Source organism: Lampris incognitus, chromosome 20, assembly GCF_029633865.1.
Source record: "Lampris incognitus isolate fLamInc1 chromosome 20, fLamInc1.hap2, whole genome shotgun sequence".
Classification (NCBI taxonomy): domain Eukaryota; kingdom Metazoa; phylum Chordata; class Actinopteri; order Lampriformes; family Lampridae; genus Lampris; species Lampris incognitus.
The window spans coordinates 26825163-26877395 of NC_079230.1; the positions used below are offsets into that span (position 1 = coordinate 26825163).

Sequence of the window (52233 nt, forward strand, 5' to 3'; positions counted from 1 at the left end):
AGCTCAGTACAGTATAGTAATAGTGCCATATTAGTACTGTATTAGTATAGTATAATATAGCATAGCTCAGTACAGTATAGTAATAGTATCATATCATATTAGTACTGTATTAGTATAGCATTGTATAGTATAACATAGCATAGCTCAGTACAGTATAGTAATAGTATCATATTAGTACTGTATTAGTATAGCATAGCATAGTATAACATAGCATAGCTCAGTACAGTATAGTAATAGTATTATATTAGTATAGTACAGCATAGCATAGCATAGCTCAGTACAGTATAGCAATACTATCCTATTAGTATTGTATTAGTATTGCATAATATAGTATAGCTCAGTACTAGCATAGCTCAGTACAGTAGCGTAATAGTATCATATTACTATTGTATTAGTATAGTATAGCAAAGTATAGTATAGTCATAGTATCATAACTGTGTAGTATAGCACATTAAAGTATAGCACAGCACAACCTAGTATGCTTGAATCTTCCAGAGTACAACGATTGCATGCCCCAGTATTTATCAATGTCGAGTACAAGTACTTCAAAACTATCCCTAGGTCCAGTTGTGGTGATATGATATTAAGTCCCTGTCCAACGCCAGCTGCCGGTGACATATCTGACGTGTTCCACGCTACGAAGGTAGCACGAGGAGACGGACGTCCCTATGAAGTTTGCAGAGAATGGCGTCCAGAAGCCACAAGTACAAGTTGGTTTTCCTCCTCTCCTGTCTTCACCCCCCCTCTCTCCCCAGCGCCAAACCGCTCCATCTGATACCTCAGCCTCTGTCCAAATGATTCATTCAACCGTCCACCCATTAAAGAAACACTGAAACAAAGAGCCAGCACAACGTAAAACAGCCTATACTTTTCCAACCGCACGCGAGCAACCATGCGTGCACTTGCACACACACAGACACACACACACACAAAGCGCACGCACACACGCTCGCATACATACACACACACTCAGACAGGGTCATAAAAGTTACACGCACACGCACATAAATGCATGACCACAGGACCAAACATAGAAAGATACATCTTTACTTACCAAGGCACACATCCAGTGCACGCGCGCACACACACACACAAACACACACGTTCGCCAAATTAAGCACGCTCCCGCTTACTGCTGTCCTGGACCATTCCATCTCCAGCCACACACTCACATGCACTTTTTTCCTGCTCCAGAAGCCCCAAAGGCAACACCGTTACTGCCACCGTGGGCCCCGGCCAAAGGCCAAACCTGACCAGAGATGACATCATACCTCTGTCTAACCCCCCCTCCCCCTCCAGCCCTGATCCGTTCCCCTCTGCAGACATCCTCCTCAAACAAAGGACCGCGTTCCAACACGAGCCATCCAACCCTCCGTCTAATGACAGGGTAGGACTGAGCAGTGCCAGGGGGCAGGAGAGCTGGAGGTACTCTGGTCGGGAACGCTGCCCGTCCAGGATTCCACACGGAAACATGTGGTTCACTCTGAATGGAGCTGGAGAGGAGCGACAGACACAGGGGGATGGATGGTTGGATGGATGGATCGATGGATGGGCGGCTGGATGGATGGATGGATGGATAGAGGGGGAAGGGGAGAAAGGAAGGAGACCACAAAGTAAGCCCGTAGCCCAAGGATTTGGATCAGTTGCGGCTATAGGTGGGATTGTATTCTGCTTTCATCATGAAGGCCCCCCCCCTCCTCCTCTCTCTCTCCCTCTCTCTCTCTCTCTCTCTCTCTCTCTTTGTCGGATGGCATGGAAGAGCCGATGCATCTCCTTCAGATAGAACATGAGTATGAGGTTTATGCATGCAATTAAATTCCCTTTGCAAACTTCCTTTTCACCATTATTGAAAACTGGCCCTGTTCAACGCTGCGGATCGGTTTCGGGGAATGCAAATGACAGGACCAAGGTTCAGTTTTGACCTTCCAGTTGCACAACACAACAAAAGTAAATGCGATGTGGACAACCATAGCACACATTGAGGGCCATTAGCAGGTTTGGTAAAAAATTAAAAAGTTCCCTGGCCACAAAAAAAAACAACCCCACAAAACAAATAGAAGACTTTTAATTTGCTCAAATCTGTCTTTGAGTTTGAATAGGGACATTTTCAGGCCCTGCGTCTTATTGGCAAACCTGGTGAAGCTGCACACTCCAACATCCATCCATCCTTTATCCAAACCGCTTATATCCTACTCAGGGTCGCAGGGATGCTGGAGCCACTCCAACATGGACACTCCGACACATCGACTGATCCCAAGATACGGTGGCCCATAGTGAACAAACAGGACAATCGTTTAGCCAAACAAAAATCTGAAAAAACCCCAAACTTTTCCAAGATAGAAGCAACTGATAGGATTCGCAAAAGGATTTCCTTCTTAAACGCCTTAATACTTTTTTTCCCCTCTTTCCTTGGCTCAGGATTCTAAATTAACGAGGCAGATGGAGGCCTGGCCCGGACGAGGATGCGAGTTAGCAGCTATGCTAACGTCGATCTGCGCGAGCACTCAAGAGAGCGTGGGCTCTGTTTGATATTAGCCACATGTGGGCCCGCCTGCCCGGTGCTATGTTGTAAACCTGTCATTGTTCTGGGTCAGTTCCCTAAGGATGTCCGTAAACCACCAACCCGCCCCCCCACCCCCCACCCACACACACACACACACACACACACACTTTAAGCATGAGGATTCCTACTCCTCCTCCTCTTCTTCTTCGGGGACAGGGCCAGGAGCGGACAGCCTGTGTTCCGTCAAGGCGTCCAAAATTCCATGACTTTCCCAGAATTCCCGACTCGCGCCAAGTCATATATTCTGTTGTCATCCACAAGGCCCTAATGAAAACCCACGGGGAACACGGAGCATGTGCGTACACGTGCACATCCTTTTTTACACGAGGAGGGGGGGGGGGAATAGCCTATGCGCGCGCACTCGCGCGCGCACTCGCACGCACGCCATAGCGGACGCTAAATATTCATTAGAGCCGTTTCATTCCATCTCGCCTGTGGTGCGCCGTGGAATATAGGTTGGACTTATTGAATTAGTCCGCTCTCTGCGCAAACCACTAATAACAGGATATAGTGCATCTAGGCCCATGAAAAAGAGAAGTATTTAGCGTACTTTCGAGTGCAGAGTGAATCAGCGGCTCACTGGGTCCAAGTCAAACAAACCGCGCCGAATCCAATTCTCCTAAAATTCTCCCAATTCTCCCGTCCGTAGAGGCGACGCCGGATCATCGCGTCACACCTTTTCACGCCACTTTATCTCTGTTATCCGCCGTACAAAAAAAATAAAAATACAAAAAAAATCACTGTTCAATTACATACTCTCTGAATTGCTCACGGTGGTGTCCGGGGTTGGGGTGGGGTGGGGTGGGGGGTGGGGTTCACCCGTTTGTTTTCGTGCAGTCCCCCTGACCAAGAGGGAATAGCGGCCCCGTGCCAGGAAATATGAATGAGAATCAGCCAACGGGGGTATTAACTGCGTTTTAGAAGAGCTTTGCTTAGTTTTTAATGGGTGTGTGTGTGGGGGGCGGCGCAGGGGGGGGGCTTAGATAGGCCACAGACTTCTTTTCACAAATGAACGTGTCAAGTATTTAGGTGGCTTATAAATCACGCACGCACGCACGCACACACACACACGCACACACCTTTTTTCTCGCCCCCCTTTCCTTTCCTTTCCTTTTCAGCGGGGTTTCGGGGAGCGGTGTGATTGCTCCCAGCCCTTGGCCCTCCTCTTAGGTGAGGCGGCCTAAGTCAACATTCGCCCCGCTGTTTTAGTGCACCAGATATTTTTTAAGATTATGACGGGACCGTAAAACGGAACTGCGCCATATACTTTGATTGACGGCCGAGCCGCGCGCAAACTCAAGACAGCGCTACCGTAATGGTGTGTGTTTAGGATGGGTAACAATAATGTTTCAGTCGGACACAGTTGGGAAGTTAAAACAAAAACAAAAAACAAAAAACAAAAACAAAAAAAAACCGCTGCGGTTTCTCACTATTTTGGCTCCGCGTGGCATCCGTAACTGGGAGTCAAACCCGGCTCGCGGGATGTCTGCGCGCACAACCCAAGAAATTCCTCAGCGCTGGAAAAAAAAGAGGCGGCTACGTATGATCGAGGGAGTTCATTTCATCTTCAACCTTAAGGCCCCCTTTTCCTCTCTGCCGATCCATATCTGGAGAGGAGCCATCGGGTGACGGTATCATCTCGCAAAGACTTGAACTCCCCCATTCACCTCCGTTGCAGACGATGCCAGATCACATCCAGTCGGTCTGCAGCCGAGGAGCTGCACCGACTCGGAAGCCAGAGAAATAAAAGCTTTCAGTGACTTGAAACCACAAGCGTTTTTCTCAGCCCAGTCTGTAGACTGCCAACGTGTTGATGAATGAGGACGTAGCTGAGGACATCCGCAGATTAACCCCAATTTACACTCAATGCGGGTTATTACGCTTAATGACTGGCGTCCCGGTTCCGTACCCTGGCCTTAACCACACTAAACCCAAACCTAAACCTAACCACCTCTGCTATACCTACATCAAACCATGTCTGATCTACTAAAGCGGACGACCAGGGTGCTGAGATGTCCCCTACGCCAGTGGTTCTCAACCTTTTTGGGGTCCTGGACCCCCTGCGTATTTTTGATCTACCCTGAGGACCCCTCCACCTGATCTTGGGGGAGGGGGGGTTGCAATTTGTAGAAACAGTAGAAACTGCATTTTCAATTGCATTATAGCATTTATTCACTCTTTGGGGCAAAAATAAGAGCTTTCAGTTGTAACTTAGATATAGTTAACAAAACAGAATTCTTATGCAGTTACTTTCAGATATATGTAACAAAACAGAATATGTATTCAGTAACTTTCAGATATATGTAACAACCGAATTTTTATGCAGTAACTTTTAACAATGCAAACGGGAGCGAGATCTCTTTATTAAAATACAATAAATTACACTTGTGAAACAGATGTAATTAGAGAAAAAAGTCCTGTTACCCTTTATAGTTTAGGTAGATAAAGGTCTCAGTCACATTTGAGTAAAATAATCCTATTTCTATAAATGTCATATGATCTTTCTTTTAAAGATATTTTATTTTCACGGACCCCTTGCAATTACACCACGGACCACTAGGGGTCCGCGGACCCCCGGTTGAGAAACACTGGTTTACAGAACGAAACGCAGCACAGCAGCACAGCGCAAAGACAAAAACACACCCCAAAAACTACAACAACACACACATTCAAACTATCACATCTACCCAAACTAGAAAATAAACAAATAAACCGCTGTCCAAGGGAACGAACGCCAGCCGGGGTGTGACTGTCGGAACCGCCGGACTGCACGAGTTAGCGGTTAGCTTAGCCCACCGCACTTCCGCGTCCTGTCACACCGCCCTCGGCGTTTCCTCCTCGGGCACAGCTCCAGGCAGGGGCCGTGGTCCCCGGGCCCACCGGACGGGCTAGCGGTTAGCTTAGCCTGCCCCGCTCTCGCAGCCGTCAAACGAAGACAAAACTTAGACGCACACGTGGACAAAGGCACTGCATGGACGGCACTTGGTGAGGCCGCCGCAAACGTGAATTCGGGCAGCGAATGTGTGCACTCACTGGCACGGTGAATTAGTTGCATGCAAATAGTTTGTCTGCGAGACTGCAGGTTGTCATGCTGCGTGAACTTCCATGCCCCTTACTTGATTTCGATACGTCGAATTAGTCCTGCAACATCCAGACAGAAACTTGGGCAGAAATTATATATCTGGTAGGGGTGAAAGGTCAACCGGCGAAAATGGCAAACCCACCAGCAGGTAGAGTGACTATCTTGGCAGACAGCTGTGGCCGCCTTAGAGAGTTAAAGTTGGGTCCTCTGGATTGTCAAACGACCTTCGTAGCCATGTGGCCGCCCTGCCGTTCCAACGTGCCACCATTAATCCATCTCCTGCCGTTTCCATGGTCCCATTTCAACGTGTATTTATGTTTACTGTGATTAAGAATAACCTTGCATGTCTCTCTACAAACCACACTCCCCCATTAGGGACCATAAGTCTCGAGTTTGAACTTGAAGTCTAGAGTCCAAATCATCATTATAAGTGTCCTTTGGTAAGACATTGGACCCATTCATTATAAGTCATTCCTGATGAGAGCAGTAGACCAAAGGCTATAAAAACGTTTTACAAAGTACACAAAACCCACGTCTTCTCTCCAAGTCATTAATAAATGCCCCCTTTTGACCCCGGAATAAATCATCTCTCTTTGCATCATCTGCCCCTTCGCCGCCGGCGGCCCCGTGCGCTCCGTTTGGTTTCAGGGGACTTGCATGGAGACGAGCAAAACGACAGGCCGCAGAACAGAGAGGGGAGCTGCAAGTCCCTGCAACTTGGCAGCAGGGATGCAACCGAAAACAAGCTGTAATTATCCATCTGGGTTCGCATTTGAATATAACACACACACACACACACACACACGCACACAACGTTTGGGTACAGCAACCCCGGTCAAATCTCCAGAGGGATGCTCGGGTTCCTCTCGGTCGAGTCTGGATGCTGTTCTCAGTCTTTCCTAACTCACACACACACACACACACACACACACACACACACACACACACACACGCACAATGTAACATTAGCTCACTCCAGACCACACTGTCAGTGGGGCAGTTAGACGTGCCTGCCTGCTGGGATGTTGGCCGATGCCTTTACCCCCCCCCCCTTCTTCTCCCCCCTACCCCACCAACCCCCTCAGACATTGTTTCTGACTTACACTGTCTGTTTCCCCAGTGTTTGGCCTGCTAATCCAAGAATGCGAGCGGCACTCCGGTACATTGTTTTACGAGGTTACGGGAGTATACACGGGTTGTGTAATGCGGACCCCCCGCTTTACACAGGAACGCTGCCCCCCGATAATCAACTGCGGGACGCTGCCTCTGACAATATTTGACGGAGAACCGAATGCAAGCCTTGCAGCTGCACTACAAGGACCCAATAGGCAAGAATTCTGGATTCTGTTGGGTCACCGTCCACTGAAGTCAGTGAACGAATTAGAAAAAAAATATCTTTTTTTGCAAAAAGAAAAGGTATCCATCGCCTATGGGGGAAAAGTTGGTTTATGTTACTGAACTAAATGCTATTTATCATTATTCAAAGGAAAGACGCATTTTTTAAACTTTTTTTTTCGTCTTTCTACCCCTTTGAGACTAGTTTCTGACCTCATGGCTGGTTTACCTAGCTGGATATAACTTGGTTAACAACATCTAGCCTTGAACTTTGGTCATTGTTTCAATTTCCCGTTGACTAAATGACATTTTTAGATAAAACTGGATCAGATATTGGGCGGTCGAACATTGATTTCGATATCACGCGTTTGCATTTTTTCCCCACATTTTACGTATATTTGTTTCGTACGTGGCTTGAAACGATGGAAACGCGGCAACCCATATTTGCAATCATTTATTTACCCGCAGTAAGTGAAATCTATCAACAACAAAAAAAAATGTAGAAATATTTTCCAACAGAATGGACTTCCACCCCCGGCCATTTGAACAGAGCAGATTTGCATGAACCTTAAAGAAATGGTGAGCTCTTGTTCAGTCTACCAAAGACTTCAGTAAAACAGGAATGACAAGCTAGCACCTGAAGGAGCCCAGGATAAGTGCTCCTTATGACACCACCTTTAAGGCAACAGACACCTTAGCCTTGCATATCTCTGTCTTGGCCATGGCCCGATTAACCCACTAGGGGGCGCCGGGGCAGAAAGTACTATGGGCCACTACCAATCCGGATATGGGTCCCTCTTAAAGCACCTCTCATTTCAGGTGATTCCCTAACAAATCTGCATATAATCGAATTACCATAACCCAACTGACACACTGAGAACGTGGGGCCTTCTGGGCCCCTGGGGGTCAGGGCCCCGGGGCAGGTGCCCTCTTGGGTTAGTAATCCAGCATTGGTCTTGGATAATGGAGTGAGTCGAGGTGAGGCTCGTTGGACCTCCTCAAGCTCTGTTTGTACTCTTTGCCTTTTTGTGTTTGTTCACCCCCCCCCTCCCGTCTCTCCGCAGGATAAAGAATCGGCTCGTATTTCACGTCGTTTCCCAGTCCCGCCCCCTTCCCCCGACGCTTTCTGCCATCTCCCCGACCCCGCGGCCTCCCGTCTGTCTGTCAGCCCCCCCGACTCCCCACGGCAGACAGTTGGAAACCTCGGCTAATTATCGGTTGCACCAGAATGCAAAAGTCTGACACACGGCTCGGATCGAGGACTCTCCGCCGCCCTTCCGCAAGGGGCTCCAATGGACGGAGATTTGTGCGATAGGTTAACGGCGAGGTCAACGGCGAGGTCATAAAACTGGCTGAGGGGGCGACAACGTCAAATTGACGTTGGTTTATAGTTAAGGCTGTGACTCCCATTCAGCGCTCCATAGAGAGGGGTCTCCATCCACGTCGTCCACTCAGGGGGGGGGGGGCGAGATGAAGAGGACCAGAGGACACGAGGCCATAAAAAGCGTCTTCGAGATGCTCATCCTGCCGCAATAAAGTCACATACAGGAGACGAGTGCTACACATGACGTAACGTGAGCTGGTACCACCAGCTCCCGTTACTCAGCACCAGTTCAGAAGTACGTCCGACCCGGAGCGAGTGAGCCACGCTGTGTCACCGGCTGCACGCCGTTCCCAGCAGCAGCAGCAGCACCGTCTCTCTAGTCTGTTCTGTTCTATCCGAAGGTGACGCGTCCCCTCAAGAATGTGTTTCTCTTCCTCCCGACGTTCGCTCCAATTTCCCCTCTGGTCGCTTGCTTCGCTCGCACGTTGGAGGAGCTGTTGTTTGAGGAATCTGGAAAACACCAGCGGGGGAATGAGAGGAATTTCTGCTTCTCGTTTCTCCTCAACCACCCCACACGCCCCCCCTCCCCCCCCACACCCCTCGTGCTCTTTACTTTGGATGCCCCGGCGCAGACGGGCTCTTGAGTTTTCTCTTGTTTCTGAATATGGCCCAACAATAACAAGCTCTCATAAACAATGGGGCTTGTTGATTGGGGGGTTGAGAGGGAGAGTGGCTGTTACTGGCACAGGCAGATGGTTTTGCTGGCGGCAGGCCTCGCGCGCAGTCCTAAAAATCTCAAAGTACAGGGCGACGTCGAGGACTGCGAAAGATTTAAAGGGCAGCCCTCAACGTGCACCATCTCCGTAGGAACATAAACACATGCTTTGGTTCTTTCGAGCTCTATCATTCTTCCAAAAAGACGCCGGTGGACCCGACTCCGAGAGGGGATGCTGGTCTGTGTCAGGAAACCACAAAAGTTTAGAAAAATAACGGCAGTTTTTGGAGTTTTCGGCCCTCCGCGGAACAGATGGACCCATAAAGCCAGAGTCTGGATCACGTCGACTGGAGTTTTAAACATGAGGACCGCAGAGCTCAGGGCCGCTCTTTCAACTGCAAAAGCAAAACCCTACGTGCACAAAATGAACCGAGTGTCATGGGTTGCGTTGCTTCAGAACACATTTCAACTTGGTGTCTCATTGAGGAAAATGGGGGAGCTTATCTACAGTACGATAAGAACTTGGAAAATTAAACCTCTGGATCTGCTGTTGTTTTTTTTTTCAGTATTAAAGTGAATTACTTGTAATGGTGCCACATGTCTCAGACAGGTTCTGTAACTCGGGGACCAACGAACTGAAGAAAAACAAAACCTCTGCGCAAGATAAATACCAGCCAGTTTAATGGCTGAATGCACCACTTCAGATATTTCCCTACTGTTCACTGGAGGCGAATCAAAAGCGGTTCTGGAGGTCCTGTGTTTCTCCAAAGCATAAAGATAAGACGAACAAGCGGTCTTAGACATGCACTGCCCCCGTGTGGCCGTACACAGAACTGTATTCCAAATCACCTGCCCACATACGGGTGATGTATTTCAGTGGGCTCTGGTTGTGTAAAAACCAAAAACCAAAAAAAAACAAAACAACAATGCTACTCAATCATGCATCCTTTAGAGCCATCTATAAGCAAGTTTTCATCCAAAACCAAGCATAAAGCAGCCAATTCCACTAATTAGTCCAATCCTGTTTGGATGAAGGCGCGCCAACAGCTGAAGCGAGTGGGTGTAGCGCAGAGTTGAGATGAAAATTCACATACACATGGCTCTCCATAGAATAGGGTTGACAACCACTGATTTGTATACTCACAATGGATTCAATGACCTATTTGACATGTCGTTTCCTTTGCGTCTCATGTCATTCTGTCTATGGGTGGGGTAGACTTCCTAAGGATACCGCATGGAAAAAAAACGGGGGGAAAAAAAAGGCATCTTTTAAGGAAGCCAATTTTTTTTTCTCTTAGCGTTTCATTCTTTATTTTAGAATAATGTAAAAATCCAACATTGAAAACAACACATTTCACAGGCTCACTCACTCATCAAACATGCATCAAACAAGAGGTTTTCTTTCTCATGGTCTTCATCAGTCGAGCTGTCTTTTGTATCATCTGCCGTCATCACTTGCTTTCAGACTTGAACGGATCGGACCAAATCTTCACACCTACGACCGAAAAGCAGAATGTTACCACGGTCAGCAACAGATGACAGCGCAGCTATCCACAGCCCACAGTTTTGGCTTTGGACAAAACCTGCAGAGGCAGAGACTCGACTTTGTGACTGGTAACAAATGTAAGGACATCTGAGTTGTCCCAATGAGTGAACATTTTTCTCTATTAAATACAAGCATACATTGGATATTACACTGTCTTATTACCTTCCCGTTGTCCCTTTCTCACCTCTGTTTAGCACTTAATAGGTGTAGGAAGTACAGTGGTGCTCGAAAGTTTGTGAAGCCTGTAGAATTTTTCTATATTTCTGCATAAATATGACCTAAAGCATCAGATTTTCACACAAGTCCCAAAAGTAAATCAAATCAAATCAATTTTATTTGTACAGCCCAATATCACAAAATTGCCTCAGTAAAGTAGATAAAGAGAAGCCAATTAAACAAACGAGACAAAAATATTATACTTGGGTCATTTATTTATTGAGGAAAATGATCCAATATTCCATATCTGTGAGTGGCAAGTATGTGAACCTTTGCTTTCAGTACATGGTGTGACCCCCCATGAAACAATAACTGCAACTAAACGTTTCTGGTAACTGTTGATCAGTCCTGTACAGCCGCTTGAAGGAATTTTAGCCCATTCCTCCGTACAGAACAGCTTCAACTCTGGGATGTTGGTGGGTTTCCTCACATGAGCTGTTCGCTTCAGGTCCTTCGATGGGTTAAGGTCAGGACTTTGACTTGGCCTTTCCAAAACGTTAACTTTATTCTTCTGTAACTATTCTCTGGTAGAACAACTTGTGTGCTTAGGGTCGCCGTCTTGCTACGTGACCCACGTTCTCTTGAGATTCAGTTCACGGACAGACATCCTGACATTTTCCGTAAGAATTTGCTGGTATAATTCAGAATTAATTGTTCCATCAATGATGGCAAGTCGTCCTGGCCCAGATGCAGCAAAACAGGCCCAAACCATGATACTACCACCACCATGTTTCACAGATGGGATAAGGTTCTTATGTTGTGATGCAGTGTTTTCCTTTCTCCAAACATAACGCTTCTCATTTAAACCAAAAAGTTCTACTTTGGTCCACAAAACATTTTTCCACTAGCCTTCTGGCTTGTCCACGTGATCTTTAGCAAACTGCAGACGGGCTGCAGTGTTCTTTTTGGAGAGCAGTGCAACTCCTTGCAACCCTGCCATGCACACCATTGTTGTTCAGTGTACTCCTGATGGTGGACTCATGAACATTAGGCAATGTGAGAGAGGCCTTTAGTTGCTTAGAAGTTACCCAGGGTTCCTTTGTGACCCGGCCGACTATTACACGCCTTGCTCTTGGAGTGATCTTTGATGGTCGACCACTCCTGTGGGGGGGGGGTAACGTAAAAATGGTCTTGAATTTCCTCCATCTGTACACAATCTGTCTGACTGTGGATTGGTGGAGTCCAAACTCTTTAGAGATGGTTTTGTAACCTTTTCCAGCCTGAGGAGCATCAACAACGCTTTTTCTGAGGTCCTCAGAAATCTGCGTTGTTCTTGCCATCATACATTTCCACAAACATGTGTTGTGAAGATCAGACTTTGATAGATCCCTGTTCTTTAAATAAAACAGGGCGCCCACTCACACCTGATTGTCATCCCATTGATTGAAAACACCTGACTCTATTTTCACCTTCCAATTAACTGCTAATCCTAGAGGTTCACATACTTTTGCCACTAACAGATATGTAATATTTCCTCAATAAATAGATGACCAAGTATTTTGTCTTGTTTGTTTAATTGGGTTCTCTTCATCTACTATTAGGACTTGTGTGAAAATCGGATGACGTTTTAGGTCATATTTATGCACAAACATAGACAATTCTAAAGGGTTCACAAGCATTCAAGAATCCCTGTGTAAGAGTTGGCTTGAGGACTGTCTTACCTACTGGTTGCACATCAGCTTGATTTATTCCTTCCCGGTTCATCTTTTGGACTTGTTCTAAAAGAGAAATGTGGAAGTGTGTCTTATACTAAAGAAGAAAAAAAAACAAAGCTTGAGATTGATAAAATTCAGTTGCAATGACATTAAATCTGAGCACAAGCTCCTTATCATGAATTTTGTTATTTCCTGTCCTGGGCATCTGTCAAATGACAAGGAAGCAGTCTACAAGCCTACAACTACCATCAAGTCAAGTCTAACTTTATTTGCATCGCCCTAAATTGCAATTCAATCCCAGAAGTTTGTACAATGACACTACATTCTCTAATATACATTCTCCTTTACTATCTTTGGACACGCGAGCTCCTGCTCTATGCTGGCCAATGCTTTGAAGGACAGTGACTGAACACTGAAAAAAATACAATTGCATTGAAATATATTTTCTTGTTGGATATCCGTCTGCAATATTCTGGCTATCTTTTTATCTTTTCCTTTGGAGACTATTGATCCACGGTAGGCGTCCTCGATGAGTGCAAAAGCAATCAAAGACAAATTATATGATTATTTGACTCCCCATCAGTTAGTCCGTCCCAACATTAAGGCCATGACACAGTAGCCACAGACTCTGGCGTCATCTCAGACCTCTGTATGGATGTCCTTCGATTCAACAGTCAAGTCAGGTCAGTTTTGGTTGTATAGCCCAATATCTCAAATTACTAATTTGCCTCAAGGGGCTTTACAGCCATCAGACTGTGCAGCAGTCTCTCTCAGCACGGGCAGCAAACATCTCCGTTCACTGGGAAGGTGTTGGACCCCAATGGGGCTTAATGAGTATTTATCACTTTCACCAATGTTTACCTAAATGCAAGTGGCACACGTTTCTTACACGTTTGACATTGTAATAAATAAATGTGGAAATACATGCAATACGTTTTTTTTTATATTCTACATATTTTGCACTGCTTATGTTATAGTGGCCGTTTCTGCATTTCTCGTGCGCAGACCTCTTGTGCTAGCAACGTTTGCATATATTTATCATTGTTATCTGATGGCTCCTACACTTCCTATATATTACCGACTACCTGCCTGTATGCAACAAACCGCGTGGCCGGCCTGGGATCACCACTATTTGGCATATGCAAGAGTATTTCATGTTTCTACTGCAGTATCTTGTATGTTTCATACGTTTGGTTCCTTTACCCTGTGCCCTCTTTTTCAGTTTCAGCTTATTTCGAACGCCAAGGAAAATTAAATTAAAATATATAACATAAAAAAAACAAAACAAGCATCAAACGTTTGTTTCGAATCTCGGCGGTTCGAAAAGGAGTAGGCAGAAGTGGGGGAAACTTTTCTAGTCCTACCCTCTTTTCAATTCCCCCCGATAATCAAATGACGTCTCTCTCTCCATCCATCCGTCTCCTACACCAGTGGTTCTCAACCTTTTTGGGGTCCTGGACCCCCTGCGTATTTTTGATCTACCCTGAGGACCCCTCCACCTGATCTTGGGGGAGGGGGGTTGCAATTTGATAGCAACAGTAGAAACTGCATTTTAAATTGCATTATAGCATTTATTCACTCTTTGGGGCAAAAATAAGAGCTTTCAGTTGTAACTTAGATATAGTTAACAAAACAGAATTCTTATGCAGTAACTTTCAGATATATGTAACAAAACAGAATATGTATTCAGTAACTTTCAGATATATGTAACAACCGAATTTTTATGCAGTAACTTTTAACAATGCAAACGGGAGCGAGATCTCTTATTAAAATACAATAAATTACACTTGTGAAACAGATGTAATTAGAGAAAAAAGTCCCGTTACCCTTTATAGTTTAGGTAGATAAAGGTCTCAAGTCACATTTGAGTAAAATAATCCTATTTCTATAAATGTCATATGATCTTTTTTTTTAAAAGATATTTTATTTTCACGGACCACTAGGGGTCCGCGGACCCCCGGTTGAGAAACACTGGACCTACACTGCCACGGGACACGTTAAACCTGACCAAGGGGGGCCGCAGCATCACGCTGGTTTCTAAACATCGGGCGCTTCCTCCCAGGCTCGCTGCAGTCTGACGCTCAGCCGCCCGCGCGTTTACAACCGCAAACCCTGCCTTCGGCGGGTCAACGCCGGAATGAAACGGAAGTTCGAAAACTCACTGTAGTCGTCTTTGTGCGCAAGCGGGTAAAAAAATATCGGGTAAAACGCGGCGGCGACCGCCGTTACAAACCCTCCAAATATCAACGCGATTCTTTTGTGAGGTGACATGTCTGTTGCGGGAGGCAACCGCGAGAATCCGACGCCTTCACCTCCAAGCGTACGCTTTTACGAAGCAACTGCTTCCGGGTTAGAGGTCGCTGTTAGATGACGTGTGCGTTCAACGCGAATAGAGTTCAGGAACGTTTATGAGTGACGGCCTCAAGTGAAAACGCAACAGGCAGGTTGGGCTTTCCCGAGGTTCTGTCCTCAATGGGCATCGAATAAACGCGAAACTGTGTTGTTACATTAAACAAATAATTAATGTGTTATACTATTAGCCAAATAACAAAGTCAACTTTAACAACTCTAGATAAGATAATATAAGATACTTTATTGTCCTCAGTATTTTATAGCGAAACCGCAGGAACCTAACAATACATCAAAATAACTTTCTTTTTTTTTAAAAGACAAACAGCTGTTGAATTGTTAGTTCAAACATTTTAATCAGACAGCCTCCTCCATCTCAGCCAGGCAGATGGTATGCACGTGCTCTCGGAGATGCGATTCCGTTTACGGAATCTCCTTCTCCGGCTGCTTCCAGGCCTTGCACGTCACCTCCTGATCCAAGAGAGATTGGCGCATGTCTTTGAATTCGAGGAGAGCTCGCCTCTGGAGGATCTCCTTCGCTCACGGCAGTTTCTCATTCTCGTGAAGATGTAGCACTTTCCCCCCCCTCCCAGGACGTACACTTCACAGCCAACAGGTTTTTGGCCTTAGTCTGGGCCTTCTTGGCTTCTGTGCTTGAGTCCCACTTGTCTCTCATTTCAAGCTGAAGCTGCAGGATGGTTTCCTAACACTTCTCAGCTGCCAGGGCACTCAGGACTTTGTGTGTGGAGGGCTTTTTTTCCCCACCTTCATTTCCTTTTGGGAGGGCCTCCCTCTGCTCCTCACTTGCTGAGCTTGGCAACATCCTGCTCTTATTTCTTAAGGATCTCCTTAAAGCTGGGAACACACTAGATGATTTAAAGGCTGATTATAACACCGATTTAGACATAAAGATTGATTTTCCAAGATTGTGGAGATTCTGTACCGGTCTGTGCAAAGTAAGGCTGTTCAACATGGACAGTTTGCATACTTTATTATCTTGTAGTGTGGAAGGGTTTAAGATTCAACTCTCTCACCCCTTGATTGAGCCGTTCACCGGTCAGAGCCATCACAGTTGCATCAAACATGTCTGATTTTTACTGCTGGAATCTGGATAAGCCTGAGTTTATCACCTGTGTGTCCACCTCTATAATTGCAGTCATAACCAATGTGCTTGTCTTCAACTGTAATACTCGAAAGTCAGTCATTAAAAGTGTAATCCCAATATTTTCCCAGTTGGTTAGACGTTAAAAGTCTCCTAGTGTGTTCCCAGCTGAAGCTCAATTCTCTCCAGCTCAGCTCAGAGCTGACCGATGACCTCCCTGAATTCATTCACACTGCTGTTTAGCCGGACAACAGAATGTGGGGGCAATTCTGAGACACCAAAGCCTCTCCTCCTCTACTAGCTTTTATTCCATCCATCCATCCATTATCTGAACCGCTTACCATGCTGTCAGGGTCGCGGGGATGCTGGAGCCTATTCCAGCAGTCACTGGGCGGCAGGCAGTGAGACACCCTGCACAGGCCGCCAGGCCATCACAGGCCCCCCCCACACACACACACACATTCATACCTAGAGACAATTTTTTTTTTTTAGTATGGCTGATTCACCAAACTTACATGTCTTTGGACTGTGGGAGGAAACTGGAGCCCCGGAGGAAACCCATGCAGACACGGGGAGAACATGCAAACTCCAAACAGAGGACGACCCACCAAGGTTGGACTACCCCGGGGCTCGAACCCAGGACCTTCTTGCTATGAGGCGACCGTGCTAACCACTGTGCCACCGTGCTGCCCGCTAGCGTTTATTCTCTCTCGGAAATAAAGTGTTCCTGATTCCTAATGCGGGGCAGCATGGTGGCGCAGTGGTTAGCGCGGTCGCCTCATAGCAAGAAGGTCCTGGGTTCGAGCCCCGGGGTAGTCCAACCTTGGTGGGTCATCTCGGGTCATTCTCTGTGTGGAGTTTGCACGTTCTCCCCGTGTCTGCGTGGGTTTCCTCCAGGGGCACCGGTTTCTGCCCAAAGACATGTAAGTCAGGTGAATCGGCCGTACTAAATTGTCCCTTGGTATGAATGTGTGTGTGGGCCGTGTGATGGCCTGGCGGCCTGTCCAGGGTGTCTCTCCGCCTGCCGCTCAATGACTGCTGGGATAGGCTCCAGCATCCCCGCGACCCTGAGAGCACGATAAGAAGTTCAGACAATGGATGGACGGATGAGTCCTGATTCGAACCCAGTGCTTTCCTCCTTTACTTTTCTACTCAATGTACCCTACGCTTGCCACATAGCCCAGCTATAACTTCAAAATGGCGCCTGTTCTATCGCCATTGTGCTAGCTTATATTGTTAATGGCGTCAAAACTAAATGAGAAAAGCATCGCCTTTACACGAATTATGTGGATCAACCATTGATGCAGTCTTCTCTCATCAAATCATAGCCATGTGCAAAATTTTGGAACCGTCAACCCAGCATTTAAACAGTAAAAGTATTGTATGGTTGAATAATAGCATGTTTTCAGCGGCACTCACACGTAAACATGAAGTTTGGTCTTCCTGCCGTTCCGTACACCGGAATGCGTCACCTGACCACATTGTCACATGCCGGTGACGTCTCACCAAAACAGGAAGTGTCTGCAGCCCTGACGAATGTCTCCACTCTCTACTTTGGGAAATGAAAATGAAGATTTTAGCCCTTATAACTCTTCTCCTTTGTCGCAATTTCTCGTACGCAACGGAAGACGAACCAAAGCCGATTAAGACTTTCGTCATCCCGCATAGCCACATGGATGTAGGCTGGGTGTACACCATTCAGGTAGCTAGCAGGTTGTTAGCTGGACATCTCTGTGGTGTCTTCAGTGATGGTTTTTAATTCTGTAACGAGACATCCTTCGTATGAACTACTAGTCTTGACAGTTTCCCAGTTGTCAGCAGTACTTCTCACCGTATAACTAATGCAGTATTACCACGAACAACTGTGTAAATTAGTCTTCAATTCTGCAACCTCGGGTTATAAAACATGTTTTGTATTTTCAAATGGCATTAGTGAATTAGTGTCATTAAATAGTATAGTATAATAGCATGAGTATATAAAATTACCAGTAAGATTAATTAGTATACTGTAATGAACATGTTATGATTACAGTTTATTAGTAGAATATATTTGTGTAGTTGCATATTTTGTGTATCTGCGTCAAATTGGCTGCTACATATGAAGTCCCCTAAGAAAAAGTGATCCCATTCTATTCTTTATACTTGTATAATTGTTTGCTGCAAAATAAAAGAAATATGACTTGTGGCGATGATTAGTAGTTTTTGTGGCACAACTGTCTTTATTTACAAAGGGGAAGTTAATCCTTGAAGAGTGTGCACTTCCTATAGGAGAGTATGCATGCCTATGCTGCCAACGTGTACAGCAGTGTGACCGAGGAGCTGTCCAAGTCTAAACGCCGCAGGTTCATTGCGGTGGAGCAGGAGTTCTTTCGACTATGGTGGGATACTGTGGCCACAGATGTCCATAAGAAACAAGTATGAGGACCTTCCACAAAATTATATTTAATCAAGTTTGTCCATCTATGTTTATTCCATAATTCCCTTTCAAGTTGAGATTTATTGATAGCCATTTTGCACATGCACATTTGCCATGAGAGGGTGCTATGATACAGCACTTAAAAGTAGGAAAGTGTTTTCTGTATACAATTTAAATAACACTGTTATTGTGTGGTATCGTTTAGTTTGGTTATTTATCATACATACGGTTTTCTGGTTTCCACTAGGTGCGACAGCTAGTCAAGGAGGGTCGGTTTGAGTTCATAATCGGAGGCCAAGTGATGCATGATGAGGCAGTGACTGATCTGGACGATGAGATATTGCAAATGACAGGTGGCAAAACATGTTTTTGGTCCTTTATTCATCACTGGGATAAAGCAGCTGTGATAACTTAAAAATTCTCTCACCGATTTTTTTCCCGGCTGTTGTGGCTTTCTCTGTGTTTGCGTCTCTGTGTGCTGTTTCCAGAGGGCCACGGTTTCCTCTATGAGACATTTGGGGTGCGTCCTCGGTTCTCATGGCATGTGGATCCATTTGGGGCGTCTGCCACAACGCCTGTTCTCTTTGCCCTGGCGGGCTTCAACGCTCACCTCATCTCGCGCATTGACTATGATCTCAAAGATGCCATGCAAAAAAACAAGGTATTTGCTCATTTCTACAGCCGGTACCAGTGCCATGACTATTTTGTGCTCTTCCCTGTTTATTTTTGCACCTTTTGAGCTGCATTGTTCCCCACAGGTTGAAAATTGCCCCCATGGCAGATAAAAGAAGCCTAAATAAACCAAAGATTCATCAATTTGCCTTATTAGTCAGTGTACACCAAAAAGCAACGACATATGCAATTAGGCCACATATAGCCATAATAATATAAGATGAATAGTCAGTTAGGTGCCATTCTTAAGCTTGCCGAGCGGAAAATGTCCAAGAATGAAAGCGTGATCTCAGCACCTGAATTAACTACATAGTAAATCACATTTACAAAGTGTAGTTACTTGAAACCAGTACTTCTCTCACTCTTGGTCAATTAAGAGAATACCATCCTAAAATGTTAGCTTTCAGTGGATAATTTGCAAAAACTCACTTCGGGCAATGCAGGTGGGAATTTTCAACCCAAAGGAGAAATCTGTTGCCCATCTGTTGTTCACTATTACTATCCGGTATCCGTATTTCTTTGTGCTTGGTGCAGAAATTACAGTTTGTGTGGAGAGGTTCTCCCTCACTGAAGGAGCAGCAGGAGATCTTCACTCACACCATGGACCAGTTTAGCTACTGCACCCCATCCTACCTGCCCTTCTCCAACAGGTACCCCCCCCCCATCTAGTCCCTCATAGACTTTCACGACTTCTGAAATATTCTCCCCCATTACTAGATTCAGTCACTATGCAGCACATCTGGAGTACTTATGTGCACCGTGGAAGAAAGGAAAAGTCTATCAGTCCTGTGAAGGTTTACTGCCTTAAGGAGAATGGAGTCAAGTCAAGTTTATTTGTATAGCCCAAATTCACAAGGTAGTCCCAAAGGGCTTTACAATCAGTACAATGTACAACAATACACTACAGTATACGACATATGACACCCTCTATCCTTGGACCCTAGACCTCTTCTGTTAAGTCTCTTCTGTTAATACAATAGTCTACTACTACTACGACGACTACTACTACTGTTACTACTACTACTACTACTTTCGGCTGCTCCCATTAGGGGTCACCACAGCGGATCATCCATTTCCATCTCTTCCTGTCCTCCGCATCTTCCTCTGTCTGTTAGTACACTACAATAGTATTGGTATAATTTGTCTATTACACACAAGTGATAATCCACTCCAAAGTATGCATTAAAGGATTTTAACACACGCCACAGAGGCAACCACTGGAGTGGCTTATCCTGTTTATACCATGGTCACTTACCAAAGAATTAAAATAAAAGCATTCACTTGCTTTTTATTTAATGTTTTGGACTCAGAATTAAAAGGATATGAAGCAAAAGTTAGCCGATAAGCTAACGCCATGAATGTTCACCGGGCTGGGTACTGATTCAGTGTGTTGCTATGATTACCGCGGATGAATTTAGAACAGCGATTAACATCAAGCCAAACCACATGTGCACTATACGGTTTTAATGCACACACTCCAGCCAATCAGAGACTGGTATTCTCTGTGACCATGGTATAAATATCAGTATCTGCTTTATGTTAGATATTGATATAGACAGACTATAGAGTTAGGTTGTAGTACCGTACCTCAGGCCATCTCTGTGCTAAATAACAGTGTTCTTTTTACTGTCACTTATGGGGAGCAAAAAAGAAAAGTGGTCGTTGCTTTTTCTCAGCTCTGGTTTCTATTGGAATGGAGTCGCCCTGTTCCCCGACCCCCCTAAAGATGGTATATACCCTAACATGAGCCTTCCTGTCAACAAAGAGACGGTACACGCCTATGCCCAGACCATGATAGACAACATAAAGCAGCGGGCCGCATGGTTCAGGACCAACCACGTGCTCTGGCCATGGGTGAGTCCAAAGAAGCCCTCACTCTTTTAGACTGAATAAAAGTAATTCTCATAACAGGGACAATTTACTTAAAGTGCCATTGGGCGGCACGGTGGCCCAGTGGTTAACGCTGTCGCCTCACAGCAAGAAGGTCCTGGGTTCGAACCCCGAGGTTGTCCAACCTTGGGGGTCATCCCAGGTCATCCTCTGTGTAGAGTTTGCATGTTCTCCCCCGTGTCTGCGGTGGGTTTTCTCCGGGTGCTCCGGTTTCCCCCACCATCAAAAGAAACATGCATGTTAGGGTTAATACTCCGGTCTATTACTACTGGGAAAAGAACTGGAGTTGGTCCCCGGGCGCAGCATGAAGGCAGCAGCCCACTGCTCCTAGCTACACACATCACAGCTAGGATGGGTTCATTTGTGGTAACTGAATTTCCCCAAGGGGATTAAAAAGGAAACTTAATTGTGATCCCCCTCCCCCCAGGCATGTAACTGCTGCTTAAATGAAAAACAATAATAATAAAAAAGCCAATTTCAAGTTACGCACATTTTGTTTGTTCATGACATGTTAATTGGTGAGAATTTGTTTTCAGTACTTGCTACCAAACTGACAGCACCACAGAAGTCCAGGAGCTCCTTACTGCATGTCATGACGTTCAGACCAGGGAGTCTGCTGTTAGTACAAATGTATGATAGCGTTAGTATATTAGTATGATTTATTAGTACAATTATAACTTCATATTCTATATATATATATATAAGCATAAGTAAATGGATTGCTTATGTATGCCATGAAACAGGCTTGTACTGTCTCATAAAGAATTTACCTGACTCACTGGATTATTTTGCTCCTTATTTGTTGAGCACTTTCCCTACCGTTGAGTGTTTCTTTGAACAAAGTTATTTTATATATATGTGTGTGTGTGTATATGTATATTGTACTACTATATATATTATATATAAATGCATATATATGATACTATTATATATATTACATTATACATTATTTGAGCCAAACTTTTTAGCGGTAGTGTAGATTTCCATTGTACCAACTGACTCCATCTCCATACTATGACTCCATACCATGACTCCATACCATGACTCCATACCAACACGGTGTCCATAATCTTATCCGTTATTCATTTCAAGAGTTCATTTGCAAGAACACAACTCAGTTTTTACCAGTTTTGAAATACATATTTTCGTCATACAGTCCATCTAACCTAAATCAAGTTTAAGTTTGCTTGCTTTGATTAGATTAATTAACTTTTGAGACAAAACCCCTTTTGGATATTACACAAAACTGTTCACTTTTACATTACATTACAGTCCTTTAGCCGACGCTTATATCCAAAGCGACTTACAATAAGTGCATTTAACATAGGAAATCAGGAGAACTACTAGGCATCATATGACACCTTAAGTCTACTAACTGGCATAACCATGCCAATATCCTGGCTCTAGTTTGGTAAAATTAAGGAGTAAACTACCAACTAAGCCTTACGTTCAACAACTCAACATCAAAGTCACCACTGAGGGGAGCTCTGTGATGTTTAACCACTCTCTTCAATTTTTTTTCCGGAAATGTCTCTTCTCTGTTTTTGCAAATGAGCTCTTCATTGGTGTTTTTCCTAAGACTGGCCCTGCAAACCTCTTCCGGTGCTCTGCGTCACCGTCAAGGGGACCGTATGGATGTTTGTGCATGTTGTCTCCTGCTGACTAATCCACTCCTGTGTCATCCCCGTGGTCCTAATCCAGGGTTGTGACAAGCAGTTCTACAACTCATCGGTGCAGTTCAACAACATGGACCCATTAATGGACTACATAAACCAGAACACCAAAGAGTTTGGAGTGACAGTCCAGTACGCTACTCTCAGCGAGTACTTTCAAGTGATCCACAAATCCAATCTTACCTGGGAGGTCAGGGGCAGTGAAGACTTTCTACCTTATTCCACTGGTGAGTTCGTTCCTGCTAAAATACCAAGTCATAAACATGAGCGCCAGCAGGTGAGAAAGCTTCTTTTCAACACACAAAGCTTTAAATAACGGTTTTGGGTTTTTTTTTCTCTCCATAGAGCCTTACCAGGCATGGACAGGTTTCTATGCCTCCCGAAACGTTCTGAAAGGTGTGGCGCGGTGGGCCAGTTCCCAGCTGCACGCCGCTGAGACTCTCTTTGTACGGTACCGAGTCCGCTTCCCTGACGGACCTGTGGCCAAAGACTGGGCCCTCGACAAACTTCGGGCACTTCGCTGGGCTGTCTCTGAGGTGATCTGTCAAACTGACAAGTTAAATTGTTAGAAACTGATTTCACAAAAAGAGGCTAATGCCAGATCAGCGGTTCTCTATCAGGTCCTGGAATAACACCAGTATTGTTTGTTGTCTGTTCTACCAGGTAGGTCATTATATTCACCAGTTATTCAGCCCTCAGTCAGGGAGGTTTTACACCTGGGACAACAGGTAAATGTAATGGTTGTTATTAGACTAGTCTAAAGCGAGTTAGATAGTTGCACAAAATAAAAAGGCTGATTTTAAAACGAAAAAGTTAGCCACTGTACCGCCACACTAGCTCAGAACTAAGAGCTGTGTTTCCATGGCAACATACAGCGACGCTTGCAGATGGCGAACCAAAAAGCTGAAAACATGGCTTCTTGTCTGTGATTTGATATCAGCTTTATGGGGTGGGCAATGAAAAGGAAAAGGGTTTTCAGAGACCCCTGGGAGATGTACAGCAACGAGGAGCTTGTGCATTAATTCTGTTTGTCCAGAGACGATCCTGACCGATGGCTGACGACTTTGCCTATCACTGGGATGAATGGAGCTGAGCGGTTTGAAGTCGTTGCTTCATCAGCCATGTTTTTTAATTTGAAAAGTGTCTTAATTGATCCAGAATACGTAGCGAGTCGGTCCTGTTCAGGATAGTCAAGAATTAGACACCTTCGCGCAACAACAGAAGGTAGACATCTATCTGAAGTCTATGAGCTGGATCTACTGTGGCTTTGTGCAACCAGCTCCTGGTGGTGCCAGAGGACTTGATTGAGAACCACTGTGCCAGATCATATTGTCTCTTTGTACTTCCTTACTCAATATATGTATTTTTTCATGTATATTTGACGATCCATTTGTCATTGAGAGGACAGCACATTTTAATCGTGTCTGCTTTCAGGTCCAACACCATGACGGTATCACTGGCACCGAGTCTCCCAAGGTGGCGGACATGTACATTCAGCACCTACACCAGGCCACGACGGGTGTGGATGAGCTGCTAGCTGCCCTCTTTCTTCTGCCCCATGACCTCGGAATACCCGGCACCCGCTACCACAGAAAAGGTTTTTCCATCTAACAGAATGTCTTAAGTTACATCTTAAAGAAGCAAAATTTCACAAAACCCCCCAAAACAAAACACCGTACTGCAACCGGTTGCCCATCCAGTTACCAGCTGTGGCACTTAAACTGCCCCAGTATGATTCCTTCAGGAGGTGGTTCAGTCCGTAAAGTCAACACTGTCAAGGGAAAAAGTAATCAAACAGGAGGAAAACAAAGCATCTGTGTCCCTGTTTCAGGCTCCCGTCGAGCTCTGGAGCAACATGTAATTGTTTACAACCCGTTAGCGTGGAACATCACCACCTTCGTCAACGTCACGGTAACCTTCCCCACGGCAAACGTCTTCGATGAAGACGGACAGCCGGTGCCTGCACAGGTGATGCGTCTCCTTAGTCTGCAGTTTGCATGTGAGCTGTTTAAGTTTCACATTACATGTGTTTTAATTTACACCGTTTGAATATTAAATCCTTCAAAGTATCCCATCACTGGTTTTTATCGTGCCGTTAAAGTTAACCTGCAATGACCTTTCTCCCCACAGATCACGTAGATACATACTATGTGACATGTTTTTCATAACATAAAGGCCAAACATCTCTTGCGTTCACCATCTGTACATTTGTGGTGCAATGGCAGATATCTTTACTGACATCACAGTCTCAGTTACACATCCGTGATGCGAGTGTTGTGCCTCATCAGATATTTTGTGGTCTCAGACACAGAAAACCAAACTCTCATTTATATGATGCTGACATAACGTCGATGAAGGAGGCCTCCGACGTGTTACCCCAGTGACATACCAGCACACACAGGTTTAACCCTCTAATAGCTGGTTTAAGAAGTTTCATAAAGGATGCTGGCTGTGACGTGGACCTCTAGATTCATGATGGTGTAGCCTGATGTCCGCTGTGTTAACCCGTAACAGATTAGTACATTGGGTTGGGAAATGGTTTAATACATTATTTAAATGTATGAGTCAATCTCCGGTGTGAATGCTGACTCTGGAATATGGTACAAAGATGGTTACATCACATCCTGTGTATTCTTAAGTGCTATACACACCGCATTTTATACATCAGTCTGCAACGCAATGAGCGTTTTACATGAGAGCAACTTGAAAAAGAGAGAAAGGGAAAAAAATGGACAAGTGTTTCTCTATACATTGGCGAATATGTATAGAGAACACAACCCTAGCTGCTGGGGTTTGGGTTGACTGGTTTTTCACTGATGGTGCTTGACAATAATCAAAGACAGCGTCCGGGTGGCGTGGCGGTCTATTCCGTTGGCTACCAACACGGGGATTGCCAGTTTGAATCCCCGTGTTACCTCCGGCTTGGTCGGGCATCCCTACATACACAATTGGCTGTGTCTGCTGGTGAGAAGCCGGATGTGGGTATGTGTCCTGGTCACTGCACTAGCGCCTCCTCTGGTTGGTCAGGGCACCTGTTCAGGGGGGGGGGGGGATAGTGGGATCCTCCCACGCGCTATGTCCCCCTGGCGAAATTCCTCCCTGTCAGATGAAAAGAAGCAGGTGACGACCCCATATGTTTCAGAGGAAGCATGTGGTAGTCTGCAGCCCTCCCCGGATCGACGGGGGGGGGGGGGGGGGTGACGCAGAGAGTGGGATAATTGGCCGGGTACAATTGGGGAGAAAAATAGGGAAAAGAAAATAATCAAAGAGAAAACTTTGCCTCTGTCCACAACAGATCCAGAGGTCGGCGGACTCCAGAGTGACCTATGACCTCTTCATCGTCGTGGACCTGGGGGGTCTTCAGCATAGGAAGTATCTAATCAAGTTCTCAGAGAAGCCATGCTCCCAGGGACCTAGATGCGGCTTGACCTACATTGCAAGAGGGGTGAAATTCGAAAGACGCAGCATTCGGGACGGATTAAAAACAGGAAGGATGCTTCTTCCTGTTCTGAACGAATGTTACAAGCTCATGTTTGACAAGGACACCAATCTACTGCACAGCATCACTGACCGGTAAGATTTCATGCCCTTTGCATTTTAATAATGTGTCGTTATCTTGTGCTTACTTCACTTGGGACATCATTCTTTACACCATTGTAACCTACAGATCCGACTGAAAAATCTTGCATAGGCCCTTTTTGCAGATTACATAAACCATGCTATTCCCTGACCTTTGACACCCCCCGCCCCCCCGTGATCTTTGGTAGTTTAGAGAAGAGGAGTGTGAGGACGACCCAGGATTTCTGGGAGTACCGAGCCAACGGGGACGAGAAAGCGGGCCCCATCTCTGATAACTACATCTTCACTGCCAATAGTTCAGCTGCGAAGGCCTACAAGGCCGTGAAAATGGAGATTATTCCCGGCAAGATTGTGTCTGAGATCCGACAGTACTTCTACAGGTCAGTAAGAGGAAGTAGGGTTTGTCTTTGGATTTTTTTTTTTCATTTTGTTTATAGGTTTTTATTCATATGTGGGAAATAAGTTGTTTAAACATATACAATCAATTAGGCTTAATTTTATACATCCATCCATTATCCAAACCGCTTATCCCGCTCTCAGGGTCGCGGGGATGCTGGAGCCTAGGCCAAGAACTGAGCCCTGAGGTACACCATATTTAACGTCAAAGAATTTTGATTTAATATCCCTGTGATGGCCTGGCGGCCTGTCCAGTGTGTCTCCCCGCCTGCTGCCTAATGACTGCTGGAATTTTTATACAGTGTATGATTACTTTTTATTAACTGAGAATCAAGTACTGGATTATAACTGTAACTATTATAGATAATAATCATTTGATATTAACTATATGAGAACTGTAGAAATTATGGCGTAAAATACAGCAGGATAAGAATTGTAGCATACCGACAAGACCACTAGATGGCAGTCTGTGTAAAAGACCACATTAGGCCACATTGCCTAAACACCAATAGATTCTGGAAACCCACAACAACGTCTTAATAAGAAAATAATGGCGTATAGTGGGACGTGATCTGGAGTCAAAAGTTTGGTCCAAGGTTAAGCTCCACAGTATCTGGGATCAAGCTACAGTATAAAAGAAAGTGTTTTGGACAGGTTGCGTCAGTTGTTTCATAGACCAGCTCGGTATAATGTTGTATCTTTTTGTGGACTATTAACAATAAACCTACTCATATCAGACTTGTAAGTATTGGACATTGATTGATTGACTGTTGAACTTTGATTGATTGACTTGCAGGTAAAGGGGGAATGGGTTCACTCATCTGCTCTCAAACCTATTTTAAGATGACGTTTCAGTGTAATGTCTCCAAACGAGCAACTTATTTTGCAGCAGGTTTTGGAAAACAACACACAAAAAAAAAACCTCACAATAAACAAGTGTTTACTCGGTCTTAACCCAGCAAATTGCCAGTGACCCAACACAGAAAAGTGCCAGATGATTAACAGGTTTGGCTGCACATGTGAAAGGGTTTTTACTCACGCTTTCTGTGTGGCATTTTCTAGGGAGGAAGGTGATGAAGACTACTCGTTTTCCATCACCACACGCGTCCCGTTGGGCTTCTGGAGGAGGCTGCCGTGTCACAGGATGGAGCAGATGTACTCTCTGGGTCCCCTCCGAGTCAACACGGAGGTCGTCATGCGGACCAGCACCACATTGGAGAACAACAGGACCCTGTACACGGACGACAACGGCTACCAGATGATGAGGAGGACACATCGGGAGTTCACCAACAACACCTTAGCTCGGGTATGGCTGTGGCTGGCCTGGACTGAGAGGGTTTAATGTCTGTCTGTCAGACTCTTCTCATTCGGCCCAAATGGGAGTTTGTACGTCACATAAAGAGAACTGGTGGTACAGGGGGACAGTTTTTGCCATCGTGCATATCGGTTATGATATTTTACTCACCGACCTCATTGTGGGGAATTTGGATATGGGACCACAGGTGGACTCAGTTTTACAATGGTGTCTTTCGGGGCCATGGAAATCAAGAGTCAGACATTTGTCAGCAAGTCCAGTTTAACTCAGTTATCCTTATAATAGTCAGATAAATATTCAGCCATCGCAGCAGGTTTAACGTGATTTGAATTTGACAAATCTTGTGTAAAGATGAGCCACATGCACATACCTACAGTAAGTATACGCTGGTCATTCCTGCAAGTTGAACCAGGAAGTCGGCTAGCTCAGCAATGTGATTGGACATTGTAATGGACACTCCAGATAACAACCTGACTTTCAATTCCAAATACGTAGTTTAGAAAACGGGGTTAAATGGGACTTAACGCTCATGTTAAGTCGCACCGTAAAATGCCACTGTAAAGCTGTGTCCAGTGGTGGTCTTGTATCTAAAATCTCCAAAATTAACCTGGTGAGTAAAATCATATCATAACCGGGACGTCTGGGTGGCACGGCGGTCTATTCCGTTGCCTACCAACATGGGGATCACCGGTTCGAATCCCCGTGTTACCTCTGGCTTGGTGAGGCGTCCCTACAGACACAGTTGGCCGTGTCTGCGGATGGGAAGCCGGATGTGGGTGTGTGTCCCGGACGCTGCACTAGTGCCTCCTCTGGTCGGTCGGGGCGCTTGTCCGGGGGGGAGGGGGAACTGAGGGGGAACAGCGTGATCCTCCCATGCGCTACGTCCCCCTGGCAAAACTCCTCACTGTCAGGTGAAAAGCAGCTGGCGACTCCACGTGTATGGGAGGAGACATGTGGTAGTCTGCAGCCCTCCTCGGATCGGCAGAGGGGGTGGAGCAGCGACCGGGACGGCTCGGAAGAGTGGAGTAATTGGACAAGTACAGTTGGGGAGAAAAAGGGAGAAAAGAAAAAAAAAAGACATCATAACCGATATGCACTATGGCAAACACTGTGAAATCAACATCAAGGTTGTGAATAAAAACCACAAACAAATACGGATTCATCCTCTCACTTTGCAGAACTACTTCCCCATGGTCCGCACAGCCTATATCGAGGATGACCTCAGCAGGCTGGTCCTCCTTAGCGACAGGGCTCACGGTGTGGCCAGCCAGGCAAACGGAGAACTGGAGGTAGAGTACACACGTACACACACGTACACGTACACACACACACACACACACACGCCGTGTTTCAAATCCCTTGGTGTTTTGGCCCAAGGTGATGCTCCACAGACGTCTGTGGAACAACAAGCCGTGGAACCTCGGCTACAACCTGACCCTGAACGACAGCTCCATCGTCCGGCCCACCCTGTGGATGATGCTGGCTTCCATTAACACCACTTCCCGCCTGTACCAGAGGGAGGCGATAGCGCTCCAGCACAGACCGGTAGTGACGCCCATAGACCTCCCGCGTGAGTACCCGCACCAAATTGGTCCCGGTCTGCCGGCACGACGTCAGAAACTGAACTGGGTTATTCAAGTGGCAAACCGTTGTTGAAAGTCATTTACTGCATCTAACTGTTTTTCACTGTGCAAAGCCAAATCCCCCTGAAACTGTGCTTGAGATTTAGATCTACAAATAAACTTCCTGATAAATAGTGAAGAGTCAAATTTCAACAAAGTCTGTTTACCTTTTGACAGAAAATATGCTTAGTTGTGACTGCCGGTACAGGATGCTTTCTGCCTCACAATAAGCCGAACTGTAATTGGATAAAACCGGTAGTCTGAATATTACTTATTTCCAACCCTAACAGATTCTAAACCTCATCACATGAACTATACTACGATCCAACTTCAAACCACAAGCTAACTTCACCATGCTTTTTTTTCTTTGTCCTCTATAGAGGAGGCCTGGCGGTGGAAGGAGACGGGGCCGGGTGCTGGTGTGCAGCCAGTGGTCTTACCTGACAACCTTCACCTGCTGAGCCTCTCTGTCTCTGGGTGGAACTACAACTCCCAGCATCACCTTCACCTCAGACACCTGAGCACAGGTCAGCTATCAGAGTCGCCGGGCAAGGTCCTATTCACGGGGAAGAAAGTGTTTATCTGAAAGTCTGGTGATCTTAAAGTCACACCAAAACCTGGGTGGCGTTGCAGTCTGTTCCATTGCCTACCAACATGGGGATCACCGGTTCAAATCCCCATGTTACCTCCGGTTTGGCCGGGTGTCCCTACAGACACAACTGGCTGTGTCTGCGGGTGGGAAGCCGGATGTGGGTATGTGTCCTGGTCGCTGCACTAGCGCCTCCTCTGGTCGGTCAGGGCGCCTGTTCAGGGGGTGAGGGGGAACTGGGGGGGCATAGCGTGATCCTCCCACGCGCTACGTCCCCCTGGCGAAACTCCTCACTGTCAGGTGAAAAGAAGCGGCCGGCGACTCCACATGTATGGGAGGAGGCATGGGGTAGTCTGCAGCCCTCCCCGGATCGGCAGAAGGGGTGGAGCAGCGACCAGGACAGCTCGGGAGAGTGGGGTAATTGGCCGGATAAAATTGGAGAGAAAAAGGGGGGGGCCCAAAAAAACACTGAAACCTCTTGTTTCACCAATCATCAGGAACTGAGGAAGATTATCATAATTTAAGAATATTTATCTTGTCCCAACAAGTCTTACCAAGACGAATCTTTTTTTAAAAATCTTTTTTAAATAATTTATTTACATTTATTGATAACTTCTCTAACGTTTGTCTTTGTTCAGCGATCATCACACCCCCAGCCCTTATTCAGATCTGACTGGTGGGAGAACAGATTTAAGCGCTTCAGTCTATTTAATCGTTTACCACGGAGACATTCCGCTCATAGCTCTCACATGACAGGTTTTGGTTTTGCACAAAATGAGTCTGACACTTATTTTCCTCCTAAATTCTGACCGTTCCCTACACCCTAACCCTCATTCTCCAACCTTACTTTATTCATCGACCATCTACCGTCATCTGCTAATTACCATCTGTTACTATGTACTAGTTATCTCCTATAAGAAAACCTCTCTTCTCTTATCAAAGGAAGTTGAATCAGTTCATCCTGACACAACGTCCCCCGCCAGAAATGCCCCACCCCTCACTTTCCCAGTCTCAACCGACCGCGGGCACCCCCACAGACAACACAGTGGCACGACGACCCAAACCACCGATCAAGCGCCACACGTAAATCGCCATAACCGTTAACTAGAGTTTCAGTGGCCATGTGTACACAGAGGATTTGGGGATGTGAATAGTACACATGATCACATGCACATTTGCATATGCAACTGATCGCCGGCGCCACTGCACTGTCCACAGGGGTGGGGACACCTGCAGCCAGCCGAGACCGAAGAGGTCACTTAAATGGGTGATGAAACGCCTCCGGCAACTAAACGCCGTATCCAGATGAACTGATCCAACCCTCCTTGGTTTTCTTAGGAAACCTGATGATGCACATTCCTGAGCACCATTTCTTTGCCCCAGAATTTTACTGTAGAACCACGACAGTAACTAGTTACAGCTGATGTGATTGTGTTAATAAGTGGTGTAAGGCTGTTTGTCGTGTCTAGGTAAGGGTCTGCGGTCGGAGCCCGACTATGATCGGGTCCTGCTGAGAGTCATGCATCTCTTCGAGGAGGGCGAAGACGCGGAGCTGGGAAAGCCGGTTTCCATCAACTTCAAGGTGACTTGCAAACATCATAGCTGAAGCTGCGCTGTTGGTTTCAAATGCGTTTCTGTTTCAGCGTCACAGATGTTGAGAGAGGAAACAACTGCAGTTCCTCCTCCCAGGTTCAGCTTGCAGTTTTGCAACAAACACACTGGGTTACCATAAATCCGCTTTCTTTTTTTTAACGGTGCTTTCGTGTTTGGGCAGGAAGTGCTGAGGGGCATCGGGGAAGTGAAAGTGCTGGAGGAGCGTTCTCTGACAGGAACGTGGGACATTGGCCGTCTCCAGCGGTGGAAGTGGAAAACTGCAGATAACTTTGAAACAGGTGAGGGACATGGACCGTATGGAGACACGTTGCTGAACAAGTTGTGAGAGAAACTGATGAGAGACGGCCAAGGGCCGTAGTGTAGATGAGGGAGTGCTGGTTGCATGACTATTTTTCAACCGGCAGGAAGTGCTGATGTGAATATCCTGTGGCTGTGTTTCCACCCTGATACAAACCATGTCCCCTGACAGGGCGATAAAGATTTACGGATCGATTTTCTGTTCATGTGGCAGGAACTGATGTAGTAGTTCACTTAGCTCGGGTAATTGGTTTCCAGTAAACGCAAAGCTGGGAAACAATTCGATTACGTTTTATCATCTTTCAGCGGTATTGCGTTGGGATTAAATATGGATACTGTCATATCGTGATACACAGTTTTGTTGTCTAAATTAATGACAACGAGAATCAATGACCTTAGATTTTTCACAAAATGAGGTCAGAGATATTTTGAGGGAGTATTATTTAAAAAGTGGTTGTGGTTTGATATACTATTTTACATTACTAAACTACCAAACAGTTCAATGTGATGAACCTCAGTTATATTCTTAAATATGCTTCATACATATATATATATATATATATATATATATATATATATATATATATATATATATATATATATATATATATACTGATGTGACTCGAGAAGTGACAACTTTTCCCTCGGTGACGACCTTATGCTCTTTGTTTTTTCTGTTGTCTGTCTCAGAGAGTAAGAGGTGGCACAGGTGTGGGTTTGAGGACTTCAACGTGACCATCTCACCTAAAGAGATCAGGATGTTCTTCGTTTCCTTCAGCGATTAGACCAGACCGCTGTCTTCTGTCTTCTGTGAAGACCACTGACTCATTTCCACGAAACTGACAAGCGTTTCAGTGTCGTCATGGTTTCACCGTGGACCGGTGGCCATTTTGCACAGAGTGTCGATCTATAGTAAAGGACGGCTGGGTCGATTCAGCACAGTCCTTTGAAATTTAAAGAAATTTTGTTTTTGTTGAAGTGTCATCTCAGACAGGAAATCATTTTCTACAACCATTCTGAAAAGTATTTGTATAGACCTATAAACTGATCTGTAGCAATGAAAAGTAAAAAGTAATATTTTTGAGTGAGGCTAGCTTGCCTTATTTTCCAAGATACCAGTAATGAAGGGACTGTCGGGCTTTATTAGACCGTCAGTATTTGATAAATAGATGAGAAATGTTTGCAAAAGCAGCAGCGGCGATCAACAGGATGGTTGTGATTCAGCTCAGAAAACATCCAAGACATTACATTCACGATTTGGACGATAAATCTTCTGATCGGCCTTTTGTCCAGTTGACTTTAAACACGGGACAGTGGTGCAGTGGTTAGTGTGGTCGCCTCACAGCGAGAAAGTCCTGGGTTCAAACCCCGGGGTAGTCCAAACTTGGGGGTCATCCCGGGTCGTCCTCTGTGTGGAGTTTGCATATTCTCCCCATGTCTGTGTGGGTTTCCTCCGGGTGCTCCGGTTTCCTCCCACAGTCCGAAGACATGTAGGTCAGGTGAATCAGCCATACTAAAGTGTCCCTAGGTGTGAATGTGAATGTGAATGTGTGTGTGTGTGTGTGTGTGTGTGTGTGTGTGTGTGTGTGTGTGTGTGTGTGTGTGTGTGTGTGTGTGTGTGTGTGTGCGCGTGTGTGTTGGCCATGTGATGGACTGATGACCTGTCCAGGGTGTCTCTCCGCCTGCCGTCCAATGACTGCTGGGATAGGCTCCAGCATCCCCACGACCCCAACTGGGATAAGCGGCTTGGATAACAGATGGATGGATGGAAAGTGTTGTAGTACTTGAGAATGGACTTGCTCTCATTTCGAATGTCTCCATCTTGTCTCAGACTTCACAGCAAAATGACCCGGGACTCAAGTGGGACTCGACTGGGACTCGGACAGTGTGAACTTGTGATGATTTTTTTTTAAGACTGCTTGTGTACAAGATTTTATTTTTTAAATGATTATCAAACGTCCCCTGAAGAGATCAATAAAGAGCAATCCAATCTAATCTGTTAATTTGTTCATTATTATTATTAACAAGTCTCTGAAGCATTCCCTCCTTAGTGGAGGAAAAGAAAAGCTGAAGTAAATATTACAGTGTAATGAAATAGTGACATTTACTACGATGGTAGATGACTACTACCGCCATACAGTCATGGTGTTTAGTTGGACTTACACTGCTCTGGTGTCGGTCTTCATAGATTTGGCCCCACTGATCTTGACTTGCACTCGTCTCCTGAAACGCTTGGTGTTACTTTGCTGGATTTAACTGAGAGAAAGATAGAGACAACTAGCTAGCTAGCTAGCTAGATAGATAGATAGATAGCATCTTCACTGATAACATGGAAGCTGGCTGTCGGTAATTACACACAAACATGTGTGCACATCCGCATCATTGCTAACCTAATGATAATAGCCTTGAGACTGCAGTTTCCATTTTTGTTGCTTCAGTTTGAGTGTCATGGGCTTTTATTTTTGTAGTTGAGTGTTTGCTGTGTGATGACAGCGGTGATCGTTGTGAAATACTGCACATGGTCAAAGATGGCGATCTTGTGTTGCAGGTTAAGTTTGATTTGAGTTGCCTGTTCGTAATAGCTGATGTCAGGAAACCTATGTGGACGGCATAAATTCAGAGGTGGACAACCCGGCTCCAGAAAGTAAAAGTCCTGCCACGTATTTGTTCCACCCAGACACTACACCAGCTGAATGTAAGTAGCACAACTCCTTCAGCCAGGTGGAGTGAAACCCCCTGATTTAGTGAATGGCTAGAACAAATACATGGTCAGATTTTTGCTTTCTTGAAGCCGGGGTGTCCACCTCTGCATAAATTATGGGGATGAGCTGTTGCACATTTTGCTCTCTCGCTCTCTCTCTCGCCGTCTGTTTTTCTCTCTTACGCAATCAATGCCCTGCAGTGTTAGGAGATGGGAGTATCTCCTATTGGGAGAGTGTAGTGGACTGTTGTGATCTTGAGTGTAGTGGTCTGTTGTGATCTTGATTTTTAAGGATTCTCTAACAATGCGTTGTGCACTCGCCTGCTGACATATGAAATACTCACTGGTGTGTGCATCCTGGTCTGCGGCTGCCTACTTGGCTCTAGATCTCACGGCACATTTCTGACTGTGGGTGAACAGGCCGGCATCAAGATGCAACTTGCAGCAATGTGCAGTTTTCCAAATGTAATCGAAGCACTCGTGCTGCAATAAAAGCACCAAATGAGAATGGGTTTGGTTTTGTGAACCGCAACGCATTACCGTTCAAATAATTTGCACTGCTGACATTGTGCCAGATGACATGGACCAGGACCTCCCTTTCAATGAAGGACAAGCTCCTCCAGCGATTGCATTACGTGAACAAGTGATGCACCGTCTGTGAACAGACCAGAAAAACGGCATAGTTTAATACAGCACACATGATGCAAGGGATGGTTGTAACACTTTTTGTCTTGGCACCTATATCTCGCAGAAGTTTTTGGGTTAGAGCTATTAAATTTTGACCAAAATTACCATTATTTGTCTACTAAAAATAGCAATATTTCTAACTTCTCCAACTACTACTACTTTTGGCTGCTCCAGTTAGGGGGCGCCACAGCGGATCACCTGTTTCCATCTCTTCCTGTCCTCTGTATCTTCCTCTGTCACACCAGCCACCTGCACGTCCTCCCTCACCACATCCATAAACCTCCTCTTTGGCCTTCCTCTTTTCCTCTTCCCTGGCAGCTCCATATTCAGTATCCTTCTCCCAGTATACCCACACATGTCCAAGCCATCTAAATCTTGTCCCTCTTGCTTTGTCTCCAAACCGTCCAACCTGAGCTGTCCCTCTAATATACTCGTTCCTAATACTGTCCTTCTTCATCACTCCCAGTGAAAATCTTATCATCTTCATCTCTACCACCTCCAGGTCCGCCTCCTGTCTTTTCATCAGTGCCACTGTCTCCAAACCATATAACATAGCTGGTCTCACAACCATCTTGTAAACCTTACCTTTAACTCTTGCTGGTACCCTTCTGTCACAAATCACTCCTGACACTCTTCTCCACCCACTTCACCCTGCCTGCACGCTCTTCTTCACCCCTCTTCTGCACTCCCCGTTACTTTGGACAGTTGACCCCAAGTATTTAAACTCAAATGCCTTCATCACCTCTACTCTTTGCATCCTCACCATTTCACTGTCCTCCCTCTCATAGATATTCCGTCTTGCTCCTACTCTCCTACTGACTTTCATTCCTCTTCTCTCCAGTGCATACCTCCACCTCTCCAGCCTTTCCTCAACCTGCACCTTACTCTCACTACAGATCACAATGTCATCCGCAAACATCATCGTCCACGGAGACTCCTGCCTTCCAACTTCTCCAGCTATATCACAGAATTCATTAATTGATGTCAAATACAAAGAGTTCGATTGTTACAACTCCTCTATGGGGTAAATTGTAACGGTAAGAATTAAAACTTTAGACCGCACCACAAAATATGCACCTAAATAAGTTTACTGCGTATTTGCCAACACTTCAACATCTTCCTGTGGCTCACCAAAAATAAAAAGAACTCCCCACTGACTTTTTAAATCACTTAAGAATAACCGTAGTCCACAATACCGAGCTGTTGCTGATACTTATACACTTTAGAGCAACTTTCTTCTAGAACATACTATGCACTCGGCTACATGAAGAAGTGTCGTCGTGTTTGTATTTGGCCTTGACAGTCGTGCTGATCTTTTTAATTTCAGTAGAGCTTTCTCAGAAAACATCAGCTATGGTGTGTGTGTGTTTCTGTGTGTGTGTGTGTGTGTGTGTGTGTGTGTGTATACTTCTCCTGGATCGCCACCTTGTCATGTGTGCCAATGATCCCAAGAGCTATGCCATCTGGAGCTTGGATGGTAGGGTCACCCAAGGTGGACAGGTCAAGGGGGAGGTTCCAGACGAAGCGCGATCCAACAAAGACCTCAACGGCAGAACTGGCGGAAGACATCTCCAGGTCACAACGGTGGTAAGGGCGGATGAAGGCTGCAACAGAAGGTGGTCCTCAATTGTCTCGGTCTCCATCCCACTCGACTCTGGCCACCCCCTGCCAAGGACCGTGTGGTGGCTTCAGGCGCATCAGCCTTTCCACGTAAAAAGCTATCAAGCCCAGGTGTCTTCCCCTCATGCGGCTCAGGATCGGCCTCTACACCCACCTGAAGACCCAGAGGGAGGACGGTGATACTTGACCCCAAGTGACTGGCCATAAAATAAAGTGTGTAAATCGTTTAATCAGTCGCAGTGGTAACAGATCTATATAGGTCTGCCGGGGTGCAGTCTTCGTGGGCCCAACACTTGCAATTCACACATCTGATTCACTTTTCTCTGGGTTTGTAATGTCCAAAGGGCTTCATGCACACAATGAAGTAACCTTCTTCTGAGGTGTCCAAATCCTCATCCTTGTCCTTCTTGGACCTCTTTTTGGCTGCCTTTCTCTTTGCATGATTTTTTTTCTTTGCCTCTTTCCAAAAATGGCCCTTTTCATTCTTTTTACTATTGCCCTTCTTTTCTTCTTCCTCCAAAAATGTGCGTCGTCATAAGGGGGTTAGTTGTAACACAAAAAGGTGCTACAACTAACCCCGCCCTTGTCAGCCATTGTTCAGCTAGCTGTAGCAGCATGGTGCTTTGAAATTGGCATAGATGAAATAAAATGCCTCACATTTTACCTTAGCTACTACTCCCTAAATTAATAAAAATGTACATAATTCTAACTTCATCAGTCAACCAAAATATAGACTTGGCCCAGAAAATTGCTTTCTTACCTGAAAATCAGTGTTTTGGCTGTAAAATCTGCACCTCTTCACACGGCTATGCAATTTCATATACAAGGCCAGGAGGGAAGTGGTCATACATGAAACTGAGCACATGATTCTTGGGTCATCCCTTCTTGGTGAAAACCATGCTGTTGCAACCAACGATCCCCGGCCTCCCCTACACAGTTTGCATTGTGGGGCCAACACTGTTCACGGCTGTCGTCACATGTTGCCATTCGAGTTGTTCCCTTTAGTCCGGGATGCCTCTACTGAGACCCCCAAACAGTACTACGGAGTTCAACCTCAGCGACGAGCAACTTGATTCACACTCCGCAAATTTCGCCTTCTTCCTTAAAACCGACGTCTCCATCTTTCCCTCAACGATAGGCCAACAATAGTCTCGCGATACCAGACGGTCGGATATCCCCGCCCACCAATCTGGTTGCGCGAGCGCACCTTTGAAACATTAGCATATTCATGAGTTGTTTAGCATTAACCGTTTATGGGCGATTGTGGGACGACGCACGGGACACGCGCGCGCAACTCAACGCGGGTCGGTATTTATAACGAGAAGACCTCCGGACACCTGCGCGCCGCACAGTTTTATTGATCTCAATATTTTCGTGCGTACGTAGATTTTGAGGTTTGCGCGTACATGTGTAAACTACTAATAAGGCGCGTTAGCCCCTAGCTAACGGGTCTGAGCCTTTAGCCGAGCGGTCAGTGACGTCGCCTTGGGGTGATCGAATCCCGCACCGGGCAAGAAAATAACCGGTTACACATGTTTTAGGTTCGAATCTACTCTTGAGTTTTATAAATGAGGCCCCTGGTCTAAATCAGCCTGATTGTGTGAGGACACACAGATCCTACATGAGTTCTCAGTCCTCCCCACTTCTCTCATCTGCCTGTCTTTTTTCTTCTTCTTCTCCAGATTCTTAACGACCGCTGGTTTCCACCCTTTAAAGGCCACTTTGAAACAGACTGAGTGACAGCTGGCCAGAGTCTCAGATGTGAGTTTCCGCTCGTCTGCTGAACCGGCTCTAAATAAAGACGTGAGTGGAGTGGTGGAGACAGTCACTGATGAAAACAGCTGAGCGGGCCGGAAAAAAAAACAAGCCGTCTGCTTCTGGAGACGCCCCCCCCATTTGACCCCGTCGGCCATGTCGCGTCTCAGTCACGTCATTTTCCAGTAGACTCTGACGTCAGCGTCTGGTCGTTCTCCTCGAACTGAACTTTTGAAACGATGACTCTTGTGGCAGTGGGATTTAAATACTCAAGAGTATCTAAAGGTATATGTGCTATGCATTAGCACTGTACAGCCACGTTGTCGTATTGCGCTGTATTATAAGGTATTGTGTAACCCTCATGTTTGTTCATTATTTACTTTGTGATTGTTCATGTTCCCCCGTGGAACCGACTTAACAGTATGTAACGTTCCCCGCTGTAAAGATCCCACTTGCAGAACTTAAAGCCGAACGACGTCTTTCTTCTCGACTGTTGTTGGCCACAGCCACACCGTACTGATCACCGTTAATTCAACAACCGACTCATGCAAAACAACGAAACCAATAAGTAACCAGCCCCTCCCCCTCTCCCTTCTGGTCCACCAACCACAGGAACGCACACTGACCGACATAACATGCATTCCCGTGATTGGCAGAGAACGGGGGGGCTGATCGACTGATTCAGCCAATCAGCACCCCCAACAGCACAGGGTCGCTACAAGCCTACAAAGCGTTATTACGTAGGCAAGACGCGCCCCGCATGGCATTCAAGCGCTAGGATTGGCCAGGTGTCCATGCGCGTGCGCGCGTTCCTTGTGACCGCCCTGCCACAGCAGAATCACCGCAACGTCCGGGGTTCGCTACTTTTGTAAGGGGTTCGCCACGGGTTCGCGAGTTAGCGCCGGTGTTCCGTTTCATCAACCAACCGTGTTAGCCGAATGTTGACAGATTTTGAAATAAATTATGGTCACGTACCTGTCTTAATGTAAAACACGTTAACGTGGCTTATCGGATCAATATCGATCGACTGTACCTTCATGAAGCCACCATTCATTTGTTCACGCAAACCTGAGTTGCCTAGGTCAGTGTTTCTCAACCGGGGGTCCGCGGACCCCTAGTGGTCCGTGGTGTAATTGCAAGGGGTCCGTGAAAATAAAATATCTTTAAAAAAAAGATCCTATGACATTTATAGAAATAGGATTATTTTACTCAAATGTGACTGAGACCTTTATCTACCTAAACTATAAAGGGTAACAGGACTTTTTTCTCTAATTACATCTGTTTCACAAGTGTAATTTATTGTATTTTAATAAGAGATCTCGCTCCCGTTTGCATTGTTAAAAGTTACTGCATAAAAATTCTGTTGGTACATATATCTGAAAGTTACTGCATAAGAATTCTGTTTTGTTACATATATCTGAAAGTTACTGAATACATATTCTGTTTTGTTACATATATCTGAAAGTTACTGCATAAGGATTCTGTTTTGTTAACTATATCTAAGTTACAACTGAAAGCTCTTACTTTTGCCCCAAAGAGTGAATAAATGCTATAATGCAATTTAAAATGCAGTTTCTACTGTTTCTATCAAATTGCAACCCCCCTCCCCCAAGATCAGGTGGAGGGGTCCTCAGGGTAGATCAAAAATACGCAGGGGGTCCAGGACCCCAAAAAGGTTGAGAACCACTGGCCTAGGTGATAAGGTATGGGGGGGGGGGCGCCTGGCCAATCCCAGCGCTTGAGTAAACCGGCATCTCATTGGCACCAACATGCAGACCTTCAGTATCTATGGTAGGGTGACTTAGATAGGAAATAAAATCCAATTTCAAAAACAAAATCTGAGGTTAATAAACGTATCACAAGCTGTTTCAATCCACTTTTATATTCCATTCCTTGATAATTTGTGATTTTAAAGGAAACGACATAATTGATTATGAACACATATTCCATATTCATTCGAACATGAAACGAACTCAAACTTTCTCATCACTGCCATTTCCCCATCTTATATTCACATAAGTTTTTCTTCTGAATTTTTTCATGGTAGGAACTATTTCTTAATGGTTTGATTTTCGTATTGTGACGTTTACGTGGAAAACGCTATTAAGTTCAAGTAGCGTTCAGCTTATAAGGACAGTTAATGAGTTGTATTTCTGTCAAAATATTATTCAGCTCGCAGCTAGTTTTTTTTTAATATGAAGAAATTGAACAGCATAACGCTCCAACACAAATACATGCTCGTATGCAGTATCACTATGGAGCAGGAAGCCTACCGCCACCGTGTGGCCAAACCCTGTAACGACAAAAACTTTGCTTTGTTCGTCGATTCCTCACCACGCTCATTTATTTTGCATTTCCTTTCATACAAAGTCACACATTTATGACACGCTTGAGTTTATCCAGTGTAGCATTTGGCGCTGATTAAGATCCACGATGAAGCCTGTCAGAATAAAGAGCGATCAGCCAGACCAGGGGAAGAGATGACGTCGACGAACACGCGCACAGATAGATGAACGAAAGGTACGTCCGACACATATTTACAGCCTGTTTCCTCACACCGATGGACTAGCGAATAAGCAACACGACGCCAACTTCACTCCGGTCCGACAAACGGGCCTGACGGCTAACAGCTAATTATGAGGGCTGTAATCAACACGATAAGGGCGCGCGCCGTGCGGAGCGCGGAGGATTCGGACGCCTCATTTCGAGTGGTGGAGGAGAGAGATGTGGAGACAGCGCAAGCTTTCTGTGCAGACCTGTAGCTACAGCATATATCTATATATAGGGGGGGAGGGAGATAGGGAGAGAGGGGGGGGGGGTCGGAACGGACTTAACATGAATCAAAGAGGTTTAGTTTCCCTGTGACTTTTGTTTTGGGCAACAACGCAGCGAGCTCGCAATGAAGTAGACGACGTTCAATTCGTCTCCGTCAAGATGAGCAGCAGCGGTGTAAGTACCAGAAGACGCCCCGTTTTCCTTTGCAAAGGTCGTATGCATGTCTCGGTTCACCTTTAGAAAACCCATTTACAGCCGAAACACAGTGTCCTGCATGCTTCCCTTTGCAGTGCAACGTTTTTGTGACTCTCGGGCTGCAGCGTTGTGTTTCGTTAGCTCGTTTGGTTGTAACGTATTGTCATGGTGCATGGATATAGTGCAGGTTTGTGCAGGCTGCAGGGATTCACCCTCCAGGATGCTGCATGGATGCTGAGGCTGAGGCGTGGCATGTGATGCTGGGCTGTTAGTCTCAAGAGAGTGTCATCAGTGTGCTCAGAATAATCTGGGATTTTGTCTGAAGTTGAACGGACGTTGGTTTTAGATGAGTTATTCTATTGCACTAATCTAGACAGCATCACGGCACACAGAAATAACACTCAGCCATGTCATTTCACGTTTCATTGTAAATTCACGCGTCTTATGTGTGCGTGCGTGCGTGCGTGCGTGCGCGTGTGTGTGTTAGAGGCGAGAGAGGGAGCAAAGGAGGAAACTGCAGCACTTTCTGACAGACCTGGCCTTATTGGGATCACTGCAGGTGAGCCCTCGACACACAAATGCATCCCCCCCCCCCGATTTGCAAAACAGAGGATGACTTTCAAATCAATATCTCTATGAAGTCCCTCTGTGGGTAATAATACTGTAATGGATATTTAGTTGGGAGTTCAGAGTCCCTTTATCGACTTTGTCATTTGCACGAGAGTAATAGGTTAAGGAGATGAAATGACCAAATGACCATCCACCCACCTGCCATGTTTCTCTGCAGGGGTTCAAGTATTTCCAGCCTTGGCTGCGAGGGAAGGAGGAACTGCTGCTCACAGTCGTCAATGAGGATCTGGTTTGTAGTTTGTAAAGAAAAAAAAAATACAACTAAAAGGTTTCCGAGGAACACACCGAATGTGATGGAGCAGATAAATCCAGGGAGTCGAGAGTAGCTTTATACCGCCTCATAGAGTTTACTTGACTCACTGGATTATTTTGCCCCTTATTTGTTGAGCACTTTCCCTACCGTTGAGTGTTTCTTTTAACAAAGTTTACATATATGTATATATATATATAAATTTTCCAATGGTCTAGTCAAATGCACATAGATTAGAAAATGTTAGGTAACCAAAGCATCCTGCAGAATTTCAGCAACCTGTGACTGTAGAAAAAACAATCTTCAGATTTGGTCAAGACAAAGACCGAGATGAGCTGCTGAAAAAACAAGATTAGCGCAGAAACAGCAGATGAACTTTGAACTCAGAATATGAATTTTAAAAAAAAGAAGCAAGGGTCTTACAGGTAAAGAAACTCAGAAGTAAGTAAAAAAAAAATAATAATAAACAATAACAGACGAGTGTCTCGGGGTCAACAAGAGAAACACCAAGACTAGACAGGGTGAAGGTAAACCGAGGCCCTTAAAGGGACAGTTCACCCCAAAATCCTCAATACGTGTTGTTCCTCTTACCTGTGGTGCTATTTATCCATCAGTTGCTGAGTTTTGGAGGTAACGGACGTAGAGATGTCTGCCTTCTCTCGAATACAGTGGAACTGGACGGTGCTTGGTTTGTGTTGCTCAAAGCACCAAAACAAAAAACAAAAACAAAAACCCACACTTGAAACACTCAACAGCTACATCTCTTTCCAGAAACCACGACCCGGTTACTCAAGATAAACCTTGTTGTGAGCGGTTTCATGCAGGTGTAGTTCGGTCTAAGAAAATAGTTCCTTACATTTTACAAAATTGTCAAGACATCCGGGAGAGGCGAGCTGTGAGATTTGCCGGGGCGCTGGGATCTGGGGGCTGTAGTGGCATGTATAACAGTGTCAGCAGGGTATAAATGATAGTGTACGTCGTGACTGTGGCCAAGAGGCAGCATTGTAGTATACAGAAAAGAGACCGGCACAGCATTAAAGCTAAATAAGGGGATTTTCCAAGCTTTAAACCGGTTAAGGCCGTGGATGGATGGATCCTGTTCACCACATCACAGCAACAATAATCAAGACTATCTGTCGTAAAGTATCCTAATGTTGCTAATGTAGACATAAACTAATTATATTCTAATGTTGACATAAACTAATTATATGCTAATGTAGACATAAAGTGAGCACGTTTAGTAGACCAGAAGAAAGTGAGCCAGCTCCGAATCACTCTTTATCACCAACTCTTTTTTAATTTACTCCAGCAGTTGAATGCGGACCCAAGAAAACTTCTTGTTTTGGCATGCTGCCGGCCATAATATCTTTTTCCTTGCATAATTTCTTCAGATCTTTTCGGTGAGACGGTAGATGAGGCGGCGGGGCTGGATTTTGCTGTAGCCTTTTCCATGTCGCGCCTTGGTATTTGTTTGCAGCTTTCCTTTATACCTGCAAAGTAAAACGCGGCATTTCCAGTCCAACGCCATCACTTTAGTGTCTTGGCTTGCACCAGCAATTAGGTAGGAAGCCATCTCATGTTACACACTTTGTTTCACTGAGACTTGAGGAAACCATCTCTAATAGCACTTAAATGTTATCATCCATCCATCCATTATCCAAACCGCTTATCCTGCTCTCAGGGATGTTGGAGCCTATCCCAGCAGTCATTGGGCGGCAGGCCGCGGGAAGACACCCAGGACAGGATGCCAGGCCATCACAGCCCCCACACCACACCCCACCCCACACACACACACACACACACACACACACACACACACACACACACACACACACACACACACACACACACAGGGACAATTCAGTACGGCTGATTCACCTGACCTACATGTCTTTGGACTGTGGGAGGAAACCGGAGCCCCCAGAGGAAACCCACGCAGACTTGGGGAGAACATGCAAACTCCACACAGAGGATGACCCGGGATGACCCCCAAGGTTGGACTACCCCGGGGCTCGAACCCAGAACCTTCTTGCTGCGAGGTGACCACACTAACCACTGCGCCACCCCTTAGTTAAATGTCATCATTTTGCTATGAAACAGCTCCCTACGCAGCTTTGACGTTGAAATCCATGGTTTTTCTCTCTTAATAAGTAGTTATTTGATCCACCTGGACCATGGAGCCATGTTACATAATACTAAGAGTCATCTGAACCATGGCTGGAGACACCTCTACTCTCCATATACCACTGTTGAAATATTTTGACCGGTAGGACGAACACTGGTGCAATGGTAAATATGTTCCTAGTCAAACAGGAAACAGGATTGAAACGTAAACAGGAAACAGGATTGAATCGTGATGCCGATGTGGCCATGACAGTCAATAATGACTGTACAACAGTGTTCCCATATACCGAGCCGGAAGGCAAAGCTCTCAACTTACCAGTCAATCTTCGTTCCAACCCTCCCCTATGGTCATGAGCTTTGGGTAGCGACTGAAAGGGTGAGATCGCGGATGCAAGCGGCTGAGATGAGTTTCCTCCGTAGGGTGTCTGGGCTCGGCCTTAGAGATAGGGCGAGGAGCTCGGACATCCGGAGGGAGCTCGGAGTAGAGCCGCTGCTCCTTCACATTGAAAGGAGCCAGTTGAGGTGGTTCGGGCATCTGATTAGGATGCCTCCCGGGCGCCTTCCTTTGGAGGTTTTCCGGGCACGTCCAACTGGGAGGAGACCCCGGGGTAGACCCAGAACTCGCTGGAGGGACTACATGTCCAATCTGGCCTGGGAAGGCCTTGGGATCCCCTAGGAGGAGCTGGAGGGCGTTGCTGGAGGGCCCTACTTAGCTTGCTACCACCGCGACCCGACCCTGGAGAAGCGGCTGAAGATGAGATGAGATGCATGTTCTCATATAGTGTGACGTAGTTTGTAATACATTAGACTCTCTGTGTTAGCTTTGGTCCCAGGATGCATTTTTACAAGGGTGGGAACTGTTTACTGCTGAGCTGACGGCACACCAACCACAATGGTTTGTAGTCCCAGAACATCAGTTATAATACATGTAGGTCTATTTCTCTCTGCCTCCTACAGCCAACTACATCACAACACTGTGCTACTGGGAGACTGACTGTCCGTCCAACACAGTAACCACACTGTCATTACCGTTCAAATGGATGAAATAATGAGTAAAGTTGCAGATTACAGCTTTAAAGAAAAATTGTGACCACTTGCTCTCTGTCTGTGTCTCTCTGGCTCTCTGTCTATGTCTGTCCATCTGTCTCTCTCAGTCTCTGTCTGTCTGTCTCTGTCTCACTCTGTCTATCTCTCTGTGTCTCTGTCTCTCTGTCTGTCTGTCTCTGTCTCACTCTGTCTCGCTCTCTGTCTCTCTGTCTGTGTCTGTCTGTCTGTGTCTGTCTTTCTCTGTGTCTCTCTCTCTCTGTGTCTCTCGCTCTGATCATCATCGTCACCAGCATCGCGTCTCATCACCCATTTATTTTAATGGCACATCAGTGAAGTAACAACACGGCCCTGACCCTCAATCTCTCCCCCCCCCACCCGGCTGTAGGGTTGGCGCTCCCCGGGCTTCGAGGTGTCCCGGGCCTCCTCCTTCTCCTCCACCAGCAGCTGTAACAGCAGCGATGTCTCCCCCAGCAGCAGCAACGTTAGTATTGAGACCCACGTCAGCTCTCCTCTGTCTGAGGAGCCATCGGCCCCGCGAGGCCCCCAGCCACACACACACACCAAGACCCAAACACAGCCCGCCAGGTGAGCAGCCATGGTTGTTAGCTGGTGTGTGTGTGCGTGTGCGTGCATGTATGCTCACACACCCTCAGTGCATGCATGCACGTGAGTGACATGTTGCATGGCATCTTGATATATGCATGACAATATTCATCTTAGAAAACAAGCGTGTGCAAACAGTCTGCATGACAAGACTGAGGAGCTCCACCTCATCAGCTGACCTACTTATAATCTAGGTCACATTTTCAGACTCTTCTCCCATCCGGCTTAGAGGATGAACACAGTCCTTCTGTTAGCTAAAGTCGCTGGTTTGAATTCCCACACGGGCTTGGTAAATATATGGGACGGCAGAAGTGAAGGACAAATATTCATCCTCCCTATGACAAATATTGCTGGCGGGCCCTTGAGTAAAGCGGTGAACAGCTCCCAGGTGGCGGCGTATGAGAGTAAGCCTGACTCTTTCTGCATGTACCACCCCTGGCCTGTTCCCACACATCAATCTCAGCCAATTTGCTCAGGTTGGCCAAATGAAGTTAGAGAAAACAAGGGCACACACACACGCACACACACTAGATAGATAGATATCCTGACCTCCTTGTCTATCTACTCAGAGCTCAGACGGACAGACAGACAGACAGACAGACAGATAGACAGCTAGATAGATAGATAGATAGATAGATAGATAGATAGATAGATAGATAGATAGATAGATAGATAGATAGATAGATAGATAGATAGATAGATAGATAGATAGATAGATAGATAGATAGATAGATAGATAGATAGATAGATAGATAGATAGATAGATAGATAGATAGATAGGCTGACCTCCTTGTCTGTCTCTACTCAGGGCTCCCAGCAGTGAGGAGCATCTCCTCCCAGCATCTCCCAGTGAAAGAGAGATGGCGGTACCTGTAAGTACTTCTTCCACAATGGTGGAATGGTTTAAATGTAAGAATTTACCGTTCACCATGCTGAGCAGTAGTTGAAATCATTTTTTGGTTTTTTTTGCATTTAAAAAAAGAAGCCAGTCACCACACTGGTGGAGTTTGTATGTAGGCGTGTCGCCATCAATCCACAAAGGGCTGAAAGGAAGTGGCACCGCTCTATGATAACAAAGTTTGACCAAAAAGCCATCATTCTCTTTACTCACACACTAATAGTATGCCAGAAGACAGTACATGTATGTCGTATATATAGTATGTACTATGTATGCAATTGCGGATGCAGCTAGTGGATTGTCCCAATATTCTGCACGTACTATATACTAATGATATATACTGCATACTAACAGTACTACATAGTACGTTATAACAGTACGTTATGTTTAGCATGTGGTGTAGCTAATTATACTATCCTCAGTCAATCAGCGGAAGCGATGACAAGTGGATACAGCTTGCACAACCTATATCTCCATGGCAATCATATTCATTTCCTGTTTGTTTTTTTTTGCATTATTATGAATGCAGAGAGATAATACAGTAGTATTCAGCGCTTTATATTGTTCGTAGACATCCAAAAACAAGCCTTGGACAACAAATTTACACTGAAAAGGCCGCCTTATGGCTGCCATCTTGGTTGAGAAATTTCGGCTGGCCAGAAACGGCCTCCTCTGTCTCCACGGAAACCCCTCCAAGTTACCATTTTCTTCAGTGTCAAGTTGAATCATATTAGATCTTTCGGTGAAAATACTATACATCCTGACATTTTTACTGCACCAGATGGGTCCATACACTATAATAGAAATGGGAACTAGACAGCACATACTGCAACTGTAGTATGGGTGTTTGAACACAACCAGTGACTTTTTAGATTTTAACAACAGATGGGTGCAATCAACTACCAGACAGATTGAAAACCATCAGTACTGGTTGTACATGAGGGCCTGATTAAGAACCCCTTCTTTACAGCATCATATATTTGAAAGGTTCATGAATATCAACATCTACCAGGGAACCCATATATGTTAATGGCATAATGTGGCCTAAATAATCTAACACACCACCACCACCACCACCACCACAGCTCCAACCCAGACCATTACAGTTCAAATTTGAATGTATTCTCAATTATCCAATCACGTCACACTCTCGTTCTCTCTATCGCCAGGAAGTGAATTGCACTCTGTTTTTATTGGCCGGCTACGCCAAGTACGGGCGTCCCTACGCCTGGATACGGTCCAATCACGAACGCCTGGTCAACATCGGGGGCACGGACTCGATGGTGAAGGACACGCCCATGAAACTCAAATCCGTCACAGACTGGCAGACGCAGGGTAGGAAAGGAATGTGTGGAATTCAAATGGGACACCGTAATTGTTGTAACGCGGTCAGGCTGTTTTATAGAGGGGCCAAAGTCTCCACCAAGTGTAAATCCCCCACACGGCCCATGATCGAATATTCTCCCTTAACGGCATTCTTTCTTTCTGCTCCTTTATTTTCCATTTCCTGTCTATTCCGTCTTTCGTGTCCCTCAAGGGATACGTGTGTGGGACGTCGTTAGCGAGCTGGTGTGTTTGTGCACCATCCCCACACCGTCCAACCCCTTCGCCCTGGACATGCCGTACGTCAAAGGTCTCCCCCTCCCCGAACGCTTCCTGGTCACCGGGGCGCTCCTTCACTTCTTGGAGACGTACGTGGTTTACGGAAACCGGGACGAACTGCACTACGATAAAGGTACGAGTCCTGTCGTGAAAATAGCAGACGAGCGCCGATCACTCGTCCCCGTTCACGCGTTCTGTTTGACCTTTCACCTTTGTCAGGATGCGATGGCGGTAATAGCCCAATGAACTTACGCGAGAGTTGGTGTGCGGCCGCCATCTTCTATTTTTCGTCACTTCCGGCCGAGACGGATCGAGAACCAGCTCGCCCAAAAACCACATTCGGCGGCGGTCAGACGCCAGCATTTTCAAGCAGTGGATACCGGCGGGTGGAGCAAGAGTGACGCCCGCGGTCTCCAGTCTCTCTGGTGTCAAGTCCAAAAATATACTCGAGGATTCCTGTCAAAACCGGCGTGCACGAGGACGTTTCTAAAGAAGACGTTGGCGGAAGTGATGAATGAAGCTACCGGGAACTAGTTTATAAGTGGTCGCTGGGCATGCGTGTTTAGATGCGTGTTGATACCACGTGTGAACCAAATTCGTCTTTAGACCCAACCTGGATCTATCTAGGTGCAGGAAGCTAGGTCTAAACAGGGCCAAGGACCCGAGTGAAAGCGAGATTAAAATGTTGACCAGCAGGTTGTGCTGATGCGCTATAGCAAACACTAGTCTTTTTGTTTTCCAGTCTCGCACTCTCTATCTATCTGACATGCACTATTGTAGACATAAATATAACATGTCCAGAAGTGAAGGTACACTGACTGATAACTCACAAATAGAGCGAGGGGTGATCAATGGAAAAAAGGGATGTATAGATGGAATAATGGATAGGTGATGGATGCAGGAGTGAATGATTGAAGGAGGAATTGATGGATGGACAGACGGATGGCTTTGTGGATGGATAAAGAGATATATGGATAGATGGACTGATCACTTTTGGTTTTGGGTGGTTGATATTTGGAAAGACTGTGTATCCACTTATATTATTGTGTTTAATAGTGTCGATGTATGTTTCAACATTTCATTGTTTTTCCATTTTCTTTGTGGCAGTGGTAGAAGAGGTCAAGCCCCTGAGGCGTCTGCATGTCCAGTCGCTGTTGGAGATCCAATCCAGAAACTCTGAGGAGCTGCAGCAGCCCCCCCATTCAGCCCCACCCTCCATAAAGGATCTCCCATCTGAAGGGGAGTAACCCTGATCGGGGGCCCCCCGGGATGAACATGGGGTTGTGTTGGTGCTTCAATCAAAGATGACCTCTGGTTTCAGTGCTCTCTTGATACAAACTGAACTGTGAGCGGCAGCTTCCGGTCACACACACACACACACACCCACACACACATACACACTGTGTATTTCAAAACTGATTTGTGACAGTAAGTGTGGTGGGAATCTGTTGCTTTGTCAGGAAACGGGTGTCTGCAGTTACGTTGGAATGTCTGGACCGCCATGTTGGGTGATTCATTTCAGGAATTTGTTATAGCTAATGTGACGGGATCTGGCTAATCCCATCTGGGGGATTCTACAGCACCGGTGTCATCAGCATCCATCACTTAACAGACTTTTTTTTCCCAATGTCTAAACGCTGTTGTAACACAGCCCGCTCTATTTATAGGTATATATATATATATATATACACACACATGGCAGTATACCAGTATTTGTACTCAAAAGCGTCTGTTTGTGCTGTGCTGCCATCTTTCTCATCGTCCGAAGGTACCAGTCACATATATCAGACTACTTGAAACGTGAAAAAGTGAAGTACCCTGGGAAATTTGTCATGTGACTTTGAGATTAAAAATCCCAGGACCCCTTCTGAACTTCTCTCTCCCTTTCACAAACACATTTAAGTGCGCACGACGGGTTTGTTTTTACAGAGCCAAATATAACCTTTTAAAAATGCACACTAAGACATGAAAACAGTTTGTACAATAGTGAAGTCTCATTTGTAAAGTGTCTAATTGACCATAAACTGATGCCAGAAGAGTCCAGACCAGCAGCAGCGTGCATCTATTTTTGCCTTGGGGTTCAAAAGGTGCAACTGTGCAAGATGTTCAAGCAGCCACATACACAAAACATTACGTATAAAAAGTTTATTAATTCATAAAATACATATTTAAATATATGCACAAGGACATAAAAACAGTACGCCGATGTTAAAATACAAACAGGCGGCACATGGGCCAATATGGAAATAAAAACCGTGCCGTTTGTAGTTTGAAATACACGAGTACACAGTTCAAAATTAAAAATCAAAAACACATGAAAGTGATGTGTCAGTTATGACGTTAAAAAAAAAAGGCAACGTCAATAGCTTTCCATTGGTCACAATGTGTCCCTGAACACCTGATCATCATCTAGGTGCAACCTTCATCCTTCAGTCTCCCTTTGGAAGGTTTGTAAACCACAGACATCATTACAGACGTCATTAGCCGCCCCGTGACTAAGTTAAAATATACTTAAAAACAAGTGAGGTGCCTTTTATGGCTCTGGTAATGTGATCCCCTCGTGGCATGCAGTGGTGATGTGGAAAGGGGCCCTGTGTGTGTGTGTGTATACAAAAAAAAAAAGAGCCTGTGTGTACTGGTAGATGCTAATGCAACTAAATATGCAAATTCGAAGTAAAGGATGAACAGGTGCGAGGGGAAAATTAAAAAGGGGGAGGTTGGGGTTTGAGGAAGAGACAAGATCGTGTGTGAATGCAGGTACATGGCCATGCACTCCGACTATGGCCCCACATGGGAACAGTACTCCCAAGTTTTATAGCAAAACATCCATGATTTTCCACCTTAATGGATGGATGGATGGATTTTGGCCATCACTGAACAAACCTGTTTTTTTTACAGGATGCTCCCTTAGTGCTTTACGGAGGATTTAGGTTGCACATGGGTTAATTTGACTTGTGCCCGTCTATCAAGGTCAGTGAGAAAAAAGAAAAAAAAGAAGGGTTTGCAGTGGAGAGGCTCAGTGAGTCAGTCATGGAAGCTGTGGATACTTGGAGAACACTGTAATAAAAGCAGAACTCACAATTCGAGAGCCATATGAACACCAAAAATAGGATCTTGTGTCGATAGTCAACCGGGAACTGTGTGACGCAATGTGTTTTGCCTACATGGGTGGAGTGGTGCTGCTGGAAGAAGAAGAATGAAGTGATTCAGGAGAGTCCTCAAAGTAACTTTTATGTGTTTCTGTGCATTAGAAAACAACTAGAGTACTGGTGACCCGATCAACTGAAATTGGGACAAAACGCCAAGTTTTCATCTCCACCTTTCTTTAACATAGCACGTTCTAAAATACACCTGCCACGTTCTTGAAATCCTCTAACATGTGACTCTGGCGTAGAC

At 45.6% G+C, this 52233-nt stretch overlaps 4 protein-coding genes and 1 long non-coding RNA gene across 6 annotated transcripts in view; 3 read left to right on the top strand and 2 right to left on the bottom strand.

Moving 5' to 3' along the window:
* Nucleotides 1-10318: 10318 nt before the first annotated feature.
* On the bottom strand, nucleotides 10319-14778 carry smim20 (small integral membrane protein 20). Its single transcript, XM_056300687.1, has 3 exons — nucleotides 14599-14778; nucleotides 12443-12499; nucleotides 10319-10514 (listed from the first exon to the last, which is right to left on the bottom strand). Exons 1-3 carry the CDS (start codon nucleotides 14705-14707, stop codon nucleotides 10471-10473), a joined length of 210 nt encoding a protein of 69 aa, XP_056156662.1. The 5' UTR covers nucleotides 14708-14778; the 3' UTR covers nucleotides 10319-10470.
* A 2638-nt stretch (nucleotides 14779-17416) lies between these two features.
* On the top strand, nucleotides 17417-33934 carry man2b2 (mannosidase, alpha, class 2B, member 2). The gene is made up of 19 exons (XM_056300520.1): nucleotides 17417-17589; nucleotides 18156-18302; nucleotides 18551-18656; nucleotides 18792-18964; nucleotides 19510-19625; nucleotides 20652-20829; nucleotides 22567-22765; nucleotides 22884-23074; nucleotides 23973-24135; nucleotides 24370-24506; nucleotides 25834-26111; nucleotides 26306-26497; nucleotides 27576-27819; nucleotides 29007-29117; nucleotides 29206-29398; nucleotides 29831-29977; nucleotides 31509-31621; nucleotides 31814-31931; nucleotides 32641-33934. Exons 1-19 carry the CDS (start codon nucleotides 17449-17451, stop codon nucleotides 32733-32735), a joined length of 3042 nt encoding a protein of 1013 aa, XP_056156495.1. The 5' UTR covers nucleotides 17417-17448; the 3' UTR covers nucleotides 32736-33934.
* Nucleotides 33935-41626: 7692 nt separating this feature from the next.
* On the top strand, nucleotides 41627-42519 carry LOC130130319 (uncharacterized). Its single transcript, XR_008812151.1, has 3 exons — nucleotides 41627-41662; nucleotides 42171-42242; nucleotides 42471-42519. It is a non-coding gene; the product is annotated as an uncharacterized LOC130130319 (long non-coding RNA).
* Nucleotides 42520-46133: 3614 nt separating this feature from the next.
* Nucleotides 46134-50654, top strand: si:dkey-19b23.7 (uncharacterized). Its single transcript, XM_056300770.1, has 5 exons — nucleotides 46134-46319; nucleotides 47146-47209; nucleotides 48405-48570; nucleotides 48773-48970; nucleotides 49945-50654. Exons 2-5 carry the CDS (start codon nucleotides 47198-47200, stop codon nucleotides 50082-50084), a joined length of 516 nt encoding a protein of 171 aa, XP_056156745.1. The 5' UTR covers nucleotides 46134-46319; nucleotides 47146-47197; the 3' UTR covers nucleotides 50085-50654.
* Nucleotides 50655-50969: 315 nt separating this feature from the next.
* Nucleotides 50970-52233, bottom strand: part of si:dkey-19b23.8 (low density lipoprotein receptor adapter protein 1) — a 6321-nt gene continuing 5057 nt past the window's right edge. For both annotated transcript variants that reach the window (XM_056300305.1, XM_056300304.1), the window contains exon 3: nucleotides 50970-52233. This exon is cut by the window's right edge and continues 733 nt beyond it. The gene's annotated coding sequence lies outside the window, so the exon portion shown is untranslated.

What these genes read in the sequence shown, in the direction of transcription:
- smim20 (XM_056300687.1), bottom strand. Translation starts at nt 14,707, where the DNA reads ATGTCACCTCACAAAAGAATCGCGTTGATATTTGGAGGGTTTGTAACG. An exon ending in TGCGCACAAAGACGACTACA is followed by an intron (nt 12,500 to 14,598) that starts GTGAGTTTTCGA and finishes TTTCTCTTTTAG; the next exon opens with AACAAGTCCAAAAGATGAAC. An exon ending in AGCTGATGTGCAACCAGTAG is followed by an intron (nt 10,515 to 12,442) that starts GTAAGACAGTCC and finishes TTTCGGTCGTAG; the next exon opens with GTGTGAAGATTTGGTCCGAT.
- man2b2 (XM_056300520.1), top strand. Translation starts at nt 17,449, where the DNA reads ATGAAAATGAAGATTTTAGCCCTTATAACTCTTCTCCTTTGTCGCAAT. An exon ending in AGGCAAACGGAGAACTGGAG is followed by an intron (nt 29,118 to 29,205) that starts GTAGAGTACACA and finishes TTTTGGCCCAAG; the next exon opens with GTGATGCTCCACAGACGTCT. An exon ending in CCTCAGACACCTGAGCACAG is followed by an intron (nt 29,978 to 31,508) that starts GTCAGCTATCAG and finishes TGTCGTGTCTAG; the next exon opens with GTAAGGGTCTGCGGTCGGAG.
- si:dkey-19b23.7 (XM_056300770.1), top strand. An exon ending in CACAGACTGGCAGACGCAGG is followed by an intron (nt 48,571 to 48,772) that starts GTAGGAAAGGAA and finishes GTGTCCCTCAAG; the next exon opens with GGATACGTGTGTGGGACGTC. An exon ending in CGAACTGCACTACGATAAAG is followed by an intron (nt 48,971 to 49,944) that starts GTACGAGTCCTG and finishes TCTTTGTGGCAG; the next exon opens with TGGTAGAAGAGGTCAAGCCC.